The sequence below is a fragment of the Lissotriton vulgaris genome, chromosome 3_2 (genome assembly GCF_964263255.1).
Source record: "Lissotriton vulgaris chromosome 3_2, aLisVul1.2, whole genome shotgun sequence".
NCBI classification, from domain to species: Eukaryota; Metazoa; Chordata; class Amphibia; order Caudata; family Salamandridae; genus Lissotriton; species Lissotriton vulgaris.
Genome location: NC_141690.1, coordinates 326778070 through 326850158, shown reverse-complemented (window position 1 = coordinate 326850158; position 72089 = coordinate 326778070).

Sequence of the window (72089 nt, the reverse complement as noted above, 5' to 3'; positions counted from 1 at the left end):
AACACTCTTGCAAAAGGATGGATCATCACTAATACTTATATATCTATCCCCTAGCTTAAGTTTATAAGCCCTGATCTAAAGAAAAGGGTACGAAAATGCACTACTGTGCCTCATGGATAGGTCCTACTTATAGTCCTAATCCCTATACTATAAGGGTAATAGGCTGGAGTCATCTTCCATCATCCTCCCTCTAAAGAGGGTCGAAAAAGTCGGTCATTACAAGTGGAAGGTTTCCCTTCGTATCTAACCATGGTAACTAGGAACTCACACAAATTTGTACTAACCAGGCTCCGATTCGAATGGCTCACTATTTGGTAGCCCATCCTAATATCAAGAATTATCCGACTGGGCCTTGTAGGTGTGATGATGTATCCACCCAGAGCACTGTACACTTTCTGTTGTTTTGTAAACTGTACACGCACTTTCGTATTGCTTTTCTGAAATCTATATTTGTTAAATACGGAGTACATACAGTTACACATGCTATGACTTTAATTTTTAACTTGGAATCAGCAGACATCTGTTTTTATACTGCAACGTTCTTAAATCAGTGCATCAACGCTAGGAAAAGCATGATTTTTTAACTGAAATATTGATCAATTGGTTAGATATGTCTTTCTTTTTATTGTAAATAACTAAATCAGATTTGATATGATGTTATGAAATGTGTATTAATAGTTTTATCACTTTTTAATATGTTGTACTTTGTTCTTTTATGGTCATCTATTTGAACTGAATAAAGCTTCATAAAATGAAATGAAACATTGCCACGGGGATTTGTGTGTTGATGGTCAATTAATGGTATTTGCAGACAAAATATGGTTTAGGCAAACATGAGTCTTTTAAATACCTCCAAATTCATCGTTTTCTAGCCGGCGAGGGTGTGGTAATGAACAACAGTTAGTAAAGATTCCGCTAACTGAAAAAATGAAGAAAAGGACACCAATAGTCAAATTCTATTTACAATTAGTAGAAACATGTCCTGATGATTTAGATGCTTGTAAAATGAAATAGGAAAAAAAAATTGGGGGTAGAAGATGCAAATATTATTTTTTTTAATATTTATTTTCATTAAGTATAGCAAGCAAGGCAAAAACAATACACATAGCGCTTTGTTCACATGAGGCCAGATAAACAGTGCATCAAATAATAAGCAATCATTATAAGGAAGGAGGAGTACAGGGGTAAACCAGTAAGCAGACAATTATGCAAACATTGAATGTGGGGTCAGTGGGAAAGTGGGATATCGATGTTATCTACGGCAGGTGGTGTATATATGTCTCCTCGATACCTATTCCACGGCCCCTAGACTCTATGCCATTTCCGGGGGCGGCCCCGGGTCAGATACACCGTTTTTTCCCGAAACATGCACTAGTCCATGTTTATCTTCCATACCTCAACCGTAGGCGGCCTTTGGGACCCCCGAGATGTGCGATATCACGCTTAGCGATCATGGCCCCCAGGGTCGCCCACTGGGTCTGGGTCACGTTGTAATCTGTGGGTTCCCAGACATTTATCAAGCAGCGCCGAGCCTCCGGTAAGAGAGGAACACCCGTAACTTCTTTCATTACATCATACACCCCGTTCCAATAAGCCGCCCCCTCAGGACATTCCCAAATAATATGAAGAAATGTCCCCACCAGACCACACCCTCCTCGGAAAAGCCCATGCGAACCAGAAGGGGCCCGTGATGTACACCCTATGAAGGATCTTAAGCTGGACCAGCTGATGTCTCGCTGGAATCGCAACCTCCTTGGGAGAGGAGATCGCCGACTGCCAGTCCTCGTCATCCAGTTCAAGGCCGTCCCGGACCCAGAGGTCACGCAAGGGCAACAGGATATCCGACCTATCGTTGATCAGATTTTTATAGACAAGGGAGATTGTACTGTCCGGAACTTGACCATCTAGCAATCTATCTTCAAGCGGGGACGACTCGGGACTGCCTCCCCCGTCGAAAAGACCGACATCAATGCATGGCGGATCTGGACATAGCGGAAATACTCTGAGTTCCCCAATTCAAACTCCTTCTTTAAAGTATATAACAATTTCACTTGTCCCTTAACCCAGAGGTCTCCCACCTTGCTAATGCCAATGAGGTCCCACTTATTGAACCCTTTTGTCTTCCACAGAGTACCAAGTCTATCAGAGTCGAAAAGTGGGGTCGCTAAAGTCAGGTGGTCCTTCCATCCCATAGAAGTAGTTGCATCTTGCACGAACTGTCATCTTAGTAGGCCCCAACAATGACTTGACCACTGATTTAGAGTACAGTGCCCTATAGTAATTGCCCCACGACAGCCGCCATCTATCCATAGTGAACGCAGGATTCAGTTCGGGACCATACATACCGTGATTAATGGCCCTCAACTGAGACGCCCAGTAATATCGCTTGATGTCCGGGATGGCGATACCCCCATCGTACCACAGGAGTGTTAGTTTGGCCAGCGCAATGCAAGGTCGACCATCCCATATCAGTTTCCTCTGGAGACCCTCGACTTTACGAAAATAACTGGCGGGGACTATGTCAAGCGTGTTTTGGAGGGTATATAGGAAACGAGGCAAAGACATCATCTTAAAGAGGGCCGCACATCCCAACGGCGAGAGTGGAAGTCTACGCCAACCCGCGACATCCTGCCGCAATCTAGTTTAAGGTGGGAGAAGATTCAGCTCATACCGAGCCACAGGGTCTGTGGAGACCCAGATACCCAGATATTTAAATCCCGTCCGCGTCACCTGTACGGGGCAGTTACGCGGGAGGAAGGGGATGTCACCAAAAAGAACGTACAAATAGGATTTTGCCCAATTGGTAATTAAACCCGAGTTTCTACCGAAGGAGGTTAGGACATCACAGAAAACCATCAACGACTTCCTGGGCGAGGTCAGATATAGCAGAATGTCGTCTGCATAGAGCGAAATGCGATCTTCATAGTCGCAGGACCACTGGATACCCCTTATCGAGGGCTTCCAGCGGATTCAGGCAGCAAGGGGCTCAAGTGCCAGGGCGATCAGGAGCGGTGACAGGGGGCACCCCTGACCGGTACCACGCCCAAGACTAAACGGAACTGAGACTCAACCGTTCACCACAATTTGCGCAAGGGGGTCTTCGTAAAGAAGTTGGACCCAACCAATAAAACTAGGACCAAAACCAAATTTAGCTAATGCAGCCCACAAATAAGGCCACTAAATAGTATCAAAAGCCATTGTGGCGTCCAAGGACGCCAAAATGGCCGGCTCGCGCAACGTCGCAGCCCTCGATAGAATTCCGTGCAGACGCCTGAGATTCAACGCAGCGTTCCGATGGGGAATAAAACCGGATTAAGCCGGATGGACCAGTTCGCTAATGACAGTAATAAATCGATTGGCCCGACCTTTGCGAGAATCCTAGGTTCGGCGTTCAAAAGAGATATAGGTCGGTACGACCCACACTTGTCCCTTGGTTTCCCTTCCTTATGTATAACAACAATCGTCGCAAGTCGCTGATCTCGGGGGAGAGAACCACATTCACGAGACTCCAAAAACATATCTCTCAAATAGGGAGCTATCTTGTCGGGCCGCAACTTGTAAAGCTCTATCGGCAGCCCGTTAGGATCCATGGCCTTACCAGACTGCAAGGAGCGGATTGCAAGGGCAACCTCATCGGCGGTTATTGCGGTGTCCATTTGCTCTCTATCAGCGTCTGTAAGACTCGGCAAAGCAATGTAACGCAGCAACAAGTGAGAGTCTTCCTCCGGTCTATCTGACATGGGGGAGTACACCGTCCAAAAATGATCAGCAAAGCACTCAACAATCTCTACCGGGTCCGAGACCCGCACACCACTCACCATCTCAATCTCAGGCACAACACGACTAAATCTATCCCTCTTGTCCAACCATGCTATCAATTTACCTGCTTTATCTCCCACGTCATATAGACGACCCTGCTGCTCTCGACTCATGGCCTTAGCTGCATCCGTAACCAATGCCCTGTATTCCAACTGCTTTAATCGCAACGCATGTGTCTTCGCGTGGGTAACTTCCTGTTCCAGTTCTGACTCCGGGGCCGCTATTTCAGTCTCAACCTTCACTACCGCCTCATCTCTCTGTTTCTTAACGCCCATAAATCAAAGACAGGGCTTGACCCCTAAGAACTGTTTTGAAGTCCTCCCAAAGCGACACTGCGGACGAAACAGAGCCCTCATTCTTTGAAAAATATAGATCAAGTGACTTTATCAAATCGTGACGAGTTTTAGGGTTGCGGAGATACCAAGGGTTGAACAGGGCCACCCGCCCCTCGGTCCCCGAAGACAATTCAATTCGAAGCCACAAAGGAGAGTGATCAGAAATTCCCCGAGCCATATGTTTAACCTCAGCGACAGCAGGTACCAAGACGTAATCAATCCTCAAAAGGCTACCATGGGCACCAGAGTGGAATGTGTACTGCCGCTGAGAAGGGTGCAAAAGTCTCCAACAGTCTACAAGACCTAATGTATTAACAAGATCATGAAGCGAGTTCTGCGCCCCCTTGAGGTCCCAAGATGGGTGTCTATCAAAACTACCAGATACAGCCGCATTAAAATCACCACGCAGTATTAATGATCCCCCGGGGAGAGCAAGGAGAGCCCGCCCCAAATCTGCAAAGGTAGTGGACTGAAGGCCGGGAGGGACATACACGGAGACCAGAGAAAGGGTCCAACCTTCCCAACGACCAGTAAGGACGACATAGCGCCCTCTATCATCGAGGACCGTTGTATCAACTTCCAATGGGAGAGAGTTCTTAATAAGAATACCCACCCTTCAGGAACCTGAGAAGAACCCTGCATGGGCGACTAAACAATATCCCTTCCTATTCATAGCATAGCATGCATTTCCTATCAAGTGAGTTTCCTAAAGTAGGACCACATCTGGGGAATGACATTTTAACAGCTGCAGCACTACCCCACTCTTTATCCTATCTCCCAACCCATTCACATTCCAGCTCAGAAGCCTCAACCCCCTACCCCCCATCCCAATACGAGGAAGAAAATCCAACCCCAAGAAGAAACCAGCGCTTCAATCAGAAAGTCTTGCAATACATTGCAGTGTGCCTGTCGCCCCCACATCTAAACTAATCTACAGAAAGTCAAGCAGAGGAGGAAAACGACCCCCCGATAGCCCGCAACCCCCCGAAATGTCTCACAGAATCATATTACCCAGTTAATGCACCACAGTTCGAAACCTCCAGAATACCCCAGGAACCAGTCAATGATAAGGGTTATTCCTGGTCCATCGATTCGCCCTCCGCACCACCGCTCTGTCCATCCTGCGGATGATGGGCCGGAAGAGTATCAAGCCAGTCGGCCACCACGTCTGGTCTGTCGAAAAAGAAGTCCGCTCTGCATGTTCAATGCGCAACTTGCCCGGAAAAAGCATGGCATACTTGAGGCCCATCTCACGGAGCCTCCTTTTCACCCCAAGAAAACCAAGTCTCTGTTTCTGAACAGCTTGGGTAAAGTCTGGATAAAAACTGATGATAGTGTTCTCAAACTTTATGGGACCACCTGCCCGCGAAGCCTGCAGGATAGCATCTCTGTCACGGAAGTTAAAAATCCGTGCTATCATATGCCGCGGCGGGGCACCGGTCTTGGGTTTTCCACCCGGGACTCTGTGAGCTTGTTCCACGGTGAAAAAATTACTCAGCTCAGTCCCTTGGGTGCAAGGTGATTCATGATCAGGTTCTCCACAAAAAGAGCAGCTGCTGGATCCTCCACCTTCTCCGGAACCCCTATGATACGGACGGTGTTCCGCCTAGACCTTCCTTCAAAATCATCCAGGTGACACGCAAGGAGGTCTTTGGAGGCCCTCAAATTGCGAACCTCCGTCTGTATCTCGACGACGTCGTGCATCAGACCAGAAGTCTTAATATCCAACGATTTAACCTTTTCGTTGGTTTTCGTTAGGTCCGTGCGAATCAAATTCACATCAATCGCCACAGTGTCGAGTTTGTGGGCGAGAGTCTCCATTTGTTTCCCGAGGGACGATCTGATCCCATCGATGGCGGCCATGGCGTCTTGCAGGGTAGGCTCCGCCGCTGAGGTCAGTGGATCTCTCGTTCCCTCCAGCGACCTACCCGGTTCACTGGGCGACACCTTAGCCTGGGCATATCGATTCATGATGTTGGTTTGGGTATAGCCACCCCACCGAGTGGTCTTAGACCTCAGCTTGTCCCCCTCCGGCTTCCCCGCCATTGCGAAAGGCAGTAAATATGATTCCAAACTGGGGTGGGGGACAAAAGCGCAATCAAGAGGCTGAGTGGTAGGCTATGCCCGGCAGCAATCGACGTTGGTCAACCCGAGACAGTCAAACAGAGTAGAAAGATGGAGATCTCTAAGGTCCCTCGAGCAGATGTGCGGAATCAGCCCAAAAACACAGCTCAAATGTCTCTTCAAGGCAGGTCCATCCGTGAAATATTCACACTTGAGTACCAGACCAGACCGTCACCTCCAGCGAGAGGGGGGCACTCACATTATCTGGTCTCTCTAGCAGGCGAAAACGAAAGTGAAAGTGGGCCAGACCGGTCATCCCCGCCACCTCAGGCCGATGTTGTTCAACTATATCTTGGACACCATGCCAACTCCACAGCCGGGCATCACGGACGCGCAGGCTGCAATCTTCCAGTCGTCACAACTCCGGCTCCCGGGGTTCGATCTGGATTCTGGTTGCAGTTTTCGCCTCCCCAGTGGTTCGTCTTCACGGAGACATATATGAGAGTCAGGATAATCTGCAGGATATATGCGGGAGGTTACGAGGGTCTCGGGAGCCCTGTGCTCACGCGGCTATCTTGGTTGCGCGCGAAGCTCCTCACTCCATCAGGTGGATGCCAATATTAAGGAATCTTTAGAGCTTGCCAATCAAATTCTGATGACAGTGAGGACACGCAGCCAACATTATATGGCCCTGTATGACTTATACTATACCCCAAGTAAGATTTCTAAATGGGCGACATCGGTTAGAGTCAAATGTAACAGATGTAGCTTATATGCCGCAGACTCAACTGTTTTTTTCATGCCTAAAGTTAGGGGAATTTTTTAGGGATATTAAGTTGTTTTTGGGAACAATAATAGGATCCCCTGTGATAATAACGGGAGAATTGGTTTTAATCAGGGTTGGGACGGATAACGTGGCAAAGACAAGATCAAGAGCAATAATATCTTTTTTGTTTATTAGTATGGCGGTGGCACAGGCTTGCATTACTAATGATTGGATTAGCTCTGATCCATCGACATTCATGAACTGGCGCTCAAGGTTGCTTGCAATGTATAATTTAGAGCTATCAATTTATAAAACTAAAGGGAGAAGGAAAAGAGCAATGGGAGTGAAGATTTGGTCTCCAATATCTGAATGGATGTAGATTCAACTGGGGTTTGGAGGTGTTTAGGACTGGCTCTTAATTGAAGTCTGACACTTGTGCTACTATTGTGATATATTCTGCCCATCTTTATTCTTTAAACTTTTACACCTTTATACTTTGTGATAATGTTGCTTTCTTTTTAGCAGTTTTTGTGTGAGTTGCTTATGAAAACTATTGATTTCTTTTTTCTTCTTCATGTGTTTGTATTGTATTATACCCTTGCTTTGCCACATGTATCTGTAAAACCTTGCATAAAAGGGGTAACATAAAAAAAATAAAAAATGAAAAAAAAGGATGCATCCTGGAGATGTAAAGCATCCAAAATGGTTTGGAATTTAGTGTTGAAGAACGTGGACAATTGGGTACATGAATTAAGAGAAGGTTTTAAAGGCTGAAAGAAGGCTTCTGGGTGTATAAACCTTCTGATGATCTTAAATATCTCCCCAAACTTGTTTTGAAAAATGTCAATCTGATCTGTAAAAAGGTGAGACTGAGCATTATTAATTACATGATGGTAGATATTTAAGGCCTTCTTCTAGAGCGCTTTGTCATTACAAAGGAAATGACTTCTCCAATCTCATTCTATTTTCTAACTGTGCTCAAAAAGCACTTTAAGTTCCTCACTAGCCCAAGGGGATGACTGTCTTTTTCCTGAGGAATCAGCATCTTTATGTTTAATAGGTCCTATGTGATTAGCTACCTGTGTGGGCAAGGAGTCGACTGACAGACATTGACCTCCATGTCTTCCGTCGTAGGTGGAAAGTGCTTGCTCAAGGCAAGACTAAACACCGTAGTAAAGACAGTGACCAAATTATGATGCAGTGGAGAAAATGAAACCCACAACCATGAAGGCCGAGGTACTGTGACCAATGAAAGTGAATGAGAGCATGGCTGTACCAACTCTGGGGACAAATATTGAATACCAAAACTGAGTGTTAGAAACAAATGGTATCAAAGGTGTGACTCGCAATGTGAGTGGGTTGAGTCACAAACTGTGACATATCTCAAAATGACATTTGCTCCAACAGAAGTTGACCATGCGGGTCAGAAGATGCATCCACAAGCTCTCCTAGAACCGTGAAATCAAGTATTTCGACATAGCCTTCGAAAGGAACTTGTCCAAGGAAGACAGAAATCTCCCTGCATGACCGGGGGAGGCGGGGCAACAGATCAGTCTCTCAGCCAGGAATTTATTAGCAGACAATGAAATGCAAAAGCCCATAGACTCATAAACATTGCTGACTTCTCTTCAAACTCACCCGCTGTTTCATCGCTCATCCTCATGTTTGACTCCTCTGTCTAAACAAGATATTTAAATTGGCTAACTATTACTTCTGGGTCCTGAAAAGATTAAGCCATTCTCATATCTTTTCTACAAAAAATAATGTCATGAATGGATTTCAGCCACACCATCAATATTAGTGTCTCACAAGCCTGCCTCTTGCCACTGAAAAATGTCCTACATACCAAACTAGACTTATGTCTTTATCTCTAAAATGTGATCACATTACTCTAATTCCTGTCAAGCTACACTGGCCTCAGAGTAGTGCCAAGAAAGTGACGCAACCCCAGCGCAAGATCTAGGCTTCCAGTTATACATTTATTTATTAAGATGCCAGAAAGAAAAAGCGAACAAGGTGAAACGTGGCAGTATATCTGTTCCTTACTAAATCTCAGAAAATAATAATAATGGAAAGATAACTCTGGAGGTTAATGCATTTACTGGCGAGACAGGTGTTTTGTCTAGTCCCAGTTTTGAATCAAAGTTGCATAGAGAATTAATATATATGTCGCAAAGCATATCTTGTGGCACACAAATGACGGATTTTTATTTATTTGTAAATGGGTAAGTGGTTATTGCTTTTAACACAGAGATCCTTTAGTTACTTGCAGTTCATACATTGCAATCCTTCTAATAATGCACACTGAACTTTGAAGGAAAGGATATGTGACTCCTCACCATCTACTGTAACACATCCTGTAAATTTATTAACACACATGATTTATTGTCAACGTATAATGTGTATGTTTGATATAAAGTGCTCCTTCACCCTGGATAGGGTTGAGTAGCGCTATAAAAGAAATGAGACAAAATAGTGGTATTTAAATTGTTATTTGCATAAATACTAGGACAGACTAACACAACATAACCCAAGATGTGTGCTTAGCCAATGTCTGATATTAATTGTTCTTATGTTCCGGGGCGAGGTTCAACTGCTCAAAATAAACATTAGCTTTTGAGTGGCTGAATTGGGCAGTGTGAACGAGTCAAATAAGGTAGGGTAAGGCTCAGGCTGAGGAGGGGCAGGATGCAGACAGTAATCAACAAACTCTCTCTATCTCTTTGTTCTGGAAGTGCAGACTGCAGGCAGAAATCCTGGAGGTTTGCAGCACAACAAAAAGGAAGGTCACAGGTCAAGTGCAAATGGCCCTGTGACTGACAGAAGAGAGAGGGGACATTATTTTCTCCCCTCGTCCTCTCCACCCTTGTCACCCATGTCCCACCCACTACAAGAATCCAAAGGGGGAGGGATATATCCCCTGCGTACCTTATGCCCTTATAATTAAGGGCGCGGTTTAAACAGGTAACCTACATTACTGAGGCCTTTGAGCTCTGCAGAGAGGCCAAGAATTGTATGGACACATGTACTCTGAACCCCTGTATGACCCACAGATGGGCACTGCTGGAAACTCGCACGACCTTTAGCCTCAACTCCAGTCTTCTCAATCGTGGCCTGTTATAAACACCTGGAGGCAACTCAGTTCGAAATATGAGCTTTACAATATGCTACACAGAAAAAAATGCATAAACACAAGGTCCTTGAATTAGTTCAAACTCTAAGAGAATATAGGATTAAATAAAACGTGAAACATGAGTGGGAAGTAAACCGCTGACATGGATTATTACATTAACACATTTACATTAATTGCGCATAAATCGAACGTCCGTTTTTAATTGCAACCAGGTCTGAGACCCAGAGGGACCTGGCCCACTTAAAGCCCTGGGTGACACATCCCCTGGAAGGCTGCTAGGTACAAATACGCCTACGCCCTGTTATTAAACACCTGCTGCACGTTGTGCCAGGTGGCAAACAACCAGATGGATGGACTGATGGTGACTGCATGGATGCCAATCTCTAGGCACTTTTAATTATAATACAGGCCAATAGGCGTTGTCAGTGCTTCTATGTTTGGTTTCCCGTATTATCTGGGTACACACATAACTTTGAAGCCACTAAGTATCAGCCGCTCTCTTAAACAGCTTCCTTTATCATGGCTGTTCCTCGCGAGGCGAAAATGTCGGCCTCTTAATCTTCCATAAGCAGTAATGACCACTATTTTCTGCATTGGCTGAAAAGGAAGCTGTGACGCTAGCAAGGCGTCAGAGAGAGAACAACAAAAAAATATTTTCTCCAAAGATTTTCGAAAAACACAAATCCTGTTGCGATTTAGGTTAAAACGCATGCCGTCTTAAACAATTTAGGCGCTTGTTGAGCAATACAAATGTTTTTAAAATCAGAAACCGCTCTACAAATTAAATAAATAGAGGACAACTCAATAAAAAGGAAATTAAGTGCAGGCGCATGCCTTTCTGCAGGGCTTCTAATCCGTTTCACATATTCCCAGTAACAGAGATTGCCTCTGGGCCTGACAGCTGCAGAGAGTGCTGACTAATGTGAGCTGAGAACACCTCACACATCTGAATATGGGGTTAGCTGACAAGCGAAGAGGTTTGTTCCGGCTCTATATTTAACATAGGTTAAGAATGTCTGAAATAATTTGTCTCTGTCTGATAAGGTTAATCCATTTGTGGAGGAGACTGAAGGTGCTGGATGTCTGGCTCATTCCAGTGTTTCAGCTAAATTGTCTGAACGCTACTCTACTTAAAAATGAAGTGCATTTGAACAATCTTCCCATTATGGCTGATGGCATTGTACTGAATTAAGTGTTTTAATGAATGTGCTGCTAATTCAAGAGTAAGGTGACTCTAAAGCCTTTGATTGAAAAATTCAACCTATAAATTGTACTGTCATTTGTTCAACTGTCCGAGATAAGACAAAATCTAAATTCAAGCTAATTGGCTTTATTATTCGCAGTATATTCCACAAGAAAGCAGCAAAGCCAAACATGTTTGTCCTGATGGATTTTGTGGTTTTAGGACAATTCCTCTTTTTAGATGATCACCCACATTTTTTGGGACTGATGCTGATAATTTTTTTACTCTGCTCACTAGCATTCTGCTAACCTGCACACAGTACATGTGATCTGATCCCTAACAACATTTCAAAATTGGCTTTACTCCTAATTGGAGGGCAGGACTGGCTGTAGCAGGCACCGGGCATTTCCCTGGTGGGCCGGTTTTCTGGCTGTGGTGGCCGGCTTTGCACCAGTGCTGCATTTTCAACCTCCAGTAACAAAATCGGGAGCGGAACTTCTCACTAGCTCGCCCACACCCCTCAGCCTGCTCCCAGGGCCGGCCGAGCAGCAATCTGCCAGGGACGGTTGCTGTTCCGAGTCCGGCATTGACTAACTAACATATTTAACATAACTAAAAGTCCCTATTATATGGTGCACCGAGGTTCTGTAAGTTAAATGACAACTGCGGACTGCAGCACCCACTGTGCCACCCAAGTCAGTGACAGTGCAAACCTGAATTCAGGCCTACCTCTGCAAAATCAACCTTTCAAAATAATCCCTTTCGGCAAGCATAAACCCTTTTTTCAAATATTAATGAGTCACCCCTAAGTACGCCTTAAAGCCCGTAATAGTATTTAAAAGTATGTCATGTTTGAAAGCTGGACATATTAAGCCCAATAATACACATGTTCTTAAAGTAAAAAGGCATCACGGCTATTTTTACTGTAGCAGGGATAAGTGAACTATAGGAAAGCATTGGGAAGCCATATTAAATCGGATAATGTTATCTCTGCCTAGGACACAGCTACAAAGTCGATTTTCTGGTGCACAATTTATGGGTAAAGTCATATTTGTAATACATATTTTAAGGAACTTTTAGAAAGTCACCTTTGTCCTGCTTAAATCCTGTAGAATCTATTTGCATGAGCTTCGAAATGTAACCCAGGACCTGAATAGCCCCTTAATGAGGTGTGAACCTACACCTAGAGCTGTGAAAAAGGTGTTGGGTGTGGAAAGGTTCCTCTATTCCTCTGGCAGAAGGACAATCTGGGGGGGGGTGTCCAGAAACCTAATTATTTCAAAGAGGCCTACCCTGTCACAATGCAAATGTTAGGTGCCACTTGTACAGCACACTTTTTGTCCAACTAAGCAGCCAGACACCAATCCCAGTCAGAGAGGAGCTGCCCCAGAACTATGTTGGTGTCCACAGGGGAGGGGGTTTTCATTCCCCTTGCACAGGAGCTTTGCAGTGGGGAAGAAAGCTTCAGTCATGTTGGATTTAGGTAGAGAGGGACACTAAAATTATTTGCAGTAGGGCACCCTGGCACTCCTGCAAAAATGGGTAGGGTTACCCATGGGGACGTTTTCCCTATTGGTCATAGAGGGGCCAGGAGCCACACCCACCCACAGGCTAGTCCCAGACATACATGTGTCACCCCTAGGCACCCTCTTTAGAAAATATTAGACCTGTGAAAGACGGAATAAGGACTTCACTTGCTCTCGAGACTCGTGAAGAGACCTTAAAAGCTGAGCCTGCTCACTTCTATCCAGGACAAACGCAGAGGACTCCAAGTTGTCGGACCCCCATTTATGATACAGGGACACAACAAGCTAGGCGCCCTTTTCCTGAAGAGCCCAGCAGACCACTGCCAACTAGACTTGCTCTGAACCCTGCTGGTGTGAGTCTTGACCCCCAAATTCCCCCAAATTCTGTTCCTGAGTCCCTGGGCATAGAGCATTTCCAAAGCAGAAAATCTGTTTCAGTGGGATGTCGTGGAGAAGGTGTCCAGCCTTGTGGAGCTCTGTTTGACTATAGCTCGCAGCCTTGTCCCGCTGGAAGAATCTGTGCTGTAAATAAATGACTAAAAGCCTTACTACAAGTTTGGCGATCCTGCTGCAGTAGTACTGCATCCACCCCTGCCAGCAGCTCATGGGGTTGGCGGTCCAAATACAGCTGTATTACAAGTCAACCATGGGGCCAGGGGTGTGGAGGCAGGGATCTTGCAGCAGTGGTGATTACTTTTACCAAATACATTAATGCCTCTGTGTGCATTTCGACTGCATATGTGTCAGATGCACACATATGCATGATATATGTGGGACAATACCATATACCCATTACTGGGGTCCGGCCCATATGTGGACATTCCTGGCACTGGGTATATGTTACGAAAAAATGACTCACCTGTAAATTCCAGCACACAGGGTTCAACGTTGGAATCTGCCTGGGAGAAGAAGAAAAGGGTGAGTACACACCCCAAATCCTGCATCACTGCCACCTTGAAGCAGGTGGTTGCAGCTCCCCTGTACCACCCTATGGCGGCTGCCTTTCCCCGATCGCGAACCCGGTGGTCGGCGGTCTACTGGTAGTCTTGTCGGTCCAGCAGCAGTCTTCGCAAAGCATTCTGCCCAACTTGTAATACAGCATTCAGACCACCGAGCTCATCGCGCTCGGACTGCCACCGCCTATTTGGCGGTCCATGGGACTTCTAAACTTATAATGAAGCCCTAAGTCCAGACAAATGTAGACATGTTCACCAGGTGAAGGCATCAAAAGTATCTGGCCATTGAAGAACCTTACTTAGCTGCAAATTTAGAAATGTTGCCACTCAGAGCTTTCCAGCCAAAAGTTAATAGCTTAACCAGGACCTCCCCTGATGACTATCAAGCCTTGTGAAGCCCTTTAGGCCGCAGCCTACTGCCTTGCCCTGTCGAGGATTTCAGGGACTAGGTCAGAAGATAAAACATTTGACTGGGTTGATCCGCGGTTCTGTATCCGACCGTTGCTCCATCTCATTTCACCTCAAATCGCACCATGCACCGATCAAGCACAACCTGATGACCACCGTTGTCACTTATTGCTTTTTGGTGCTAATTTTTAAACAAATTTTACAAAAATAATATCTCCAATTCCCCTTATTGGATTCTTGTTGTCTTGGTGTGATTTTGTTAATCGAATCATTCTCTATGTTTATAATTTGGAGTGGGACTTCAGTAGTGTTGTGCGTTCTATTTATAGCTGTATCAGTACTTTTAAATGCTTTACACATTTTCTTAAATTAAGCCTGTCTGCTTCATGTTGTATGTGTCACAGCCACCAAGGGTTGAGCTTAGGTTTTCATTACTAAAACCTTTACTGGACCTAAAAAGAATAGTGGCATTACTACATGTGGTGGTCTACCATCTACTACAACTAATATTCCACTTTCTCACACGCTGATAATTCTACATAATTTTTTCTAACATTCAAAAATCATGGTGTATGAGTTTCCTGTAATACTCTCATTAGCCTTTACATTCAGACAACTTTCTTACCAAAAAATTAAGTTTGGACGTTGGTAGAACGCACCAGATGAATTCTTTTACAACATTTACATAGAAGTGCAATAGGGTTCGCTTTGTGCAAGTCTCTCCCCAAAATCTGGGCACCAATGAACTTACACTTTAGTGTAGGCAAAATTACTTGTATTTGTGCTTTGATAAAATCATTCCATATTTTGCTGCAGTTTGCCAGGGATTAATGCCATGGGCTAGTAGTCGAGTGGGTACTATCATGCAGTGTATGGTCACACTATGTCATTATTTATCACCCTCAAGCAGGGGGTGGTATTATAGCAGGTGCAGGTGTCATGGTTGACCACAATATATCAAGAACTATCAATATTGAGCCAAAGATGCTATAGAGAGGTACCCTCAGGGTAGCTCTGCAAATGCTTGCCCTGGGATAATGGTGGTATTTTCTAGGAATTACTAGCATTATTCCACAGCCAGCATTGTTTCCAAGGTTCACAACATGCTTTGGATGCCAAGAATTGCCAGCACTGTGCTAGAGCTAGAGTTAATTAGGGGCAGACATCGTGCAATGGATGCCCACATGTTGCTAAGAATGACCACTTTTATGTGAGGCCCAACATTTTACCCCAAGTGCACAATGGGCATCCTACCAAGGATACCCACAAATTACCACAATTTTTTCAGGCCAGCATTTTACCAATATGAGAAAGGGCATACCAAGAATACCACCAGTGTGCCAGGGACACCATTTTATCACAGAGCACAATGTACTTTATTTTCACTACCCTACATATTTGAAATTGATATTTATTCAAGGGCTATTGGAAGACTTATCGTGATAGGGGTGTGCCTAGTGTAAAAAGCAGGCTCCTCAAGGCACAATTGTAAGAAGACTCACTGCCAGGCTGTTGGCTAGAAAGGCCACAGTGATATAAACTGCGAGTGACCTCTCACACTGCTCAAACAAGCACACCTTCAAAGGCAAACAAATTTCAGTACAGGTAACATTGTCTTACCTTGGCAACTTGGCCTGAGAACAAGGCAGTCCTCCAAAATATATGTGCAGCATTTTCAGTCAAAAGCAACTAAACAACATTGCAGTTTATGCAATAATAACATAAAGTCATCACCAAGTTCATGGAAAAATAGAAAACATGTCAAGAAACATGTTGTATTTCAAGTGAGTGAAACATGAAAAATAATCAATATATACAAATGTCCTATATGACTGGGAACTAAATACCTCAAATGGCTCAACCAGAAGTGTATAAATTATAGTGAAGTTGGTGTTTGTGCCTAGTCTTGTTTTCTACTTATAGAAACATATTTTAAAGCAAGAAAAAACAGGATAAGCATGGTTGAAGTATCAGAGAAAGATCCAGGGCTGTCTGGTATATGATTCAGGGACCCTCACTCAACATTGGTTATCAAGCATAAAAAGCTCTAAACTTGACAAAGGGACTGAGCATGTTCCTCCACCACATGCAGCTATAATAAATGTAGCAATTTTTCTATGGTAAACATGCCCATATTCTGTTATTGTTCCAGTATAGCAACAAGCAGATCTGCAGGCGAAATCTTTAGTTATACTTCACATCATTACAAGACAGCCACATAATACAAACATAATTCTAGGATGGCCACCAAACATGACAGCATATTCATTTACTAGATTAAAATACCTATTCCTTCTTGTAAGGTGGCTTATTTTCCAACACCTGCTGTCAGAATCCTTTCAAAGGGCCAAGCAGGGGCTACTGGGGGCAACTGTGGAGATTGAGGCATTTTACTCATATTGTCCTGGGGCTGACCTGCTATGGATCCTGAGCAATTGGGCCACATATGCCTTAAATTTCTCAGTAGTAAGCAGGGTCGAGCAGTTCCAGACTCCCTCTGGTGGGAGCTCAATCAGCATAGTGAACAAAGGCTCACTACTCAACATGCACACACCAGTAGCAATAAATCATGTCTAGCCAAATACTCACTTTTATGAAAAAAAAGGAGATATTTGTATTTCTGCCTCTACTGCAAAAAATAGATATGACATTCACAAAAATTAACAAAAAACACTACGGTGGGGGAGGACCTCGGGGAGATTTAAAGACCAGGCTCTGGATACGATCCCCAAAGAACCTACAAACAACAAAAGGTACCAGAGGGTCTCAAAACAAACACCGCCCAGAGATGTACAAAAGTTGCCCAAACCCCCACAGCTCAAAATTGATTCGGCACACGAAGCTCTCAAGGGATGAGGAAAATACCCATCAGTCACCATTCGGATCCGCCCTTCATCATTTGGGATTTTATCCGAACCACTCGTCTGAGAAAATCAGTGCCACAATCAAAGGTCGACCCGGTGGTAAGGGGGTCCCTTTGGTGGTATTTACAGTAACAGTGTGGTCTACCACTCAATGTTAATGAGTGGACAAAGACATGGGACTGGGGTGTGCAGTGCAAGAAAAAGTGAGTGAAAAAAGAAGAAACCAAGACAAAAGAGTGTGTTAAAATTGGTTTAGAAAAGCACAGAATGTTATTTATTCTATGTGTGCCTTAAATACCAAGATTAAAAGTATATGTGGCCTTAAGCAGTCTGGTTATGTAGACTGCCTGAGGTAAGGATGGTCGACATGTTTCTGCAATACAGGGACTGTTGCGTCCTTGCTTTCATCAGGACCAGAGCTAAAAAAGTTAAGGCTACTGCACAACGTGAAAATAATAAATAAAGTGAAAAGGTGACAAAAGGAAATATAAGACAAGTGCACACGGTCACCTGAATAATCCAAATGCCCTTACAGTCTGTGTCGATCACTTGATCTGTAAGGTAGACTGGCCTCACCCCACCTGGCAGCGGCTCAGGGGAAGATGAAGCACCGCTCTTTCCGTCGGTACTCCAAGGCCGGCGTCCTAGCCGACTGGGGAGGTGATATTCACAAAAATTACACAGTCTCCTCTGAGGTCAGGATTCTAGTTTTTCCTTTATGGTTTCTTGACCCCCTCTCTCCTTGCTCTATTAATAGTGGTTATCCCCATTCACTATTGATAACATCCAGGGTATACCCCACTTGTAGTCTGAAGCCCAGGAGTTCACTTTGACTCTCATTTAAAGTCAATAGTGTTCCATCACTACTGCGCTAATGCTGCAGCAAGTTCCCCTGGGGCCGAAAAGCCAAAGCTACACTGGCAGGTGTGAAGCACCTGGAATTCCTGAGTGTGCCCTGTTCGCGGACTCTTGCAGTGGCTGTAGCTGAGTTCAGGTGAGTTGGCCTCACGCAGCTCAGATGTCTTACCTCAGAGGATTCAGATTCTCTCACTCGCAGTGGTACTCCCAAAGTGACCCAAGGCTCTCTGCTGCTGTTCCTGTGGGGTAGGTGTCTGGTTCATCTCCTGGTTGGGGGGGTGGCTGTGATAAACCTTTCCTGGGTCCTTCACCTGGGTGATGGTGCATACATGCTCATACCGCATCCTCACTTCTTCCTCAGGGGGCCTAATATTTTTTTGTGCACCGGACTTCCACTTCTTGCACACCGGGGCACCGTAACTCATTGTACACGGGCTGATGCCCAATCTACATGGTGAAATCCTTCACAGCAGCACCCTTTTACCTACAGGGTCACCACCCACTACTGCACAAGACTATGGCCCATACTGCATATCAGTCTTCTTTCACAGCAGCCCCTGCTGGCATAAGAGGTCACCAACTTGACACTATGCACCGGCTCTGGACCGATCAACGCAGTGAGACACACAGCACAATTCATAGCAATCTTCTCCTGGCATGCAGAGGTTGTTGACTCTGTCCTGCTCATGGCCAATAACCGAATTGGTGCAGCAGACATTTCCTTACAAAGGGAGTCAACTCGACAGGGATCCTCAGTGGACCTTGCTCCCTCCAATGCTCTCCTCTTCCTCACAGGGCACACTTGTCTTGGCAAGCTGGCAGGCAGGCATGGGTGCTCTGGACTCCAGGGCAGGTGGTCCTGGTTTCACTGGCTGATTCCTCCTCATCTGGCCCATAAACTAGCAGGCTTTGGCACCCATTCCTGGTCACAGGCAGAAGTCTTGTAGAGCTTCCCCTCCTCACACAGCCCATCTGGCTGCTTGACATATGAGGATTTTGGGGTTTCAAGCTTCCCTTCTTATAATCCATTTCTAGACACCAAATGTGAATTAGGGTAATCTGAGTATTTGAAGATTTATATTGGGGATCTGCTTCTATTGAAGTGTCCACTCCACTGTGCTCTCTTCCTCCTGAAAAGTAGCACAGCAGGAGAGATTTCAAAGGTGATAGCCCCATAACATATACCATGGGAGTGAGTAGAGTTCAGACCTAGATGTCAGTCACAGTGATATGTGCATCAACAGGTTAGCCCACAGACCCCAAACCTACTCTTTATGATCACCATATCATACCCATCTCCATCCTGAGATATGCCCATGGCCCCTTCCCCGTGACCCCCACTGAACCAAAAAACACCCTTGGAAGTGTATACATGGGAAGCCTGTCTCTCACCTCCCCAGTGTGTCCCATCCAGCTTATAGAAATGCAACAATACACACACAAATTTGTCTGGAGGGATTAATCTACCTCTTCATGTTTTTACCATGCAGGCCTGGGTCTCCCAAAATGGAACCCAGAGTACTTGATGCAATATACCATATGCAGGTAACACTTACTGCAAATGAATGTATGCAGAATACACAGACTGCACGGCAATGTATCCCACGCATACTGTACCACTCATAGGCACACAAATACCCAGCACCTACATTTACTAGGTAGGCACTGCACAGCACTGTATCCCTTGTGTATTGTACCTCTCCCAGGTGCACATACACCCAGCAAACACATCCAACATGCATACACTGCCCAGAACTACATCCTTCATGTATTGTACCACTTGTAGGTACACATGCACCCAGCAAATGAATCCAACATGCACACACTAAACAGCACTACATCCCTCATGTATTTTACCACCTACAGGTACGCATGTACCCATCACAAGTTTCCAACATGCGCACACTGCACAGCACTATATTCTTTATGTATTGTACCATTTACAGACACACAAATACCCAGCACATGTATTTAGCATGTGCACACCATATAGCACTGCATGGTCCCTGCATTATACCCTTCCAAGGCACACATACACCTAGCGCAGGTATACTACTCATGCACTGCATAGCACTACACACTTAACCGATGTAGGTCAAGGGTGAGGTAAGCACAGAGCAGCAAAACTTTCAAATGAGTGAGCCTGTAGTGCTCTCTTCAGTGACACAGGTTAAAAAGGACCTGTTCACTCCTATTGATCCTACACCATATGCTGCCACCACCGCATTTGTGCTATTGAATGTGATAGCATTTCCCAAATATGAGTTTAGCGCTTTGGGTGCCCCTCCTGGACAAAGACTGCAATCCATGAGACAGGTCTATGTCATGGCGCAGAAGCATGATCCGTGTTTGCCTATGACTACAAAAATCAGCATTAGGGATCCAGACATCAGTACAGTTGGGCACTCATTGCAGAGGTGCAAAGCCATTACTATGCAGAGCTCTTTTCAGTCCCGACACCTACACTCTTGCATTTGAAGCCTTTTTTCTTGTTGCTTCTGTCCTACTTGGTTCAATGGTGGAAAAGGCTTTTTAAGTCCTGCATTCTCATTTGATCTACTCCAGTTCCAAAGATTTAGCATTGTATCCCATTCGATGCTCATGACAAGCTCAGCTCGTCATGAGGCACAGTGCTCCTGACGAGCTGAGCTCGTCATGACCACACCCGTTTTCATTATGGCCCAGCACAGGAGAGGGATACCATCAGCAGGGATGTGGGTAGGGAAAGACCTGTAATTGGGAGTTAGCACTTTGGAGTTTGTATGTGCCTTTGGGCATTGTTCTCTTGGGACCGTCAGTCATATCTTTCAGGAGGACATCCTCTCTTGAATCCAGATTTTTCATTGAACAAATGTAAATGTATTGCGATTTATATAGCACACATATCACCCAAAGGCATCAAGGCGCTTGCATTGGGAACCCGTCCTGGTATTCCCCTGTGAGATAACCCCAGCAGGGTATCCACAAGGTGAAAGCCAGGCATCCCACCGCGAGGGGCCGTAGTGGAGATTAAGCAAGCTATTGCCCAGAGTCGCAGAGTGTGAACCCGTGAGTCGAGTAGGCACCGGAACGAGAATTATCGAGTCCGTGGAATATTTTGAGCCCAAGACCCGCCGAGGCGGGGAATTGAACTCTGGTCCATGACCGATCTCAGCTTCCGGGTCTGCCGCCTCTAACCCCTGAGCCACACTTCTCCACTAATGAACAGACAGTGATTCTTTCAGAAGGGGGTCTTCATTTTCTCAGAACATCTAAAAAAGGAGGCAAATGGCTGCCCCTTGTGGCAAGCCATTGACTGGTTGTAATTCCAACGCGTTACTATTCACTCTGACTTCATGGATCGACTACATCAAGATTTGATGTCTACAATGAAACAGGAGTACATTTATATATATGATGTAGTGATATATATATATGTATATATATTCCAATCCTGAATCGTTTTGTGAAAAGACAGGCGCTGACTCCATGGAATGAAGTTAACAAAGAGAAGTTTTATTCCATGCAATGAACTTTTGAAGCATTTCGACGGCTGAAACCGCCTTGCTCACAACTTCTGTCCACACAGAAAAGAAGTGCATTCTATACATGTGACTTGCTTGGTAACAGTTGACGTGGGTTGTCATGGATACTATAGCCACTGCAAATGACATAGAAGAGGTGTAATGTGTGAAAGGTGATTAGTCATGGACATACAATATTTCTTTTGCACCATGATTACAAAAAATTAAAAATAGACATGAAAATAAATATACAATTGTTATTCGTAAAGCCCAAATTGTTATACATCACAATCCAGTGCCTCATTGTATGAAATATAAAAAACTGTGAAACACAGTGGACATGCGTGTATTATATACATTTTAAAACAGGGAGTGTCACATCTTGTTCGTCAGTTCTTCTCCCTATTACCACTTAGGACCCTATGACAACATTGTAGGTGGTGACTGCTAGTGCGCGTGTCTACACTTCTGTTGTGGGGGCTATAATACCACTAAGCTTTGCAGCACATAGGTGGAATTATATGGAGTAGTGCAGCTGTTACTACTGTTGGTATCCCGCCAGTGCGGTATCTTTCTTGACTGTCTGAACAATCCTGTCTGTTTTGCAAATCGTATTAGCCACATACTAGGTACACGAAGACTCAAGGTGTTTGCCATGTTGCCCTAGTGGGCTTGGAACCACACTTTATGTCACCATTGCTGAAACTATGTGGGCCTGTTTAGGGTTGGAGAAAATTGTGTAGGTTGGGCAATGGTAGGTGGAGGGCGGTGATTAGAGGTGTGTGGAATTTCTGTGGGTGCAAGGGTAGTGTGGTATGTCCTTGTTAACAGACCAAGCAAGAGAATTACAGGAAGAAGGTGTAAGAAAAGAACGTGGGTCAGTTGTTACAGGGAGTGGGCCTTGGAAGGAGGAGTTAGCTATTACAGTAAAGGTATTGGGCAAGAAGGCTTTGTGCAGTGTCCATCTCTATTAAAGGACGCGGAATGTAGACCATAAAAGAAAAAAGATAAATGACCGAGAGTTGACCACTTAGGTTGCATATTCCATCTGCAATGCCTCCATCACAGGCTGGTATGTGCAGCAACTACTTCCTAGGTAGCTGCTTCTGAACCCCAACCTACCCTGTTTTGGACTTCGGAGGCTTCGACTCTTGAGTTCAGATTTTCCTTCACTGAGGTTTCCTATTGAGTAAGGGTTGCACGTGCATGAGAGGTATTGGTTGCATTGATACCTGGACTACTTAAGAATCCCTCTAAAAGTCATATAGAAACACATAGGAATATTCTTTAAGATATTATATTCTGTGGTATACTACATGTGTTCCCTTTACCTTCCTTGAATGATGTATATATTTCTACTTTTTAAGTCTACTTTCCTTTCCTTTATTAAACTTTTTAGTATTGTTAATGCTTTATAACTATCTTTGAACCGTAAATACATTATTTCTTAGCTGTATTCTGTTTTGAATGTTGGTACCCGCATCTCCTAGCCACTTTACTGGAGTAGACGTCATCATTTAGTGGAAACTAAGGTGCTGATTAGGATGGTGGTCAGACACCCTATTCGACAACGGAACTGCCTGACTTGAAGTCGGCGGTCCCATCTATGTGATTAAAGTGCAGACACGTCCAAGGTGGTCGCACTGTCTATCTTTTGTATTGCAGCGGGTGCTCCATGCTGCATCACACGCCGCAGTAAAAAAAATAGACAGACATCATATACCTGCACTATGTGGCAGGCACCATATTTTGCCTGCCACATGGTTCAGGACTTTGTAATGCGGCACCATAGGTACCCCCAACACCCACATCTAAGGACCAGGGTGCAAGGGGAGCCTGTTATGGGCCCCCATGTCCATTCCTGCCAGCTTTTTCATGGCGGGTAAACCACCATGAAACGGCAGGTGGGGAGGGACATATTAATCCCTATTGAGGGGCCTGAAAGGCACCGCCACTATTGTATGGATTGTGGCTGCCTCCAATGCACCAACAGACTCCTTGAGCCCGTCACATGCATGTCAGTTGGGCTTTCTGACCACCATCCTTCCGGCCCCCATTATATTATGGTGGGCAGAAAACCTGCAAATGATGGCGATAAGACTACCACTCACAGGCTGTTGGTGGTGGTCTCACTGTCATCGTAATTGGCGCCTAAGTGCACTTCAGGGTTTGTTCTTTGTCAGCCTCTACATGTAAACAGGTGTTTCAGGATTTTGTTAGAGCCGAGCTAATGTTTGCCTCTATCCTCTCTCCTACTGATCTATAGCCGATCAGTTCTTCATTATTTACTCATTGCATATGTGCTGCATTCTGCAGAATACATGCAAAGAGGAATACGCCTCAAGGGTAATTTTTCTGGAGGAAGGTACCCCTTTCTGCACAAACACTATACTGATGACAACTCAGAAAACATTGCATCATGGCACAAAGATGCATGTGTTGGTGCTAGGCAGCTCAAACTGAACCTGTGCAAGGGGAGAGCTGAACTGTGCCTTATGTTTGTATGGTGCAGTTTTGATCGCTCCCTCTCATGGAAACAGCATAGCAACTTCTCTTGTTGTGCTGGGTTGGTTTCAATTTGAATAAATCCAGGCCCATGCTAAGTTCCTTACACTACTTTTCGTGTTAATCACAATAATTGAGATTCACTAATTTGTGGTCATTTCTGCACTCATAGTTTTTTTATTACTCAGTTTTTGTCAAATAAAACAGTGGATGTTGAGCAAACCCCCTACAATCTATAAGTAGGCAACTAGAAACAGGAGAAATTGTAGTAACTAACAAGGTATATCTTAACAGGTCTCCCCACATTCCTCTTTCTAACCATGTCTGCTCATGGATAATCAAAATATCTCAGATTGGACAATGGTTAGACATGACAACCTTTGGTGTAGTCTTCCCCTAAATGTTTTGCCTTCTCTCCTCCTGTTACTGAAATTAGTTTTTGTTAGCTTTAGGACTCAATGCACGTTACCACTGCTAACCAGCGCCAAAGTGCTTATGATCACCACTTAAAACATGGCAAAATTGGCATACAAATAGTTTGCAACTTTACTTTACTTTACTAATAAGTTTGTAGTAAAGTGGTAGAACATGTACCCAGGGCCTGTAAATAAAATTCTACTAGTGGGCATGCAGCACATATTGTGCCACCCACTTACCCAGTCCATTGTAGCCTGTGTCCAATTTAACTTGGCAAAATAAACCTTTTGCCAGGCCTAAACCTCCCTTTCTAATATATATGTCATCCCTAAGGTAGGCCCTAAACAGCCCATAGGGCTGTGTGCAGTGTGTGTAAAAGGTTGGACGTGTACTTTGAAGTTTTGCATCTCCTGGTAGTGAAAACTCTCAAATTCGTTTTTCCCTAAAGCAAGGCCTACCTCACTCATACAATATCCTTGGGGTGCACTATTACATTTAATACGTGTGAACTTCTGATTGGGAAAATGTAGAAAAGTGATGTTTGTAATATGAAATCCTTTTTAATTGCAAAGTCAGATTTAAAGTCAAAATTCTGAAAATGCCACTTTTAAAAAGTTGCCATTTTATTGTTCTAATCATTTGTTGCCTGTAGCCTGTGTCCTGTGTCACATGACTGTGATTAGAATGGCAGTTGGCCTCTGTGTATTCCTTCCTTACAGTGAGACAAAGGGGAGATAATATTGACAGGATGGCCCATCTTTCAAGGATGGGAGTGGTGGAGCTGTTCCCTTCCCCACTCACATTTCAAAGGGGCTGCCTCCAGCACACTTACAAAGAACTTGATGTACGATATTGGTTTACTGGTTGAGGGAGGGTGAAAACCTACTCAAACAGGAACCACATTCATTTTCAGGTTGTAGACACAAGTCAAAATTTTATTAACCTGTGTTCAACCCTTGAGTAGCTTGGCACAGAGCAGTCAGGCCTAACTCAAAGGCAATGTGTAAAGTATTTGTGCTACACTACAAACAGTAACACAGTGACACAAACCACAAAAGGTTTCCACAGCAGTTTAGAATTATACAGTACTCGTTAAGAAATAAAACAAGACCAAAACTACAAAAACCCAATCAGTAGAACCAGAGATATGCAGGATTTAAGATTTCAGTACAAACAGCGCCAAAAAGGCACAAAGTGCCAACTGTGGACATCTGTTTGTGCCAGGCTGGGACAGTCAAAAGTTCAGGCCGACCACAATAGAGCGTGGGCTGGCTACAGGGACCCTGTTAGGTGCACTGAATGACAGTACTGTCGATTCTGGTTGAGGAGCATTGCGAGGTTCCTTTTTCGAGGACGCATCACGCAGTCGAGGTAAAGCATTGATTCTGAGGAGCTGCAGGGCTGCGATGCGGCCCCATCATCATCGCCGAAGGTCCTGTTGATGAAGGCTTGTGATGCAAAGTCCAGTGTTGAGTATGCGTCATGCAGTCAATGTGATGCATCAGTTCCAAAGAGCTACGAGTGTGCGATGTCAGAATCTGCGTTGTCATCAAGGCTGCCATTAACTAGAGATTTGTGATGCGAGGGCCTACTTTGAGCAAAGGTGAGGCATCAGTTCTGCTCAGGTAAGCATTGCGTTGTAGAGAAGTGGTGTCAGTTCTGCTGGGGCCACAGTTTGCCGGCAGAGCATATTTAGGGCCACTTCCAAGGAACCAGGACTAGGGTGGTACCACTTGCTAGGGTAGGACTCGCAGATAGTGGAGTCCTTGTGCTGGTTTCAATGTTAGCCTTCTGTCCCTGAAATCTAGCCAGAAGGCCAGCCAACTTCCCTTGGAGTCATTTGGGGTTCTTGGTTCAAAAGATGCAGGCTCAGTCCTTCTCACTCATGCAAGAGAGCAACAGACCAGCACGGCAAGGAAGCAGTCCAACACAGCAGTAGTGCAGAAGGGCAGAGGTCCATCAGATTGTCAGTCCTTTCAGCAGCACAGAAATCCTTCTTCCTGCCAGAATATCCACAGGTCCAGTAGTGTAGCGAAGAGTTGGTGTCTGAGGTCCAATATTTATATCCAGTTCTGCCTTTAAAGTGGGAGAAGCTTCTAGGGGTTTTCCTTTGAAGTTCACAGGCCTGATGCCTTCTCTGTCCTGGATCCAGACTAACTACATTGGGTATGCAGCTGTTTGTGTGTAGGAAGGACACAGTCAATTCAAATGTAGGTAGGGCTGTGCCCAGCTCGGTCCTCCCATCCTGCCATTGATTGTCCATCCAGGAACACCTAAGCTTTCTATTGTGTTTGGTTGCCAAGGAGGAATACACAAAGGCCAACTGTCGGCTACACCCAGTCATGTGACCCAGAGGCAGAATACAGACACTAAGGGGCCAATTATGATGTTTTTTGGAAAGGCCCTGAATGTGATTCGGTATTGCAGAATCCGATTCCAAAACCTGTCTTCTGAACGAATCGCACACATTTCCCAATGACGATGCCCGGCAACCGTCCGTGCAGTCCGAATCGGTTCTGAAAGGAATTTGGACAGCCTGAGACTTTCAGATCTGAATCATACAGCTCTACGGACACGGTTTCTTAATGAGCAATCATGATGACCGATTCGGGTAGCCGTTCCGATTCTGTCTGCCCGACATGAAACAGCTGTCAGAATCTGTCTTTAGGGGCCTGTTGTGGGTCCACCTTCACCTGGAGGCATCTGATTGGGGCTTGTGTGGGTACCCAAGGTACCCCTCTTCCCAACCATGCACAATGTGGCAGGCACCCTAGGGTGCCCGCCACAGGGTGCAAGGTTTTCCTCAACCACCCCTTTTTCAACTGGAGCCTGTATTCTCGTTTGGAACACAGGCTCCCATTGAAGTCAATGCAAGTCCGACTGAACGATGTTGGGAAGCATCGTAATTGGTTGTTCGGACTTGGAGGACCTGATTTGTTCGGAAAAGATTCTGACATTGATTAGTTTGGAACGGATTATGAACAACATCTTAATCATCCCCAAAATAGCTCAGACTGGAAAATGCCCACTTTCTAAAATTCCAGTGCTGATGAAATTTACTTGGGGCTAGGACTAGTCCTCTGCAAACAGAAAATTAATTCCAGAAAGGGTACTGCTGTTTAGTCGCAATTTTATTTTGTAGAAAATCAACAATTTGTTATAAAATGTATCTTTACATTAGAGAAGAAAACATTGGAAAAAATCAAGATGAGAGCGGACACATCAAATTACATTCTATTGAACACATCAAACATTCAGAACTTCAATCATGTCACATTCACAACACATTCAACACATTCAGACTTAACTCAAACATACCACATATTACTGTTGCAAAAGAAGAAAAATACAAAACTAGGTCTGCGTCAATTAAACGAAAATTCAAAACAATTGTTTGAAAATAGTACAAAACCATACATTTTTACATTTTTAGACTTTCATTACGAGTTAATACAAATAGGTAATGTACAAGAAATTGTAAGGAGTATGCAAATAGACGTAACTCCTATACACATAGGCAGACCAGTAAGATATTAGGCCTACGCGTTTCAAATCCCCTTTAGTTCGTTGGAGATTCTCATCAGGGCCTCAGGCAACTGAAAAAAAGAAAGAAGAACATACAAAAAAGTTTTTTATAAAAGAATTGGAGCAATAGTGACATGTGAAAGAGAAACAAATGCAAACATGGCATACACTGTTATGAATAACGATGTCAATGGCATATACTGTAGAAGATTACTGCACAGCAGGAGTCTCGAGGCTTAGCGAATCCTCAACTGGAGAAACACCCTGGGCGAGGGGGACACTATTGTAAAACATCTCGTCGTGAAAAGACTGCGTGGTGGTCCATAGGTGACAAGGGGACCCCTGCACTAAACTGGAGGTATTAACTACAACACATGAGATCATAAGATTGGGAATTACTTATCACCAATATGGCTTAACAGAAAGCCTATGGGGGTCCGGATAAGAAGAGCTTCTCTATGGTATAAAGCCTGAAAATAAGCATTAGAGTCTAATGGATCAGTAAGAAATAACTAAACTGCTATTATAGCGAACAGAGACCTGGGGAGGTAACTTACCGCTCTGTGAAAATCGGTGAACACAGGCGGCAAAGGAATAAAAGTGTCCAAGTATGCAATCTGTAAGAGAATGAAGAAACTTTTTAATACACAATGTGAGGGTGGATGGGAAAAGTCAGGTAGACATAATGCGGACAAAGTCAGCTACCTTAGAGTAAAATATTTTCCACAGTCGAGTGAACCAAGAGGTGGGGCGTCGACTTATAAGAAGAATGGAAACATCGAGGTCATAATGTGGCGGCGTATCGTACTTGCTAACATACGCTCCGAGTCCTGTAGGGGGTTTAACCAAAGGATTGAAAGTATTAGGAGTGAGAATGGAATTCTTAAGGGGGGGAAAGCGAAAAGAAATCAAGGGTGTGCATCACCTATGAGAAGCGGTCGGAAATGAAAAGCTTCTGCTGGTTTAATCCAAGCTGAAAGGACGGGGTGGCAGCGTCAGCACATGCAGACTGAATCGCTTGTGCTACAGAAGAGAGAAACGACAGTCGGTTAGAATTAAAATCGAGGTAGGGGGAGAGAGGTCTCAAAGTGGCTCTGTCAGACACAGGCAAGAGACAGGAGCACACGGGGAAGCAGGTACTAGCTCTTACCAGGTGGAAGGAATCCGAAGGTTTCTACTTCGCGCTGGAGCCGGGTGGCGTCGGAATGGACACTGATCACTCGCGCAGGCGTGTTACCCTGCCGAGTGAAAACCTCCCTTTTATCGCTGAGGGAGCACTGAAGCCTCGAAAAAGGAGGCGTTTCTCTCTTCTGTAGCACACGCGATTCAGGCATAATGCGGGACTTAAGTTCGAGGGAATAGGCAAGTTTTCAGTTTAAGTCGGAATCTTGCTTCCGACGCTTCCATTCGGAGTTCAATGGGGAGCTCGTTCCATCTCTTACAGGCTAGATATCTGAACGAGCGGCCTCCCACTCGTGATTTGAAAATACGGGGAACCTGAAACAGCATGCTCCCTAATGATCTCAAATTGCGCCTTGGGCAATGGACCGTTAGAAGCTTTTGAAGATAGCTTGGCCCTTTCCCCTGGGCTACACGATGTGTAATGCACAGTGATTTGAACAGGATACGTTTCTGTATGGGCAACCAATGGAGGGTCTTAAGAGCCTGTTTCCCTGAGGCTCTTCTGGGCAAATTCAGGACCAATCTGGCAGCCGAATTTTGTACGCGTTACAGATGCTGTAATCATTTCTTACTCAGACCAATAAGCAAAGAGTTTCCATAATCTAGGTGGGGGGTGACTAGTGCATGTAATAATGATTTCCTGGTATCGATGGGTAAATAGTCAAGTACCTTGCGTATGGTTTTGAGGACTCCGTAACATTTACCCACCAGTCTACCAATGTGCTGACTATAGGATAGGCTGGAGTCCAGAAAGACACCTAGGTTCTTCACTGTCTCTGAAGGGGAAGGTGTAGGCCCCAACTCCGATGGCCACCATGCCGATGACCAAATTGTGGGAGCTCTCCCAATCACCAATAGCTCCGTTTTATCGCCATTGAGGCGTAAACAGTTGTCATTCATCCACTCAGATACATCCTTGTGGCAGGATGAAAAGTTTGCTGCTGCCTCATCTGGTCTTGAGCTAGGGTGATCATCAATTGCGTGTCATCTGCGTATGTTACAATAACACTCCATAAGGTGCCACAATTCTAGCCAGGTGTTCCATATATATGTTAAACAGCGTCGGGCTCAAACTGGAGCCCTGTGGAACGCCATGCCTTAATCACCTTGGGGAGGATTTAAACGGAGGGCAGGTAACTTGGAAACTTCTGTCTTTTAAAAAGGATCGTATACATTCATGGGCCGATCCTTCCACTCCCATTTCTGTGAGGCGGGTCAGCAGTGTGGTATGTGATACGGTGTCAAACGCCGCACTCAGGTCTAGTAGTACCAATGCTGCCATCTGTCCCTCATCTACTATTTGTCTGAGCCTCTCTGTAGATAAGAGAAGGGCTGTCTCAGTTGAGTATCTAGCCCTGAACCCAGACTGAGACGGGTGAAGACGCTGACTCTCTTCCAGAAATTCCATGAGCTGAGTGTTGGCAACTTTTTCCACTGTTTTCACACAGAACGGGAGAAGAGAAATAGGGCGAAGATTCGCAAGCTGAGAAATATGGAGGTTGGCTTTCTTTTTAAGGGGTATCACTTAAGCCCTCTTCCATTCATCCAACACGAGGCATTCCTTAAATGAAAGGGAGACCATGTTGCTAATGTGATCAATTATCACCTCAAGCTGGTTCTTGAAACTCTTAGGTGGGGCTGCATCACTGGGGGAGCCTGATTGAATACTATTCACTATTCTCGTCATTTCCTGTCTGTGGGGTAATGCAAAACACTTTAAATACATGTCTTTGGCAGGTGACGTACCTTTGTTAGAACGATTGATAAGCCGATCAATCTCAGCCGGGTAGGAGGCATATATTTTCTCCACTTTGTTCACGAAGTAGTCTGCTATCGATTCACAGACTCTTCGGAAAAGGTGTCTTGGGCTATTATCCTAGACGGGGTCATGAGCTCTTTATATATAGAAAACAGTTCCTTGGATGAATTATCAGCGGATTCTATCCTCTCCTTCAAGAATGCGCCTTTCACTACTTTTATGAGTTTATGGTATTTTTTCAAACTGTCTTTATATTGCTGTTTACATTCTAAATAGTAGTTTGTACGCCAGTTACGTTCAAGACGTTTGCACGCCGCTTTGGCTGCCACTAGCTCTTTATTGAACCACAGCGCAGTTTTAGTCCGCCTGGCCTATGCCTTAGTTGTATGGCAACCTCCTATGGGTGGGAGAGGTACGCCTTGCAGTAGTGAAAAATGCATTTTAGAGTTTTTCATGACAAGGACATGTAAAACTTAAAAGTCAATGTGTAACTTTTTAAATATACTGCACCGTGCCGTGCCCTTTGGGCTGTCCAGGGCCTACCTTAGGAGTCACTTATATATATTAAAAAGGAAAGTTTGGGCATGGCAAACTTTTATCCTGCTATGTCGAAATGACAGTTTAAAACTGCACACAAGGACTGCCATGGCAGGCCTGAGACATGTCTAAAAGGCTGCTTAAATGGTGGGCACAATAAATACTGCCGGCCCAATAGTAGCATTTAATTTACAGGCCCTGGGTACATTTAGTACCATTTTACCAGGGACTTACAAGTATATCAAATATCCGAATCAGGGACAAGCCAAAATTGCCATGTTTTAAGGAGGGAGCACATACACTTCAGCACTGGTCAGCAGTGGTAAAGCGTGCTGAGTACTAAGCCTAAAACTAGAAAAAACAAGATCAGCAAAATAAAGGAGGAGGAAAGCAAAATGTTTGGAGGAAGATCACCCTAACTTTGACAGTTCTAACACTTGACACCAGTATTTTGTCACCCTTAACCTCTTGGAGCCTGAGCAAGGGAGAAAGGAAATTTCCAGAACTAGATTAGGGAAGAAGTCTAGAAGTTTCTCCCTTTCCATATGCTCATACCATGTATAAATATTAGACCTTTAGAACAACTCTTCAGTACACTCCTGGAGCTGTGGAAGGATTCAGAAGGACTGCAATGTTTCTCAGAGGACAGCCCTGCTGCTTGAGGCCTACCTTGTTTCTCAGAGGACTGCCCTGTTGCTTGAGGCCTACCTTGTTTCTCAGAGGACTGCCCTGCTGCTTGAGGCCTACCTTGTTTCTCAGAGGACTGCCCTGCTGCTTGAGCCTACCTTGTTTCTCAGAGGACTGCTCTGCTGCTTGAGCCTACCTTGTTTCTTAGAGGACTGCTCTGCTGCTTGAGGCCTACCTTGTTTCTCAGAGGACTGCTCTGCTGCTTGAGGCCTACCTTGTTTCTCAGAGGACTGCCCTGCTGCTTGAGGCCTACCTTGTTTCTCAGAGGACTGCTCTGCTGCTTGAGGCCTAACTTGTTCTTCTGAGGACTGCTGTGAAGCTTAAAGTCTGCCTTGCTGCTTGAAGGATAGAGGACCATTTCCTTGAACCCAGGACTACCAGAGTGGCTCCAACGGCCAGTTTTCTGACCCCCTGTTCTGAGCTACAGGGACACAACAAGCTCCAAAGGTCTCTATGCAAATGCCCAGCTGATGTGTTGCAAGTGGGCTTGCCTGGACCTATAATTGAACATGTCTGAGCCCTCTGGTCATTCACAGATTGAGGTCTTGATCCCCAAGAGGTGCCTTCCCAGGTCCTGGACACTTGTCTGACATCAGAGTGCAGTCCTTGGAAGAAAAGAAGAAATCCTATAGTTTTGAGGCCCTTTTCAGCCGCAAAGGTGCCCATTCACGTTGAGATCTTGCTGCCCATAATGACGGGCAACATGACGCTTCAGCGAACTGAACCTCATGCTACAGTGGCTACCAGCAAAGTCCGGCAACACAAGATTTGCACTTCGCGCTATGGCTACAACAAGTCCGTGGTGACCTCCAATGTGCATTTGCAGAAGCAGCGTCAGATTGGTAACGCGTGCATTTGGGCAATGTCCGAGGGGCATTTTTGAGCAGTCTGGGGGGCTTTTTGGGCGCTGTCTCTGTTCTTCTGAAACAGTCAGCAGCCCAGTTGGTGTGTGAGTGGCCTTTCTAGAGGCGGATGGGCGCTCATTACCTCCGTTCAGCAGAGGTATCACTCCCTTTGTCTCTCGGGCCGGCCCATTAATGTCTGCACATACTGAGCGGGGGCAGGGGGCCTGAGTAGGAGTGGCCTCACTTGTTTCACCAGTGTAAACTAACACTTGCATTTTTTTACACCTCCCCCCCCCTAAAGTTTTTTTTATAAGATTACACCAAAGCAGTGATATGAGGAGTGTTTATGCAAATGTGGGCCGTTTTTTTTTGCGTGCCTGGGCCGATTTTCATTCCCAATCCAACCCTGTGCAGAAGTGACTGTTGGCATCTCCCGAGGGGATCTTGGCGCTACAGCGACGATCATATGCGATGCCCAACCTGCACATTTAACTGTTGCAGAACAATACTGTATTACTGCATTATACCCAAGTCTAAGGTGCAGAACTAGGACAGATGTGGCAAAATCACACCTGGCAAACACCGCTGTCCTCCTTTGTCCACATTTACCTTATACTGTCTTACTGTCGGCGATCAGAGCCAACTCGTAATTAGTCCTGAAATGTTGCAAAAGTATATTTTAGGACCAGGTGAGTCTGTTTAAGAAGGTTCTAACATGACGTAAGAGACCATTAATATGGCCGTTTGATCGCCTCGTGACTCGGTGCCTCTGCAGACACCAGCTCGAAAACAAATTACATTTGCTATGGTGACGCGTCTTATTTTTCAGTACATTTAAAATGGCAAGACCTTGTCCTGAACCAGATAATATTTATTATTATTGTCAAATAACTCTACAAGTAACGTGCTCTGGCAAGGCGGACGTGGCAGAGTGCCCGGTGTGCAAAAAAATCAAAAAAAAAATCAAGGGCATGGCTGTTCATTAGGCAGTAAAGCACCCTGTGCAAAGTTCAAGCACGTCGCCGGTGCAGGCTTGTCGGTGGTCTGTTTGAAGCAAGATCCGGATTCTGTCATAAAGTCTGTCCTCCTTTCAGCCGCTGATTTTTCTCGGTAGGCACTCAGACATTCGGTTTATTAATATTCATTTCGGCGCCGTGCTCCTTCCGTGTCTAAGTAAATTCCACGCGTTTTTTGTTTGCATTTAGATTATCCTAACCCCGTTCCATCCCCGTTTCCTTGCTTCAGTGTGCATTCCTTTATCTCACGGCGGTGTTTGCTTTCCATCTCTTTCATACAAATGACTTGTTTATTGCGGTAGGGGTTCCGGCTTGCAATGTCCTCAGAGCAGGCTGCGCGTGGGTTTATGAATAATCAGTTTGGAGCAAGCCAGTGATTGGCTTTGACTGTGAATCATGTACAGCACCAGCACTTGGACAGCAATTACTGGGAGATGCAGAACATGGAGGAGAAATCTCAATCCTGAATTATGCCTGGGAACATCTATTTACTTCCCTAATGGACAATTTGTGGCAGGCGTTCGGCCGGGAGTTCACATTATTTTGTGTTGTTTGCTTAACACCCTCTTCCGCGTCTACCTCCTCGTGGCCACGCTTCGCTTACGTATCACCTGCTACTTTGTAGATAGAACTGGGGTGCATTGTGCAGGTCGGGACTGATGCTGAGCACGGAAACATATCTAATGGGTTTCCCGCAGGACAACCACCTTCAAGTGCCCTAAGCACAACAAAACAAATTGAAACATCCGTGATTATTTCAAAAGGAATGTTAATATATTCACATTTAAAAAAAAAACCAAAAAACAGCCTTTTTGTTTCAAAGCATTGTTGCGGTTCAATTTGTCATGTGTTTCATGTGCTTTAATTAGCGTCTGTCTGTCTGTCTATCAATTACTCTAACCTTAAAACCTCAAGGAGCTAACTTGCGCACTTGTTCACAGTGTGTGTCATCAACTGTGACATTGCAGTTGACATCAGTGATGTCATCAATGATGTCACAGAACGTCATGAGTGTTATAATATGTAAGGTCAGAAGCAATGCATGGCTGGAGCACGACTTATAGTTTCCTTAGTTAACAATAATTCGAGAATTATATTTTCTTACCTTTAAAATGTTATGTTTAAAGCACCAATTTCACCTAACTATAACACCAATTTAAACAATTGATCCAATCAGGAAGCAGCGTACTAATTCTACAATATGCGTATAATAACTTCAATTCACAATAACTCTTTTCCACAAAGATGTCTTCTGTATTTTCCAAAGTTTTCTTTATTCTTATGACTCAACAATTTTCATAGTATCACAGTACAAATTTAACAGCTGACACGTTTCGTCCGGTGATGGGACGTCCTCAGGGCTGTGAAAGAAAATGTAAACACACAATCCCAAACAAATTCATCTCAAAAAATAAATCTACAAAAGCTGACTTCTACAATTCTGTTTTTGTGATAATCAGCATTGTGAGCAGACACAACGGTAATCATAACCACTTACAAATACAACAAAATGAATTGAAGTTATTATATGCATATTGTATTATTAGTACGCTCCTTCCTGATTGGATCAATTGTTTATGTATAGGGAGGTTGGGCGGTGCCTCCGTGGGGGGTTGAGCGTAACAATACTTGAATCCTTGAAGATAGCTCATGAAGTGCGGCCAACTGGGTGACTCCTTCATCGCCAAGTTCGTGTTAGTAGTATAACACCAATTTAACCATTGTTTTTCTCAGTTTATTTTGGAGGTTTCTTTTAAATATAAAGCAAGATATTATAACAATACCTAACTATGACATCACTTCAAATTTTTTTTTTTTACAGTGAACATCCAGTTTTTTTTAACATTAAGTAACATTTTTTTACCATATATATCTATGACAACATCAGTCTGGCAGCAGTCACTATTTTTCTGCCTAAAGCTTATAGTAGCCTTTTCAGAGATAAACCCTAACTGTCATGTGGTAATCTTAATGGCACCTGGAAGGGGAAGAAAAGGGCTTTGAGTGGGAGGTGTAAACACCTACTGACAAGACAGCCTTGGGATGTGCCCTAAAACTGCCAAGTGATATGCAAACAAATAATGGACGGAATGCTAAATAAATCATACATTCACCCCCAGTCAAGAGATCTGGGTTAAATCCATCATTCTTTTGCTCACCACGCCACCCCAGTTTAGACCCTATATAGAGCCATATGCAAATCGGTCTTGAGCCTGTGCCTCATGGGAATAGTCCAGACCGAACTGCCAAGCCAGGTCCTCCCTGGACCGGAAACAAGCATCCTGAGACTGGTTTCTGGGTATTACCCTTCATCAGCCAGGCTAGCTTGAATCCAGTGGCACAGTGAGCAAGGGACCCACGTTTGGGCATACCCATCACACTTAGGGTGAAAAGTGCTACGCAAACAAATGATCGACGGAATGCTGAAAAAATCATATATTCACCCCGAGTCAAAAGATCTGGGTTAAATCTATAGTTCTTTTGCTCACCATGCTACCCTAGTTTAGACCTAGCAATATGCAAATCAGTCTTCACCCTGTGCCTCATGGGAACATTCCAGACGGTACTGTTGTACTGGGGTGAATATATGACATTGTTCTGCATTCTGTCCATCAATTGTTGTTTAGGTCGAGCAATTGAGACCTCTTGTATATTCTTTAGGATATACTTCTATACTTTAGTATATACTTTTATCTTGTATGTACTTTGTGGGATCTGGAGATCAGCCCTAGGACTTGTCTGCCTTCATTTATGGACTTTTTTACATGCTCATCTGCCTCTATTTAACTGTCTTGATAGAAAACAACCAGCAGAGGTCAGTAAAATACCAGAATTGCTTTCTGCTGAGAGACTTTCTTTCTTCTATTTTTCTGGCAACTGCCTCTATTTAACTTTCTTGATGTAAAACGACTAGCAGAGGTCAGTAAAATACCAGAATCACTTTAGCCTTCTCTAGATTCCAGTTGTTGGACTTGGGCCTCTTTGGCAGATTCACCCCTAGACTGTTTGCCTTTAGCCTCTATCATGGTGGTAGTGATTTTAGGCCTCTGCGCACTTTAGCACTGTGGCACAATGTAAAGTGCCTGCGCTCTTTGAGTGTGTTTGGTGAGATTGGTCTGCCCTCCCTTAGGAATGCATGGGGGATATGTGTGTCCATTGTGGTTCCTGATGTGTGGGGAGTGCAGGGGCACGTTTGTTATGTGCAAACTCGTGAGATTAAATGCTGCGCGATGATGTGCGCAGATTTATTGTGTCTAGTAGAGAAGTGCCACTTCTAGAAGTTGGCATGTTTGTGCAGTAAATGTGAATTGACTGTCTGGCTTGTGATTGGCTGGAGCTGGTAGGTGTGCCTGGCTCCAGGAGTCGGGATGGGTCTGCCCCGGTGGTGAATGGAGAGATCTGCATGTTGATGGGAGGGAGGAGTGCACCTGGGACCTGAATAGGGCTGGACCTTCCCTCCACATTGCTGGCTCCACCCCCTGTGGTGTGTCTGATGTCCCTGACCCATCCTGTGAATAGAGAGGGGAGCTGAGCAAAACAAAGTGCTCCAGAACCAGTTGCATCTGGTTCCCCCCTTGCCTGCACCTTTGGAGACAAAGGAAATGTGTGTATAAAAAGGGGCTGCGACCCCATGTAAAATGTTCTTGTCTTGGACTGGAATCTGCCAGGGGCGTGCAGCTGCTGGGGCCCAGGGGAAGGCTTTCCTCCCTTGGCTCTTCCCTGCCCCTGGATGCCTTGAAGACTTGATTTCCTTGGGATCCACCTGCTTTGCCCCAGGATCCCTTCCTTACCTGTGAGGACCCTTTTGCCTCCACAGCGCTGGGCTGCAATGCTTCCAGAAGGGATTCCCCCTGCCTGGGTATTCCTCCATCCTTGAGCTTCTAGCGGGTGCCCACCCCGCTTATTCTAATGGTTGCTGGCAGGTGCAATCCTGTATTATGCCCGCTTATTGGCCCATGCTCAGGTGCCCCCCCTGCGTCTTCATTTTAATTTGATCATTGATGCGGGTGCCCACCCGCAGTATATTTTCCTTGGAGGGAGCCTACCTCTCTTGTGCCTTTCCTGAATTTAAACTTGCGTGGGTGCCTCCCCCGCGACTTTGCATGGATCCTTGTATTGAAACTTGCTCGAGTGCCCACCCTGTGTCTCACCGCTGCGACCCGAGCCGCTAGAGAACTTTCCCCCGGGCCACTGCCTAGTGCGATCCGGAAGACAGGTGAGATGGTGGGCGGGGCTTCCAGGAGAGAAGGGAAGCCCTGCGAAGGAAGAGGCCGGCCGAGCGATGGCCGAACGCTGCTCGGCGCTCCCGTGAGCTGTTGGAAACCCTGGTAACTCCAGGGAGAGCGAGAGTCCCCAAAAAGAGGTAGGGGCTCTCCCGTGGGTCCCCGCGGGGTCCGCTGCAGGCAGCACAGACCAAGAGAAGCCCTGCCGCTGCCAGAGTTCCCCCGCAAGAAGCCCAGTGAGTGAGAAGCGGCTGGGGGGGCTCCGGGCAGCCAAGTAGTGGTGCCTGTTTAAGGCCCAGTATGTTGGCGGCATTTAGAGTGGCCCCGGATGGCAGCAGGCCTCTCCAACAGTTTGCACAGTGGCAGGGGGCATTTAGGGCGGCGCCCGATGGCAGTGGGATGCCCCAACATTTCACTAGTCATTTCCTGAGCCCGAGGGCTCCAACGATGGCCACATTTATTTAAAGGGCTCCAGGGGGTCCCGAGGGCCAGAGGAGCCCATGCTCTTGCCCCAGTTCTAGGGGGCATGTGTATAGTAAGAGCCTAGAGGGCTCCAAGGTGTTGCACTGTTTATTCCAGAGCCTAGAGGGCTCCAAAATGTGCAGCATTTATTTCCAGAGCCAGAGGGCTTCAGCATTTGGTGCAGTTTTGTTCCTATGGGCCAGTGAGGGCCCATGCCGCAGTTTTGCATTCACAGCTGCCCAGCAAGAAGTGGGCAGCTGCACTGTGTAGGTTCTTCTTTTTTTTAGGGGGACATGTGCTTTCTGAACCCAGGAGTGAGACGCACTCCTTCCTCCCTACCTTGGCCTGCACAGCTGTGCAGCACTTAGTGCCAGCTGCAATGTTTAGGCCTTTCCTTGTAGCTTTCCAGATGACTAGCAAGTAGTGAGCAGCTGCCCCATTTAGGTTTGCACCAGGTGCGCCCCCGTGACTGTCGCTGCATTGGCAGCGCGCCCTGACTCTGGACAGGGGGCATTTGAGCCCCTTAGAGATGGCCAGTTGGCCCTGGGGACTATTAGGTATAGGGTGTAAGGCCCTAGTGTGAGTTATATAGGTGCTAGGAAACGTGATGTTTATAGTATGTGTTATGCACCTTGATTTATGCTTATAGATGTGCTTTTAATGCTTGTTAGGTTTTACCTACTTGAGGCTTTATGGTGATTCTCTACAGTGGTCTAGGTTTGACTTATTCCCTGTTTCAGGTTATGTTATTAAGTTTACTTTCTAATGCAAGGTATGTCTAGGAGATTGTGGTCTACTACTAGAGTTAGGCTAAAGAGAGTGGTGCAGAATAAAGTCCTCGCCTTAGGTGTTACGATCTATGTTACAGGTTGGCACTGAGTTTTGAGTCTGCCAGTGATTACTGGTTGTGTTATGAGAGTATGATGTTTTCTTCTTTGTATTATGCTTTACCCAGTGCTAATTCTGACAGTGGCCCACATGGCCCTGTCATTTGTAAATAATCCCTGTGACTATTGCCTGTGCCAGTTAGCACAGTGTATATTGTGTGATTACCATCTAATGTGTTTATGATAATACAAAGGTTATTTTTGTATGTAGCCTTGTGTGGAGTTCCTTTTGTGGTGTGCCTAGTATGTTGTTACTGTGCGTGTTGTGCAGATGCTTTACACATCGCCACCGGAATAAGCCTGACTGCTCATACCAAGCTACCAAGGGAGTGAGCAGGGGTTATCTTTGGCGTGCAGCTCCCTCTCCCTGACTAGAGTGGTGGTCTCTGCCTGGCTTTGGCGCAAGCCTTAGCCAGCCAGAGATCCCCATTTCTAACATTGGTGGTCAGCGGTGAGGATAGGACTTGCATTTGCTCAATACCGCAGTGACAACTGACTGCACTACAAGCTATGCATTTTAGATAGTCACATGTTTAGGGTTTAGTGTCTGTAAGGTTGTTCTAAATGTCATTTTTGTTGAAATTAGTTTTGTGTTGCACCAAGAGTTGAGTGTCCTACCAAGGACAGAAACCAGAGAATCTGGAGAAGTGACTGCCCTTGTGCAGACTGTCATTTGTGGGGTTGGCCAACAGCACAAGCTGTAGGAGCGAGTGCCCCTGTGCTGTCTGCTATTTACAGGGGTAACTTAATTGGGATGGAGTAACTAGCTCAGGAGGGTAGATTATCACCTAAGTGCAGTTTGTTGATTTAGTTTCTGGTATCCCCAGTTGGGTGGGATCCAGTGGTGGCAGCAATTTGTAATCCAGTGCAAGAAGTCCCATTCCCAGTTCCCAGAGTATGGTACCTGGTTACCAGTGAGGGGTACAGGTTGTGTTTCCGGGGCAGTAAGATGCTGTCTCACCAGTATTGGGGGAAGTGTGGATGAATGTTGTATTGCACTGGACGATTGGATGTTAAATGGTGTTAAAGGGCTCTTCAGTCTGTGTTGTCAGAGAGAGCCTGACAAGTGAATGTTTTTCAGAATAATACCAACACCTGTTGGAGGGTGTAAGTTCTCTTTGAGTCTTTGAAGCTTGTATGGGGGAGTGACCCTGGAAGAATGGTGCAGGTATCTTCACACCCCCGTGACTGGAGATGGTTCAGAGTAGCCCAGATAGGTGCCCTTATTGTCGGGAGGTTGTGTGGCCTCATGCCCAAACTCACTGGTGGCGTGAGGCTGGGTCATATTCAGAACCCCAACCTTGGTCTCCAGGACTGGTTGGTTCCATGTTGGAACACCAGGTAGGGAGCCTAGTCTGTCCTGTTGTTCTTCCTGTTTTGGTGAGTTGGGGGTGTCTGTAGTCAGGCCCCCACTAGCTTCAGTGTCTAGCAGTGCCACTCCTAGGTGGAGGGTGCAAAAGTCCAGTTGGAAGGGTGAGAGGGGTAAAGAGTCCCCAGTGGAAAAACCATTGGGTCAGAGGCCAGCCAGAAGGGCTGAACCTCATAGGAGTGACCATGGGGACTCCACGTCTGTCCAGGGGCATCTTCGCGCACTGTCAAAAGGGACTGGAGGTCGTGAGCTCTGTGCCAGGCAGACTGTCACGCTACACATTAGTCAGGTGTCACCCTCAGGAGGGTAGATGTACTCCCAGGAAGTCCTGGTTCTCCGGGCAATTGTGACGTAGTAACCCCCTGAATGCAGTTGGGGGAACCGTATTGAGAAGTGAGAGGGGGAAGGAGTCCCCAGTGGGAACCAGTAGGCCAGGGCTCAGCCAGAAGGTCTGGGTTGCCAATGATTGGCCGCGGTGGCTCCACTTCTGTCATGGGGCACACGCACTGTCATTTCGACAGGAGGTTGTGAGTTCTGCGCCAGGCAGACTGTCGCACAACACATTAGTCATGTGTCACCATCGTGAAGTCCTGGTTCGCCAGGCATCTGGGGTGGTAGAGTGAGCTAAAGAACGGTGATGGATTAAACCCAGATCAGTTGACTGGGGGTGAGTGTTTGTATTGTCAACTCTCCATCTATCATCCCTTTGGTTTTTCTTTGTTCACGCTAAGTTGGCATGGTATGCTCAGACTTGAGTCCCTTACTCACTTTGCCACTGGATTCAAGCAAGCCCGGCTGAAGATGGCTGTAATGCCAGAAACCGGTCCTGGGAAGCTTGATTCCAGTCCAGGGAAGACATGGCTTGGCAGTTCGAGCTGGACTGTTCCCATGAGTCACAGGGTCAGACTGATTTGCATATGGCCATGTCTGAACTGGGTGGCGGAGTGAGCTAAAGAACGGTGATGGATTAAACCCAGATCAGTTGACTGGGGGTGAGTGTTTGTATTGTCAATGCTCCATCCATCATCCCTTTGGTTTTTCTTTGTTCGCCCTAAGTTGGCAGGGTATGCTCAGACGTGAGTCCCTTGCTCACTTTGCCACTGGATACAAGCAAGCCCGGCTGAAGATGGCTGTAATGCCAGAAACCGGTCCTGGGAAGCTTTATTCCGGTCCAGGGAAGACATGGCTTGGCAGTTCGGGCTGGACTGTTCCCATGAGGCACATGGTCTGACTGATTTGCATATGGCCATGTCTGAACTGGGGTGGTGGAGTGAGCTAAAGAACGGTGATGAATTAAACCCAGATCACTTGACCTGGGGTGAGTGTTTGTATTGTCAACGCTCTGTCCATCATCCCTTTGGTTTTTCATCACCAGGCATCTGACCAAAGGGTACGTCCCTGGGTTGGGGAGCAAGTAGCCTGTGTTTCTGGATCTGGATGTCAGGGCAGCTGAAGTCAGAGTCCTGGCCGGCTTGCCTTCTAGGGGTACCCCTGAGAGCAGGTGGGGCCCATCTTAAGTGAAGAGACCCTGTTCTACAGTGTTAGGGTACAGGACTCTGGAAGGGGGTGCAGAGGGAGGGAGTCCTCGCCTCTGACCCCGGTGCAGCCAGTGAATGTGGATCTCAGTTTGTAGACCAGTTGATGGTGATAGGTCCTGATCTGGTGGGAGAGTTGTGTTCTGGTGGGTTCTTCCCCTGGGAGGATGCGGAACCCCAGAAGTAGAGGTAAGGTGAGGCACTCTTGCCCATGACCTCTGGTCAGCCTGAGGGTGCGGACCCTAGGTTGAAGGGTCAGTGGTAGTTTGGAACTGCACTGAGAGGGAGGGTGGAAAATGGCTATTGTATGCCAGGGGTTACTGCCTCCTACTATATGGTGTGGCAAGGACAAGTGGTATCTGGGTGGCCTAGGGCCTGGTCCTAGCCATTGACAACTAGGGAGTAGCAGTGGGGTAGCTTAGTTGAGTCCGAAAAATGTTTCCCATCTTATTCATGTATTTATCTTTTTGAAGGAACAACGTAAGGTCAGAGTGGCGTAGAACCAGAGGGTGTCTCTGCAGTGCGGGCCCGTGTCTGTGTTCTATCGCCCCGAACAGGGAAGCCCATCACAGTGGTGATTGGTCTACCCTGCATTTTGGCTGGAAGGGGGTTGTGTTGGACTTGGGCCTCTTTGGCAGGTTCACCCCTAGACTATTTGCCTTTAGCCTCAGGCATGGTGGTAGTGATTTTAGGCCTCTGTGCACTTTAGCACTGTGGCCCAGTGTAAAGTGCGTGCACTCTCTGAGTGTGTGTGGTGAGATTGGCCTGCCCTCCCATAGAAATGCAGGGGGGATATGTGTGTCAATGGTAGTTCCTGATGTGTGGTGAGTGCAGGGGCGAGTTTGGTATGTGCAAACTCGTGAGATTAAATGCTGCGCGATGATGTGCGCAGATTTATTGTGTCTAGTGGAGAAGTGCCACTTCTAGAGTTGGAATGCCTGTGCAGTAAATGTGAATTGCCTGTCTGGCTTGTGATTGACTGGAGCTGGCTGGTGTGCCTGGATCCAGGAGTCAGGATGGGTCTGCCCCGGTGGTGAATGGAGAGACCTGCATGTTGATGGGAGGGAGGAGTGTACCTGGGACCTGAATAGGGCTGGACCTTTCCTCCACAATGCTGGCTCCACCCCCTGTGCTATGTCTGATGTCCCTGACCCATCCTGTGAATAGAGAAGGGAGCTGAGCAAAACAAAGTGGTCCAAAACCAGTTGCATCTGGTTCTCCCCTTGCCTGCACCTTTGCAAACAAAGAAAATGTGTGTATAAAAAGGGGCTGTGACCCCATGTAAATGGTTCTTGTCTTGGAATGGAATCTGCCAGGGGCGTCCTGCTGCTGGGGCCCAGGGGAAGGCTTGCCTCCCAGGGCTCTGCCCTGCCCTTGAATGCCTTGAAGACTTGATTTCATTGGGATCCACCTGCTTTGCCCCAGGATCCCTTCCTTACCTGTGAGGACCTCGAGTGGGACGGGTATGCCTAGATGTGGGTCCCGTGCTCTCCATGCCACTAGAGTCAAGCTATCCTGGCTGATGAGGGGTAAAAACCCCAAACTGGTCCAAGGATGCTAGTTTCCAATCCAGGGAGGATCTGGCCTGGCAGTTCTGGCTGGTCTGTTTCCATTGGGCACAGGGTCAAGACTGACTTGCATATGGCTGGGTTCAAACTGGAATGGCATAGTGAGCAAAAAATGATGGATTTAGGCCCAGATCTCTGTACTGGGGTGAATGTATGACATTGTTCTGCATTCTGTCCGTCAATTGTTTTTGCATCTGTCACCCCGAGTGGGGGCGGGGGGGGGTATGCCCAGACATGGGTCCCGTGCTCTCCATGCCAATGGAGTCAAGCTATTCTGACTGATGAGGGGTGAAACCCTGAAACCGGTCCTAGGATGCTTGTTTCCAGTCCAGGGAGGACCTGGCCTGTCAGTTGAGGCTGCACTGTTCCCATTGGGCACAAGTTCAATACTTGTTTGCATAAAGCTGGGTCAAAGTAGAATGGCATGGTGAGCAACAAAACAATGGATTTATGTGAGAAGTTGGCATGGTATATAATGCTCACTAATTCTAGTGATCACTTTGTACCATGCCAAGCAACCCTTATGATGATCGGTTGTAAGTCAACCTTATAGACCAGTTATCCTAGTGGTAACGTGGACAAAGCAGTCTTAGGCTAAACTCTGAAAGGCATGTGAAGCCAGCTGTATTACTATACACAACCCCCTTGAATACCAAATGAAAGGACACCACACAGATATATATTGAAAATATATATTGATTTATTAACTAAAAATATCCCCTGGACTCTTTATGAGCACAGAAGCACAAGCGTTAAATCACAAGACAGTTTAAAATACACAAAAGTTGCACAATATGGATGAGCCCTAGGGGCCACCTAAACCATTTACTAAGAAAGTGGTATAAGAGATACCAATCAGAATGGAAACAGGCCTAGGGCCTTGGGAATCGCTGGAGCTAATCGAGACTAGCAGTGACTAAGTCGGGAAAGGCCAGCGGGACTCAGGTGCAGTGTTTAAAGTGCACGCACTCACCAATGTAAAGTCTATGATGCGTAAAAAGTACAAAGTTAGTTAGTTCGGAACCTTCCGAGTGACCTAGAACGCTGAAATTTAAGACACAGGCCCTTGAGATGTGTACCAGTGTAGGAACACCGGCGGAGCTGAGTTATCTCACCCACAGGAAGCGGGTGCACAGGGTCGAAGTAGTGTCGGGTTTCGTCTCGCTGGTCGATGGTGCTTGGAGCTGAAGATGCTGCAGGCGGCTCGATGTGAAGAGTTCCGGTGGATCCAAGGGTGGATCTGAAGATGTGAAGACCTGAAAGCAGAGGGGACAATGTTCAAAGTCACTAGCCAGTGACTACCGTGGAACCAGATTGGAACTAGGCGATGTCGGGTGCAAACAGGCGTTGAGGTGTAGCTTCTCTCTGCAGCCACGTAGACACAGGGGGTCGAGGACGTCTAGGAGTTGGTCACAAGTTGTCCCATGCAGGCTTCTCGCTGTTGGCGGTGTCGGCAACTTGATTGTAGCAAACAGGCCTAGGCTAATGCAAGCCACGCAGGAATCAAGAAATGCTTACCACTCGGACCAGCAAGGTCAGAGCGGGAGCTCCTTTCTGCAGGAGCTAGGGCAAGTCTGGAGCAACCAGACCCGCAGTGTAGTTTGTCGGTTTCGTCGCCAAGATGGCCGCTGACCACGTGACTAGTGGCCGGGATGGCGCGTCGAGTGGCACAATGCAAAAGGGCCCCACGCAGATCGTGGAGATGCTGGGGGGCTGATCTTCGGTGCAAGGGCTGCTCGGTGGTGGGGGTTCTCAAGCCCCAAAGCACAACGTCGAGGATGCCTCTGGTGCTGCGCTGTCAGCTCTTTAGGTGTCTTCCAAGATGTCCGGTCCCACGTCTCTCGGTGCCTCCACGGGTCCCTTCTTTGCAGGGACTGTGGATCAGGCTCTGAGAAGTCTGGGAGTCTGGGTCTTGTCAGGCTCTGGGCTCGGGCTCCGGCGGGAGGCGGCAGCAAAGCAGACATCGATTCGCTGGTTGGTACCTGCTTTCGCAGGGTGGCCACTCCTAGGCCACAAGGGAGATTCTCTTCAGTCTTCTGTGCAGCAGAATGTCGAAGTCCAGTCTTCTTCTTCGTGTAAAGTTGATTCAGGATGATCTGCTGTGCAATGGCACTGCTCCCACTCTTATTCCCAATCTGAGGGGTGGATCACCTACTAGGTCCCTCCTCTGTGTGGGACCAGGAAGGGGGGCGGTTACACCCCCTTTCCTTTGTCCAGCTCCTCGCCAGGCCTGGGTCTGGAAAGTCCCAGGACCGGTTTGGACTGGCTTATGCACGGGGACACCTTGTGTGACCCGAGCATGTCTCAATCTATTCAGCCCTGTCCTACCCAATACACAAAACCCTGTCTGGGGAGGTGCTCGCACCTCCCAAGGCAGGAAACCCTTTGTCCAGGCTTCCCTCGCTGGAAGGATTCCCAGCAGCAGGGGGCCAGACTTGTGTCTGTGGTGGCAGCATCCATTTCGTGATGCTGAGGCTCTGGTTAACTTTAACCGGGGTTAAGGCTACACACATGTCGGGTCCCTCTAGAAGGGTGGAATGCTATCCCCGTCGACGGAACTGTCGAGGGGATAGTATTCCAATTCGTATGACACCTTACTCGACATGTTTTGGTAAAGCCAAACCAAAGATAGCATATAACCGCGAGGATTATAATGCACTTAAGAGTATATGGTATGGCAATATCCCGGAACAGCTTAGGGAGTGGTTCCCGACAGCTGCAGACAGGCTCAGCTCATGCTAGAGCACCATCTCACATATTTCCAAGCACTCTGTCTCCAGGATTGATGAGGCCTTCCATAGGAGTGGCTGATAGGAACATATGTGCCCAGTTTAAGGTTAGATATAGGGACACTATATCTAAGTAAGAGCTGATTACACCAACTTACCCCAGCTGAGTGATCAGCCAGTTGTGTCAAATATGGAGGCCAGGCCAGGGGTGGCACAATACATGCTGCAGCCCCTGGTAGGCCTTGGATGCCCTGGGTACCTAGGGTACACTGTTACAGGGGCCTATAAGGTGAACCAATTCCAATTGTGTTATGCACCTAAGGTACATGGAGTCCATTTTAAGGAGAGAGCAATCAGCCTGGGGCCCTGAATAGCAGGATCCCAGGCCAACTATGTCAAAAACCAGCTAAATACCAGGCAAAAAGTTTGGGGGTAACCATAGTCAGATATCCACCTTCCTACATAACCCCCCCAAACAAAAGGAGATAAGGCTATTCTTGACCAGGTAAGCCTATATTGCCTAAGTGGCCATAGAAGGAAGTACCAGCTCTGGCTTGGTAACCCCCTGTCTCATGGTCCACTAAGCAATCCCTCACCCTAAGGGTACCTGAGGGTCTCCACCATAGGGAATCTCTACCTGTGGTGTGTCTTTGCAAAGTCAAAGGCTGGTGTTGAGATGGAGTACTGAAGTGAGATTCCTCTGTAGGACTCAGCTTCCTCCAATCACTCTCCACCATGTGTGCCTTTCTTTCTTTGACTGAGTTGCACTGTGCTCTCAGGGTCAACCTCTGGCTACCTAAAGCTGGAGGCTGAGTCCCTCTGTTTGGCTTACTGGAGGGACAGTTCAGGTTTGGGCCCTTAGGGTCCCAGGTTTGGCTGTGCCCAACAATATCCATCTGGGGGAGGTCCCTAATTACTTTTAATGGGGATCCCTCAGGAGTTTTTAAAGTTTGCACCTCACTAGGGCTACTAGTTTCGGTGCCCCTAATCTGTTGATGGGGGTACTTTATTTGACAGGGGGCCCTTTGAGTCTCACTGTCCTTCTTGTCCTCTGCAGCCCTGGGCTGAGTAAGGCAAGGTAGAGAGGGGCAGGTTACCTGCTCCAGACTGGGTCCCACCTGAGAAGGGTCCACTGCCATCAGAGGCTCTGTCAGGCCAGGCCTAACAACCTCTGGGACAGTTCCTTCATCAGGGGTAAGATCAGTTCCCTGAGGAGGCTGATATTTTCCTAAAGTCTGGTGGGAGGGAGATTTCTCTTCCTCCTCAATGCTCTCTGTTTGGGTTGAGTGATCCATCATTTCAGGCTTCACTACCCATGTATCAGTTTGAGTTTGGGATGTGGCCATCACAGCCCCACCAACCTTTTCAGGAGGAGACTCAGTTTGGGTATGGGCTGTTACCATCACAGCCCTGCTACTCTTTTCAGGAAGGATATATTGGATTGGGGCTGTAGCCATCACAGCCCCACTAACCTTTCCATGGAGATTTACCATTCTAGAATGGGTTTGCTGTTCAACCTCAGTACAGGCTGAGATTTCCAAATCATTACCCAGTAGGCAATCTACAGGCAAGTTTGCTGACACTGCCACTCTCTTTGGGCCAGTGACACCTCCCCAGCTAAGATTGACTACTGCCATGGGATGATTAGTTTCTATGCCATCAATGTTTGTCACCTGATATTTGGCATCAGGTAAAAGTTGCCTTGAGGGGACTAGACATTCAGCTACCATGGTGATGCTAGCCCCTGTGTCTCTGAAGGCCTCAACTTTCAAACCATTGATGAGGGGCTCCTGTCTATACTTGCTCAATGTGTTTGGGCATGCAGTGAAATTGGCAAACCCCATGCCAGTCTCATAGACAAGAGTATATGAGTTAGGGGACCTGGATAGGCCAGAGTCCACCTTTCCTCCAAAAGTAAACCCACCCAAATTCTTGGGTTGCTCCCACCACCTGGGAGACCACTGCTAACAGTGACAGGAGGTGTTGGAGCCTTACCTGGAGGTATATTCTCTTTATTGCCATTCTTGGGACAACAGCTGTCTGTTTTGTAATGCCCAACCTGTTTACAGGTATGACAATAAGGCTTTTTCTGGGTTGTAGAAGTGTCTTGGGACCCACCCCCATTCTTGGAGTTTTGGGGCCCTGGGGAAGTCTTTTCCTTACTTTTATCCCCACCCTTCTCTTGAGGCTTGGTAGTCTCTTTCTTTTGGTCACCACCCTGGTTCTTAGGCCTGATCCTGGTTCTGACCCATTTGTCTGCCCTCCTACCCAATTCTTGTGGGGAGGTCAGATCAGAGTCAACCAGGTGCTGATGTAGAAGCTGATTTTGACAATTACTTAAGATTTGCTCTCTCATAATTAAACTATACAATCCTGTATAGTCAGTAACCTTGCTTCCCAGCAACCATCCCTCCAGAGCCTTAATGGCACACTCAACAAATTCAGACCAGTCCTGAGTCTGTGTCTTCTGGGTATCTCTGAACATTAACCTGTACTGTTCAGTGGTTAAGCCTAACCCATCAATCAGAGCACTCTTCAGGACCAGGTAGTTTCTAGAATCCCCATCACTAACTGTGAGGAGTCTGTCTCGGCCTCTACCTTCAAAGGAGAGCCACAAGATTGCTGCCCACTGCTCCTGAGGGATCTGCTGTACTCTGCAGGCTCTCTCCATTGCAGTTATCCATTTATGGATGTCATCCCCAGCTTTGTAGGGGGGCACAATCTTACTCAGGTTTCTGTTGTCAAAAGACCTGTCTTTATCCTTGTGGATATTGCTGCCACCAGTGGGTTTGTATTACCCCACTCTCTCTAGGCTGTCTTGCTCTAGCAAGTTTCTCTTGGGCCAGGGCAACCTCTAACTCTTGTCTCTGGATCCTCAATTCAGCCTCTCTCATTTTGGCCTCATGTTCCCTTCTCTGAGGGCTAGTCATCTCCCTTCTGGAGTGACCATGAGAACCTCTAGAAGCATGGGAGTTGTTAGAGTCACCTGAGTGAGTCCTTCTCCTCCTAGGCTTCTGGTTAAGTCCAGGGTGGATTAACAACTATTCACTTTAACCCAACAAATATAAAACCGAGCTATAGGTACTGGTAAAGGACCGTTCCCTGTGGGGTCCTCAACATTGGCCAGAAATCCTTGGTCCTCCTCTGGATCGATCCTCCAAGGTCAATAACATTGGCTTCCTGCTGGACGATAAGCTTTCCACGAGGCCTCAGGTGCCGAAGGTGGCAGCCATCTGTTTCGCCATTCTGAAATGGCTGCAGAAGACCATCTGGCTTCTGACATTCCCAACTCCAAGGGTGGTTACTCAGGCACTCATTATGTCAAGACTGGACTAAGACAATGTGCTTTATCTGGAGGCAGACAAAGCCTCCATCAGATGGTTGCAAATGGTTCAAAACCTGGCATCTAGAATGCTCTAAAGACTCCTAAAAAGTGAGCACAGTCCAGGGCACACATAGTGTGGTATAACAATGGTGTGGAGGTCTCGTGCAAATTATAATTGTAGCGGTCGTATATGGTTGAAAAAACAGCAGCAAGACGTCACCAGTGTCTTCCTGCCTCCTCCGAGCAACATAGCTGGCGCATCCACCTTCCATCACGTTCAGCTCTGTGGATCGCCAATTTTACTGTTTTCCCAGCTACCCTTTACCTGCCGCCACCTGGCGTTTGAGCCCACCACAAGACACTGGACGTCTCCTTTACAGTGATTGGGCAGAGACATGTTCACCATTGGACAGGCGTACCTGCCCTGTTCTCTCCCACTCCTCCCAGATTGTACGGGACTACACACGCCTGCGGCCTTACCCACGCCCGCAATACCTTTTCTCCACGCGGCATGCACACCGTGGCTGTCACCTACGAGGAGCACCGTCTCCTCCACTTCGCTCAAGTTTACTGCACGCACCCCGGCTGGGTTGGAATTATCACTGGCTCTATGAGGCTTGCTTTCAGTAATCCTACAAACGCCACACATCCCTGAAGAGTTACAGGACCACTCCTAGTCATGAAACTCGTGTCCGCTGGTTGATTGTTTCTAATCCAGTTGTTGCTTCATTAAATGAACTTTTCAGCCATATACTGGTGTCGACCGCTACAATTATAATTCGCACAAGACTTCCACACCATTGTCATACCCCCACTTAGTGTGCCTGGGACTGTTCTAATTTCTCAGTGTGGGTCCTTTCATTCACACACTCGAAGGGGTTATTGGGTATTCCCCTGACCTGGAAGCACAGTACCTACTCAGGTTCGCATAATACACAATGCATACTAGGCCGAGTGCCATTCTTCCTGACTGCACTAAAAACCCAACCCCTAACCTTCACTCCTAAAAAGTGCATCAGCTTCTCGTCTTCTCCATGAGCTCCAGTGGCTCACAGTAGAGAAGCAAAATCACTTTAAAACTTTGTGCTGTGTGCACAGATCAAGATCGGGGTTGGCCCACAATATCTTCATGAATTTATTTGCCAGACCTCATCATCGGCCTGTCCCCTTTGCTCTAGTGGACTTTCCTTGTGTGCAGTCCACAGATTTAAATGCACACGCATCAGAGGACCATCTTTTGATTATCAGGGCCACAAGTTATGGAAATCACTCCAAGAATCTTTGAGAAGCTGTCCCTTGTGTATGATCTTCCAAATACAGATGAAGACTTGGTTGTTTTGAGTCAGTGAGACTTAGACAGACCAAACCTGCTGTTTAAGCGCCTGGAAGCCCCCAGTGGGCAGCTGAGCGCTATATAAAATGTGTTATTAATAATAATAAAAAATGCTTTGAGTCCATTTTAATCAGTGTGGTTAAGAGGAAAGCAGAAGAGCCCTCTCAGGGTAAAGGCACATCAAATAAGGCCTACAAACATCCTGCCAAATGGTACTTTACAGGAAATCGACTCACTAATTGAGGAAGTCAAAACTATTTTAAATCAGGAAAAGATTCCTGGTAAGGATGTTATGACGAAAAAGAAACCCCCCACCTTCAAAATTGCACATTTTCTTAAAGAACAGTCCAAGAAAGCTTCTAATGATTTTGGGGTGGGTACTGATTCTATCAACCAGCATTCCTCATCTACAGATCTACCCACAGTTGGTTGCATAGTGACTTATTACAGAGAATTGCTTCGCATCCTAGCTGCCCGCTAGCATCCAATCTGCAGGTGTTGCATATTCATAACACTAATGAAAAATATTCAAGTAAGGGGGCATTGTCATAACTCCCTTACTTATCAGTTAAAATCGGTTCAATTCACCAAGGGCCAGATGTAGGTAAAATAGATTTACCGATTTTTAATTACCGAATTTTACCGATTCGGTAATTAAAAATCGGTAAATCTAAGGGGTGGATATGTAGGTATTCCAGATGTGCTGGAATACTGAATCGGAAGAATTCGGTATTTTACCGATTCGGTAAATACCGAATCGGTAATGCCCATTCATTCCTATGGGCTTTGAAGCCCATAGGAATGAATGGGCATTACCGATTCGGTATTTACCGAATCGGTAAATACCGATTTTCACAAGGGTGCAGGGGGTGTCACTTTGACACCCTCTGGCACCCCCAAAACAGGCTTGGATGCCATGTGGCAGGCATACATGCCCTAAGGGCAGGTCTGCCTGTCACATGGCATAGGTGTGCATGCACACATGTGCATGCACACCGGAAGCTGTATTTTACCATCAAATTGTAAATTACCGAATTTTTATTTTACTGAATCGGTAAAATTACCGAATCGGTAATTTTACCGATTCGGTAAAATAATGCCCCCTACATACCTGTAACCCATTTACCGATCGGTAACGGCCAAAATCGTCCGTTACCGATCGGTAAATGGCCTGAAACGGCCACCTACATCTGGCCCTCATTTAAATTATGCAAATGGGGATCTCATGCAACCTCATCCAGCCTATCAGCCAAATAGATGAAGTGCTTATTAGAGGCATTGTATGGGAGGTTTTAGAAGTTAGTGAAACAGGATATGTTATCTATATAGCAGTTCCTCTTAATGATATTGGGGGTTGCTCGGGCTGGAGGGCTCGGCAGACCTCAATACCATTGGGATGGAAGGCAATCCCGTGCAATACATTATATCAGGGCAGAGGAGCTAAGGATATGCAGAAACTTTTCAGGCCTTATACTCCAGTTAGGATGCTAAGATCTAGCAATGCCTGTCTTATGCAAGTAAATAAAATTCGGAGAGCAAGAAGGGGTGGAAAAGCATTCTCCCACCAGGCAGCTAAATTATGGAATAAGCTGCCATCTACTCTTCGATTGCAGCCTAATCATCAAACTTTCAGGAAGACCTTAAAGACTCTGCTGTTTCCACAGGCATAGTTTGACATCTGAACAACATCCCTTCACTTATATTAGCGCCAAGACGCTGTTTGCATTTGTGCGCTCTATAAATATGAATCCAATCCTATCCTATCCTAGGAACCAACTGGCGCTTCTTGCAATCCTGGATCAAAGACTGCGGAGCTATGTAGTGGGGCTATAAGAAGGATTTTTCAGTCGGTTCCTTACCCCTTATCATCTGGGGCCAATGAATGCAGGGATAAGGGTTCTCATCATCTTGCTGGGAACCACTCAAAGTGTACAGGTCATATCAGAACCAGCACCGGGTAGAGTGGATCTATTTGAAAGCTGTATTTGGAAGAACCGGAACTATTTTTAAGGCGAACCAAAACCTAAGAGAGGTCTAAGGTAAGACATGGATATCATTATTAACAAGGTCCTATATCGGATTAAGAACTTGTGACACTGTCTCTTGAGTATCCTTTCAGATATAGTGTTTGCTGAGTGGCTCAGTAATTCCACTGACTTTTTCGTTGATACTAAGTTCATTTTTTCAATTGTTTATTGTGTAGATGAGTTGCTCTGTTTAGATGACTGTACGACTGCACATATGAAGGCTAATAAGAGACCTAGTTCTCTGGATAATGTTCTATCTACAGTTAAATGACTTACCACGTCCTTTGTGCCACTGGAAATGATGCCAATATGCCCATGCGCCTGAACTTTGGGCCTAGATCAAGGAATGCAACCCATGCAGCCTCCCAGGATTTGAATGAATCAACCTAGTAGAGTAATATGTAATTGGAGGGAGTTTGTATGCAGTCCAGGATGTAGGCGAGGATGCCCTGTGACTGTGACTGCCCCATATCAAATACAATTTCTGTCATGGAAAATAGCTGGCCTATGCAGTAAACTGATAGATCTGCCTTTGATTGATTTTATTGACTCTTTCCAGCTTTGTTGTTGCCAGGAGATGTGGGTTGTCTGGCAAGTCCATAGATCAGGTTTGAGAGCCTTTCATATTGATGATCTCTCTTCAACTATGGGCCGTGCATCAGGGGGCCTTATCATCTGGGTTAAGATTTTAGCTACTCATGTATTCAAGGAGATACATATCAATTTCTCGGACATTCTGGGGCTGAATACTAGGACAAGGAAGGGGTATTTGACACATTTATCTAATCTATATCAATCTATATCCAAGAAAAAAGAGTCCTCCACCCTTTTAGTCTTGAAAGAACATTTTCGTTCCCTTAAGGGTAGTACTGAAGCAGGAATCAGTTTAAATAAATCACTGTTTACCATCACACACAGGGCTGATCCCCACTGTATTTTATCGAAAAGGCCAATTGAACTTGGATGCCCAATCTGAGAATAAAGAGCAAATCCTCACATAAATAATAATCAAAGTCTACCTAAGTTTAGTCAATAAGAAGAGCTATTGAAGATTTTAAGGTTTTTATTAATTCACGTTTAGTAAATCATCTTTATTCAGAATCATACATTTTATTCGGATTAGTTTCAAATAATCAAACTTTTACAGAAATGATAGAGAAAATTGTGAGAAGTTGGCCTGGTATATAATGCTCACTAATTCTCAGTGATCACTTTGTACCATGCCAAGCAACCCTTATGATGATGGTTGTAATTCAACCTTGTAGACCAGTTATCCTAGTGGTAACGTGGACAAAGCAGTCTTAGGCTAAACTCTGAAAGGCATGTGAAGCCAGCTGTTATACCATACACAACCCCCTTGAATACCAAATGAAAGGGACACCACACAGATATATATTGAAAATATATATTGATTTATTAACTATTAAAATCCCCTGGACTCTTTATGAGCACAGAAGCACAAGCGTTAAATCACAAGACAGTTTAAAATACACAAAAGTTGCACAATATGGATGAGCCCTAGGGGCCACCTAAACCATATACTAAGAAAGTGGTATAAGAGATACCAATAGGAAAGGGAACAGGCCTAGGGCCTTGGGAATCGCTGGAGCTATTCGAGACTAGCAGTGACTAAGTCGGGAAAGGCCCGCGGGACTCGGGTGCAGTGTTCAAAGTGCACGCACTTTCCAATGTAAAGTCTATGGTGCGTAAAAGTTACACAAAGTTAGTTTGAGGGCACTTCCGCTGAACCTAGAGGAACAAAACTTAAGACACAGACCCTAGAAGTGTGTACCAGTGTAGGGACACCGGCGTTGCAATGTTACCTCAACCACAGGAAGTGGGTGCACAGGGTCGAAGTGGCGTCGGATTTTGACACGCAGGTTCTTGGCGCTTGAAGCTGAAGATGCTGCAGGCGATGTGAAGGAGAAGTGTTCGGTGGATCCAAGGGTGGATCTGAAGTGGTGAAGACCTGAAAGCAGAGGGGACAATGTTCAAAGTCACTGACCAGTGACCACCGTGGAACCAGGCAAAGTCGGGTGCAAACAGGTGATGAGGTGTTGCTTCTCTCTGCAGCCACGTGGACACGAAGAGGTCAAAGACGTCCAGGAGTCGATCACAAGCTGTTCCTCGAAAGTTCTAGCTGATGGTGGTGTCGGCAACTCGATTGAAGCAAACAAGCCTTGGCTAATGCAAGCCATGGGGAAAATGAAAAAGGCCTATTACTCGGACCAGCAAGGTCAGAGTGGGTACTCCTTTCTACAGAAGCGAGGGCAGGTCTGGAGCAACCAGACCCACAGTGTAAATTGTAGGTTTCGTTGCCAAGATGGCCGCTGACCACGTGACAAGCGGCCGGGATGGCGAGTCGAGTGGCAAAAAGCAAAAGGGCCCCACGCAGATCGTGGAGATGCTGGAAGGCTGATCTTTGGTGCAAATGCTGCTTGGTTGTGCGGCTTCTCAAACCTCAAAGCACAGAGTCGAGAGTGCCTCGGGTGCTGCGCAGTCAGCGTCTCGGGGGTCTTTCAAGATGGCCGCTCCCCCGTCTCTCGGTGCTTTCACGGGTCCCTTCTTTGCAGGGACTGTGGATCGGGCTGGGAGAAGTCTGGTAAGCTGTGTCTTGTCAGGCTCTGCACTCGGGCTCCGGCGGGAGGTGGCGGCAAAGCAGACGTTGAGGTGCTGGGTGATGCCTGTGTTCACAGGGTGGCCACTCCTAAGCCACAAGGGAGATGCTCTTCAGTCTTCTGTGCAGCAGAATGTCGAAGACGAGTCTTCTTCTTGTTTAAAGTTGATTTCAGGATGATCTGCTGCGCAATGGCACTGCTCCCACTCTTATTCCCAATCTGAGGGGTGGATCACCTACTAGGTCCCTCCTCTGGGTGGGACCAGGAAGGGGAGTGGTTACACCCCCTCTCCTTTGTCCAGCTCCTCGCCAGGACTGGGGCTGGAAAGCCCCAGAACCGGTTTGGGCTGGCTTATGCACAGGGACACCTTGTGTGCCCCAGGCATGTCTCAATCTATTCAGCCCTGTCCTGCCCAATACACAAAACCCTGTCTGGGGTGGTGCTCGCACCTCCCCAGGCAGGAAACCCTTTGTCCAGGCCCTCCTCGCTGGAAGGACTCCCAGCAGCAGGAGGTCAGACATGTGTCTGTGGTGGCAGCATCCATTTTGTGATGCTGAGGCTCTGGTTAACTTTAACCGGGGTTAAGGCTACACACATGTCTGTAAAGTAAACACTCGGTAAATGCTTGAAGGTGTTACTTTATTTGTAGTAAATACGACACACCGGGCAGCGCTCCGGTCACCAGCTCAATCTCATTGACAGCTGCAACTGTCACTCTCAACAAGACAAACTGTCAGATAGGCAACAAGCCATCTGACGTAATGTATGCTAATGAGGGTCGCGCGGCAGGGACGGGAACATGCAGAGGACAATTATAAACGGGAAGGGTACCTACGTCACTCGCATGCAAAGGGAGGTCGCGCGGCGGGGACAAGGGAGATAAATGCGGCTTGGGAAAAGTACCAACGTAACACATCTCCTTCCGTAGGAAAGGAATGGAGAAAAATGGAAACACATATAACAGTTGTAACCAGAGGTTCGCATACTACAAGAGTCCGTTAATAATGCGGCCAAGTCATCACGGACAAATGGTTATTTCCCAAGTAGTCGTAATCTGCGTTTAGTCCAAACACAAACAAATAGTTCTAACTATTTACCAATTCACACGCAGTTGTAGCTGTTGACGGGGATAGTTTGTTCCGTGTGGGCCAAAACCAAGTTTAATCCATTTCCCAAGGCGGATGAATGAACTACACAAAAGGATACGGTTGAGTCAACTGATAACCAGAACTTGTGCTCATGCGCCGTTCAAAAATGTAATAAGTCACGCCCTAAGTATCCTTCCTGGCGTGTGCATTGTATGTTTTTAGAGTCTTCTTATTCTCTTCCTCTAATTCCACAGTGTGCCGCTAGCTACAGCGATTCGTTTAACTAGTGTGCTCTAGTCCACAAGTACTTGTTCCACTTCTCCGCCTAGGTGTGTGGCAACCACCTTAGTATCCTTTTTCTTTGGAAATTTCCTGAACCATGTTACGTCGCGACTACACCTACTACTGCAACCGGTTTCCTTCTCATGATCAAGATCAGCGTTGGGTCTAACATCAGTTCTTTTGTTGTACTCTGTACCAGGGCCTCTTGTAAATCCTACAGTACCTGCTTCATCAAAGGTCAGTCTTTCTTCCGGTTCCTTCATGCGAGTTCTATTGAAGAAAGTGGTTGAGTCTTCAAGCAACCTGTTCCTTCTTAACAGAGCTTTGAAATGCAAACAACAATTGTTATTGTGCACCTCTTCACTTTCCATATCAGACACATCGCTATATAACCAGTCCCAGTACTCTCCATGCTTGTTCCACTTTGATTTAATCAGACTCTGACTATCTGCTCCTACTAGGTCAATGTCATCAGCACATTTCCCCCTTGTCATAGGTTTGTACTCGGCCAGTGCAGTAGTGCGCCACGCTTTCTCATTTTGTAGGCGTGTAGACATACACGGGTCCTCCTCTGCCCTCGTAGTTGGTGTTTCCACTCCTGTTCCCTTATAAACCAGTTCTACTTTTTTCACAACATCATCCTTACTGGTCTTTTCGCTGAAACTTTTACTTATATTTTCTTCAACATCTTTTCCCCAGGATGTTTCAAGATTTCTTTTGGATTTGTCATCTGCTGCACCTCTTATCTTCTCATTCCTCTCAACAGCCCTTGTCTCTCCGACATAGACCACAGATGGCGGAGTTCTCACCCTAAACGTCTCCAACTTAGTACATTGTCTTCTGTTGTCAATTGTCAGCCTACTCATGGGGTTTGTACTGGTGGGATTTTGTGTCAATCCTAATTTCATTTGTTCGTCCCATCCTAGTGCAGAGAACTCTTCTTCTGAAATATAAACTTTACTCCATATACTTCTCTTCATGTAACACAATTTCATCTCTCTACATCCGGACAAGATAATATTTTCACCCATGTATGTTTCCAGGGACGTGTCTGCTTCTTCCAATTCATTCCCTAGAATCACAGCCAATTTATTCTTCCATATACTTTTGCTTACTACTGTACAAATTGACCCGGAGTCAACGTTAATGTCAATATCTACACCACCCATACTGATGGTATACTTATGTTTAGTTTCATTTTTGTTCACAACCATTTCGACATCTCCTACTTCTCTGTATATTATGTTCCTTTGTGCATGGCTATTCTTTACTTGCTTATAATGTACATCTAAAACATGCATGGCATTCTCAAATACATTCCTGCCTGTTCCCTTATAGATTTCCTTTTCTAAGTTATAGTACACTTTCCGTCCACCGGCTCCTAAACTGTGTAACAATACTCTCACCTTCTCCTCTGGTTCTAATGGTTCTTCCTCCTCATCAAAAATGGATATATAATTGTTAAAATATTCCTTCCACTCCTCCCATTCTGCAATATTAGCACCATCTCTTTTCATAAATGGTTCTGATGGCGGTAACTTATACATCATGTTCTTTTCCATGTTAATATCGATTCACTTCAAACGCTGTTTGCGCGCTGGTTTACCTCAAATTCAAGATGCGCTGCAGTGAACAATATATCCCCTGTTACGCTCACTTCTCCTCAAATCAGTCACCTTGGCTCATCACATAAGTCTTGCGCAGATTCCAGTATTAGGCAACTAGGGTTCCTGACGTCACCTATCCTTTCACACGATAAACCCAAGTCCACTTTTTATACACTGGTCACACTTCTTATGGATCACATCCAAGGCTCACTTTTCAACATCAAAATTGCAGTGACAGCGATTTAAAATCGTTCCCTGCTCCGCTCAAATCACCTCATTCTGCTTTAACTGCTCACCTCATGAACTTGCGCAGATTCCAGTTTTCTTGAACTTGGGTCTTACTTTTCTTCAATATAATTAAAATTCACAAAACGCCCAAGGTTCATTCAGAATTCACTGGTCAAATTACTTCGCAATAAGTCCAAGGGAATTTATTTCACCTCACTCAAATTTCAAAATGTGCCGGACATCACGGAGGCTGCTCTTTTTTCTTCAACTCATAAATTCTTCGTGTGAGGAAATACACGTTTCACGGTGTCATCATGTTATATTTCCTCTCGTAGTGGGTTCTCCGGCGTGCCGTCCTCGTCGCCAATTTTGTAAAGTAAACACTCGGTAAATGCTTGAAGGTGTTACTTTATTTGTAGTAAATACGACACACAGGGCAGCGCTCCGGTCACCAGCTCAATCTCATTGACAGCTGCAACTGTCACTCTCAACAAGACAAACTGTCAGATAGGCAACAAGCCATCTGACGTAATGTATGCTAATGAGGGTCGCGCGGCAGGGACGGGAACATGCAGAGGACAATTATAAACGGGAAGGGTACCTACGTCACTCGCATGCAAAGGGAGGTCGCGTGGCGGGGACAAGGGAGATAAATGCGGCTTGGGAAAAGTACCAACGTAACAATGTCGTGTCCCTCTAGACGGGTGGAATGCTATCCCCGTCGACGGAACTGTCGAGGGGATAGTATTCCAATTCGCATGACACCTTACTTGACATGTTTTGATAAAGCCAAACCAAAGATAGCATATAACCGCGAGGATTATAATGCACTTAAGAGTATATGGTATGGCAATATCCCGGAACAGCTTAGGGAGTGGTTCCCGACAGCTGCAGACAGGCTCAGCTCATGCTAGAGCACCATCTCACATGTAACCATGCACTCTGCCCCCAGGATTGCAGGGGCCTTCCATAGGAATGGCTTACAGGTTAACATGTGTCCAGTTTAAGGTTAGATATAGGGATACTATATCTAAGTAAGAGGTGATTACACCAACTTACCCCAGCTGAGTGATCAACCAGTTGTGTCAAATCTGTAGGCCATGCCAGGGGTGGCACAAGACGTGCTGCAGCCCCTGGTAGGCCTTGGATGCACCTATGCCCTGGGTACCTAGGGTACACTGTTACAGGGGCCTATAAGGTGAACCAGTTCCAATTATGTTATGCACCTAGGGTACATGGAGTCCATTTTAAGGAGAGAGCAATCAGCCTGGGGCCCTGAATAGCAGGATCCCAGGCCAACTATGTCAAAAACCAGCTAAACACCAGGCAAAAAGTTTGGGGGTAACCATAGTCAGATATCCACCTTCCTACAAAAACAATGATTAGTTTAATTAAAGTACAATGCATTAAGTGTGTTCCATAAAAGAAGAAAATCCCTATTCTAAGATTGGGAAAAACAGCTGTCGGTTGGAATCCATAAAGGGCTTAAGCTGACAGAGAAAAATCAAGCATAAAGTTCAAATAATCAAATTAAAAATCAATCAAAGAAGAACTTCCCATAAAGAGATGTTCATGAAACTCAGTAGAGTCTTGAAGCAAAGTATTATAAGGCAGGAGAAGAAGATTTGCTGAAGCAGTAGATACCACAATCTGCAATGGAGTGTGGGCAAAGGCAAAAAGCAATAATGGCATAAAATGGGTATCTGGCGTAAAAGGCGTGGAAAGCATGGATGAGAGCATGTGAAGAATGGCATTAACCTACTCTAGGAACTTGTTCTATTATAAATGGTCGAAAAATGATACTGCAGTTAGTGTGGCATCATTTCCTCCTCTCGTCTCATCTTCAGGGTTCATCTTGAGAACGGTTTTTCACATGACAAACCAAAGCATTTCAGACAGTAACCTTCAAGTATACAACTTTCTTGTTTCGAAATCCAAATACACATAAGGTTTCTTTACTTTAAATGTCCTTTCCCATGAATGGAACTACATTTCTATCCTTCTAATAAAGAAAATGATATGTTAGTTAACAATGGGCTATGTAGAAATCGAAACATCAGTATTAATGAAAGAACATTTTCTTCAAGATATCTTCCCATTTATTGTGCCACTTCCACGTGGTCAATTTTTTATAATTTTACTAAACAATAAATACTAAATATGTATTTTTTAAATTCTTCTATGTATAAGAAGAAACATTTTGCAGAGCTAACTGTAACATTTATTAAATAAAACGTGATCATGAAAAGGTCAAGAACTTAACTTTCAAAGTGTGAATCAGCACGTTTTAGTCAAAACACTCTCTAAGCAATGCTGCTTTATCCCTTTGGATGCGTGCAAAATTTTCCTGCAGTGCGGGAAAATTTTGCAAGCGCAGAATTCGGACAGCTCCCGGCCGTCCGACGCACACGTCACCCGTAACGCCGGACGTCCAGGAGCCGTCTGACACATCCAAAGGGTTAAACAGCCTTGAGGCCTTGTACCTGTAAATATGGCTAATTACTACATTTGCACAATAAAATATGCATTTTGTTCATTTTAAATCTGCACGTTAATATTACACATGTCTCTTTACTATATTAATTTGTGTTTTGATAAAACACCATATCAAATCCCTCCTCTGATGGTTATATTAACCATCACAATAAATCTATGAATCTATCAAAAGCTTGTCATTATCATCAGTTGAGTCTTTTCTTTTTTTTAAACTTTGATTTGTTTTGAATTTCTCTAGTCTTCATTAATACAATCATTTAGTGCTATTCCTCTCTCCATCCTTTTATTCATTTCCATGCTCTTTTGTTTATCAATGCAATATCTATTGCCTTTGCGTAAAGTCAATAAAGATAATTAGCAAAGCCCTAATATAAGTATTGGCATCCAAATACCCTTCAACATTCCTCATCCTGCAGTGGCAAACCAATTTTTAATTTTTGACACTCCCTTTCCGAAGTTTTCTTAAACACCAGGAGCCTGATTCCAAAAGGGTCTCTGCACTTGTAGTGGAGGCCCTGCAGTCGTGAGGGAGTCTCTTCCGCACTCCTGGAGGAATCTCCACGATGAGAATTCTAATTGCTGAGATTCCTCCCTGAGTGCAGAAACTCTCCCACAACTGTTGGACCTCAGACATGAGTGCGTACTCCTTTGTGAATCAGGCCCTAGGTGTCTCTAATGATTCTAATTCAGGTTTAAAATCAGATATGTTCTTTGCAAGTTCTTGCATTTTCTTACTTTCATCTGGAATTTATGATCAACAATGCTGAATTTCCAACATTTTCCAGACACTGCCTTTCTCTGCGAGTAAACTATCTAATGCTAAGTGGTCTTGTAAAACTATGGATCTAATTGCCACTAATTCTGTGTTCAGCTCTAATATAGCTCAATGCCTATTCGGAGCCAGTTTGTCAACATCATGTTTGAAAGTTTTCTAACCTTTTCATCATTGATTATGACTCCTACCAGCGACAAACAACAAACTAAGCCTCGAGACAAACGTCAACAAGCAGGTCAGCTGCTGTTTCGCCCTACTGAGAGGAGTCCGCACGCTGCTACCTCTTCTGCCCCCACAGACCAGAGCCGACATAGTCAGGTGCACTATCCTCAGTCGCCTGGATTACTGCAACGCTCTCCTGCTGGAATCCCCTGCTTATCTCATATCCAGACTCCAGAGTGTTCAGGCAGCTGCAGCCAAACTGGCACTTTCCCGTGAGCGAAGATCCTCTACCACCCTTGCCCTGGCCGACCTACATTGGCTGCCCATACACCAAAGGATTTGCTTTAAATCCCTATGTATCGTCTTCAGGGCAGTTCATGGACTAGGCCCACGACCACTCCAGAACAAATTCAAGTGGTACGAGCCCACCCGGTCCCTCCGATCCTCATCCCTACACTTCATTAGTGCCCCTAGGATCAAGAAAGCAACCTGCGGGGGACGAGCTTTCAGCATTGCTGCAGCCCACCTCTGGAATAACCTCCCCATCGACATCAGAAAAATCAATGACCTTCTGACCTTTCGGAAAAAAGTAAAAACCTGGCTTTTTCCAAAAAACTCTTCCAAAACTCATCGCCATAAATAAACTTATTCTCCTGTCCACGCTCCTGCCCCCCCCACATAAAGCTGTAGCCACATAACTAAGCGCCAGGATGCCCGCAGGGTTACAGAGGGCTCTATAAATGCCATAAGTAAATAAATAAATATAATTGCACCAAAAATGTCTCCTAAAAATTGAGTTCTATATTCTGCACTATGTGTGTGTCTATGTGATGGAGTCATTATTAAGGCAGCCATACTATATACATGATACATATTAGGAAACAATATAGCGAAATAGTAAATTTCCTCCAAATTAGCAGTTAACTCAAAGGAGGCATCCTATCCACCAAAGAAGTAAACTCCAGGAATGGCTGTTTCTTCTCCTTGCTACATTTGCAATCTACCCTACATAATTTCAAATATGTGTTTGCAACTATAATTCCTGTATGTCTGCTTCTACTTTGTGTTCTTCTTTTCAAAACACTTATTTTCCCTTTTTTTCTGCCCAATTAAAGCTTTCTGTAAATCATTCTATTTTTAAACTCGTCTTGCTCTTTCTTTCATAATTTGTCAAATCATCTTCCTCCTTTTTCTCACTGCGTGTAATGTTAGGGTTTCTTCCCTCTAATGTCATAATGAAAACTTTCCCTAAAGGCCTCACTAAGCAAGTTAGATTGTTTGCATAAGCCTTAACAACATATATATATACTAGCAGCCCGTTCCGACGTTGTCCGGGGTATGAATTGCTGCCGGCCAGTAGTATATTGTTTTGTAAGATTTCGTTTTGATAGCATTTCTTATCTGTGACAGGCCTGTGAAACGCTCCGATTCACAGTGCACTGCTGAGTGCGCGTTCAGTAGTGTGTGAACTTGAGTTTCCCTACTTTATATTTCCTTGCAATATTATATAGCGTGAACTCGACAACATGGCATGAGCACAATTTACATTACAGAAGAACACATTCATTTGTGGTAGGCACGGGGAGACAAAGCGATTTGCCTGGAATCACAGGATGTTGAGCTGATGCCGAGATTCGAACGTAACTCCCCAGCTCTAAAGTTCGTAATTCTAGAACTTGTGGCGGGAGATGTGTCTAAAAGTATATGTCGGTGCTGGCCATCAATGAGAGAGTCCTGTGCATTTTTCAAATGGGTGGTGAAAAAAAATTTAGTATGTTGCTGGAGATGTGGGCCGCCGTGCCAACAATGTACTTAACGGGGGGCGTAAACACCCATTATTCCGCAACTTTCTTTCCGCATACCATCACTCCGCAATGCCATTTTAACGCATGGCATTACATTTTATATGCTTTTACCACGCATACATTTACAACGCAATTCGTTGTAAATGCATGAATGGTAAAAGCATGTTTTTTAAAATGTTTGGATAAGGTAAGTATGGGTATAGGGATATATGTTTTGGGGTACTGAGGTATATATTTTGGGGTGTTTGGGTATTTTAAAGGTTCAGATATAGTTTTGCGTAATGGGGTACATGGGTAGTTTTAGGGTTTAGGGATAGGTATGGGTATTGGTGTACAGGGGCATTTTTAGGGTTCAGGGCTAGGTTTGGGTTTTGGGGTATAGGGGTATTTTTAGGGTTCAGGGGTAGGTTTGGGTTTTGGGTACAGGGGTATTTTAAAGGCTCAGAGCTAGGTTTGGGTTTTGGGGTACAGGGGTATTTTTAGGGTTCAGGGCTAGGTTTGGGTTTTGGGGTACAGGGGTATTTTAGGGTTCAAGGCTAGGTTTTGGTTTTGGGGTACAGGGGTATTTTTTGGGGTTCAGGTCTAGGTTTGAGTTTTGGGGTACAGGAGTAGTTTAGGTAAGTAAGTAAGTAAGTAAATATATTTATTTGTATATGATTAATTAAAATCTTTACAAAACTATAAAACGCCATATGGCAATACAAATGATTTAAAATACAGCAATTACTATTATCAGTTCAAGGTTGTTATTAAGTCCCGATAAGTCTTTCAAGTGTGCTTGAGTCTTTCCTTCATTAAATCGAAGAACTTCACAACCTGAAAAACACAGTTTAACCGCCTGCCTACAGGTTCGAACGGCATATAATCTAAAAAAAGGTAGCAACAACTTATGTCTCAGGTCCGCTAGCCTCAGGCAAATGCATATCACATGGATAATGTCAGATTTACATAGCCGACATAAGGCCGAGGTATGAATTCTCTCCCATGGCGGCAGGTGTGGTAATATCGGGATGGCTCCAAGGCACAATCTTAGGAACTTTTCTTTGATTTTTATTTTCATCCCGAAATTAAGATATGCTTGTGGCCGTATTTTTCCGTAGTCTCCCACCGTTATCCAGCCATGCGCCCTATTGGCTAGGTCTTTCTTATCTTCTATTGTCGAAATTATTCGGGCAGATTTTTTTGCCAATTTTTTGAAGGACTGGTGGTCTATGGCGGTTTCCCAAATATCGGATAAGCCTAGCACATCAAGAGATCCAAATAGGTAGTCCCTAGGCAGTGAAGTGCGACATCTAAGTAGCTCTTCCCAGAACCTGGCATTTAAGGAGTCCGGGTCTGCATCGCGGATCTTCCGCCAATTAATTACATATGCGCTCCGTCTTTCTAGTGTTTGTTTGACCACCCCAAATTCTAAACGTATTTGGGCCGGAGACGCATATTTGGGAAGATTGAAAATTGCCCTGTAGCAATTGGCTAAGACTGTGTCTAATAGTGCAGCATCCTTCCCATGCAACGATTCACTCCCATAGGTGAGCGTTGGTTGAAGTTTCGCTCGAAGGATTTCAAGGAAAGGTTTAAGGGTAAGATCGGGGAGTTTAGTCTTTAGAGATTTCAGTGCGAGGTGGGTCATTTTTGCCTTCCCTCGGATGGACTGGAGCTGAGGCCTGGACGTGTTCTTAGAATCCAGCACAACACCAAGGTACTTATATGTGGCTACCCGTTCGAGCTTTACTCCATTCAGGTACCAACAAGGGATCCTTTTTTTCCTGTAGTTCACCGTCATGACCTTGGTTTTATTGAGGTTTATTTCTAGGGCCTTCTTTACCGAAAAGGTATGGGTACAATTCAAAAGGTGCTGAAGGCCTATTGGCGATCGGCTTATCAGCACTAAATCGTTTGCATATAACAAACTAGGGAGGATGACTTTTCCTAGTTTGGGCGCATGATTGCGGCATTTGTCAAGTTCTTCCGGTAAGTCCGAAATAAACAGGTTGAATAAAATTAGCACTAATAAGCACCCCTGCTTTAGACCTTTAGTTGTCTTGATCTGCTTTGAGAGGTGCTGGCCAGTTCCAAGTTTGATTTTAATCCAGGTGTTGGAGTGACGCAGTATTAGGACATCTAGGAGATGTTTCGGAATGCCCCAATTGAATAATTTTTCCCAAAGTTTGTTTCGGTCCACATGGTCGAAGGCCGCCGTGTAATCAATAAATGAGAGGTATAGAGGTAGCTTGATGGTTTTTGCTTCGCTCATCAATAGGGATAGGGCCATGGTGTTAGTTGCAGTCCCTTGGCCTTTACGGAAACCTGTTTGATTAGGAGGATGATGGCTTTTTTGGATGCCCACTCCGATAGTTCTTCCAGAATAAGGCCACTGAAATATTTTGCTTCTATGTCAAGCAAAGAAATGAGGCGGTAGCTGTTCGGATTACTCTTGCTCCCATGTTTATATATCGGACTAATGACGGACCCATGCCAGGAGTCCGGAAGGGATAGGGTGAGTCTGGCCTCGTTAAAGATCTGACCCAATGATGCACTCCAAAAGGCTACATCAGATTTGTACAACATGGGGGGTATTCCATTCGGTCCCGGGGCCCCATTCGGTCTTCCCTTGGTGATTCGCCGCTCGATGTCTGCTGGGGTGTATCCCGTGAGACCGGTCTCCTTGTCCTTTATAGGTCTTCCTTTCCCTTCTGAATGGTCTGGTTGTGGGGAGGTCATGCCCTTATACTCCCTCAATCCACACATAATTGTCCCTCTTTGATTGCTGGAGTTACCATCAGAGCCAAGCTTTGTGATTTCCATGCAGGGAGACTTTGTTGTCATATCTCCTATTTTGTCATTATTAAAGTGTGACAATAGGTATTTGGTCCATTTTGTGGTTCTGAAAATTCTGGGCCCTGCTATAATATGGTACCGAGGCCCAACACTCGTGTCACAAAATATCATCGTACCCTGACGAATTTGGTGTTGGCAGACCGGTAATGATTAGGACATTATCCCTATGCATTTGCGTCGTGATTGAGTGATGCTATCACCCTTAAATCATGGTTTCCGTCTCGAACCCTCGGGTTCCATTTTGTAAACGGCATCCATCTTGTTGCTTGCCCTCATATAGTCAATTGATTAAGGCCGAGTTTGATCTGAAAAGACACGTCCACCTTAGCTGACTTCCCCATGACCTGGCCGAGCTAACTCCACTGCCTCCAGCCAAACCTGTTCGGGCTGTTCCTCGCCCAGTGGCCGAGTAAGATAGCATCAAGGCACAACATGCCATAAACCATTCACTACATACAAACCATGTTATCCACACACATACACCTGTCCATGTTTCTTGTTTATGGCCGGTTTTACGATGAGGAGGTGCCTGATTTTATTGGGGTTTCATCGATATCTGATGGTAGTTCTGGGCCGAGCTGAGTCATCTATCACAAACTGGACATCGAAAATGTGGGTTTGCCATCATGATTTTGCTTTTTTAGTGTTTTGAAAATATGTATATGACCGTATTGTAAACTAAGGAATTCTTGCCTGCAGCTGTTATTTTTGTATAAAAAGAGAAGGCTGGTTCTGTAAAAACGAACAGTCTCCTGAGAATGTATATCCCGGGCTGTTGTACTTCTAGGACGCTTGTTACTTGGTTGCAGCCAATAAAACTCGATCTTTGACTTCACCTAGAAGACTCTGTGTTTCTGTGGTCCGGAACAGGAAGAACTCAAGAGGTCTTCGGGTGTTTTCCACTGGCACCACCGGGTTCCTAAAAACCCGGCACCTCAGTTGGCGCCCAACTCGGGGCGGTATCAAGCGGTGACGGTCCAAGCCAGATGTTCGTGAGGAGCTTTGTGTGAAAATTCCAGAGGATGGCCAGCCATTTCCTGTATGTCGACGTGGTTCCGAAGGTCTTTGCTGCGAGGTTCCCCGCGTCCCGACGGCTACGAAGGACTGCAGCCCTGACTATCGCCCTGTTTTGGACCCAGTGATCCTTGGTAGAGCGAAACGATAGACAAGTCTTCTAGTGACGTCATCGATCATCAATACTTCAGTTAGGTATAAGTGGAGCGTCTCCCAGTCCTTAGTTCGATTCTTAGTTTTGGTATCCTTGAGATACACCTTGTTTGGAACTTGCAAGCGCCAAAACCAAGGAATTCTGGTATTCACGAAAATATCATATTCGATAATCCTTTGAAGTTTGAAGCTAGACTAGTGAGCAAAGATGCCTGGTCTTAGCAGACTTGGAAACATGTTTTGCCTTGGTTGTAGTAAGGACTCCCGATTAGAGGATTCGTGTCCGGTTCCTCCGATTGGAACTCCAACATATGAACTTTATATAAAGCACGGAGTAGGCCCTATCACATATAATGAAGTGTGGATAAAATACACCAGAAAAGATGGTGTTTTAAAATGGCCCCAATATGGTAGCTTTGACACAGAAATCTTAGATAATCTCGAGGTCAAATTGTTCAAGAAGAAAGCCCGGCCGGCAATGTTTGACTCCTTTCGCTTATGGGGAAAATAAGCCAAACAGAAAGAAATGAAATTAGCAAAGAAAAATAAAAGAGGTATGTCAATGGTACAAGCTGCCTTTGCATACAGGGACAATGAGGAAGAGCAGGAGAGTGAACAAATGCTCAGAAGCAAGAAGTTAGCAGTAGATAAATGCTACCAAATGTTGCCACATGAAGGACAAGGTTCAAAAGGGACATCAGAGAAGGATCCATTAATGTCCCATTTACTGAGTTCACCACCCATATATGCACTAAATGCTACTGCACCCCGAAGCGCTTTGTTATACCGCGTACGAACTCCAGTTCTTACACAAGCACCAGCTCCTCTTCAGCTGGTTCCTACTTCTCCGGCGCAGCCCTCTCAAGGGCCGCCGCCTTTGCTACATACTCCGTCTGGTTTTTCTGTGGCTTTGCCTACTGCTCCAACTGTTTATCATGATACTCCTTCTGCCACTGCCTCGACTTCCTCTTTACATCAGCCTGTCTTTTCTGGCACATCTGCATCTTCGCAAGCTTCTCCTTCTGTTCGACAGAGAGTGGCAAGTACTGTCACTGGTCTGTTCTCACCTTTCTTTGGGTCGCCTAAGACGACCCCTAACACAGGACGTAGACAGTTGCATAGTCAACTGCCGGATTATCAGGAAAGAGAAGTGCTGAATGAGTTAGCACGCAAATGGGTTACTGATACTGTAAAGTATGATGTTCAGTCTGTTATGGAAGTTTTCCGTCAGTGGGACGCACCCACTCAGAGATAAGTATTCGAAGAGATGTGTGTATATCTCTGCGAAGATTTGGAGACTAATGATCCAAAACGCAAAATGCAGGAATTATTCTGTATGCGATTCAAGTTTTATGAAGGCATGATTGTAGGTGCCGATGTTGAACGAGCAATAGATTTGTTGTTATCTTATAGGAGTAAGGGAAATGTCTCTAGATCACTGTATGAGGATGACATGCCAGGTAGGAAAAAGGCGCGACAGTACCCCATGATAGAAGTTCCTCCAGTTTGGAGGGAAGGTGACGCAAATGCGAATCCAGCAATTCTGCCACATTTTCAGCGTGTATGGGTACATGTCCCCTGGAAAAGATCTGAAGTTTTAGCACTCAAGCAGACATTGCCTGATCCTCGCAAAAATCCTGTAGGGTATTATAAGGAGCTATCACAGACTGCCAGCTCATGTATAATGAATTTAGCGGATGTAGACATGTTGTTTGGGAATGTTGTCCCACAACCCTTATGGAGTAAGATTCGTCATGCAGATCATGATCCAAAATTAGGTGACACGTGGGCTAATATTACTGCTGCTGATGCTAGACAAGTTGGTGGCGCTAAGCCAGAGCCTTTAGTAGCTGAACTTCCTGGTAGAATTATCACATATATGAAAACTTTAATGGCTGAATTACGTGTGAATTGGGACAAGTTGTCTGCGTGCAAGCAGAAGAAAGATGAGAATGTGTCTGACTTTTTCACGAGGTTTGAAAAGACTTTCGTCGACCACAGTGGTCAGGATATGGCTACCGAGGGTGGCCAGAGATTGTTTGTAGACAAGTTTGTACATAATCTGCTTCCTGAACTATGTAATAAATTGAAAGATTCAGAGAGTGCTTGGGCTGTTTCCACTTTGGCGCAGATTTTAGCCACAGCCCAGTACTACGAAAATAGGCACAAAGACGAGTTAGAGAAGGCAGACAAAAAGACTAGAGATTTGAAAACTAAAGTCCTTCTCCAGCAAGCCTATCCGCCTCGCACTACTAGTCAGCCTGATTATCAGCAACAACAACAGTATTTGAGAAACTCACAAAGAAACGAGTCTTCTCAACAGCGTCTACCATATGGTCCGAATCATTGTGCGTATTGCAAGGAAGAGGATCATTTCAAGAATAGTTGTCCAGCTTTATTGCGACGTTTAAATGGTGTTTCTGGTGCAAGAGGTAGAGGCGTTCAACAGGCTCCTAGGGGTAGGGGCCGTGGAAATTTCCCCCAGAATACTACTTCTTTTCCACCTCAAAATTCCATGAACAGCTTTGATCAACAGAAGAATGCGTCTTCTAGGACAGCTCAGTACTATGCTGATGATTACTATGCAGAAAACGAGAATGAGGGTAATAATTGCTAGGACAGCCATGGACAAAGAGAAGGAGTTGTTTCAGTTCCAGTAGATCAGAATGGACCTTATGTTGAGGTGATTACATCAGGAGTGTCAGAACCTTTTCTGCTAGATACTGGTGCTACAAAAAGTTCTATTATGCACTCGAAACTTCCTGGCGCACCTTTGTCTGGCGAAACGAATGTTTCAGTAGGTTTTTCTGGCGCCCCGGTTAGAAACCCGATTTCTAGTCCTATCCCCCTTTCTGTTGGCCCATATGAATTAGAATCACCCCTCATTCTTACAACAGGTTGTGGCGAAAATGTGTTAGGTTTGGATTTGTTAAAGAGGTTATATGCGACTTTGTACTGTTCTCCTTCGGGAGTACAACTTACCCTAGGTAGGAAAGTGATTTCCACAATGTATTTGTCAAAGGAGAATATTCGGACTGAATTGTCATCTCTTCCAGATATACTTTGGGCTACTGGTTCTAATGATGTGGGTCTTTTGGAGATAGCGCCATATGTCATAACATTGCGAGCCAATGTTAGGTTGCCACGTATTCCCCAATACAAGATCTCTAGCGAATGTGAAAAGGCGTTGTTAGAGATCACTTACGATCTGATTGAGAAAGAAGTCATTGAAGAGACAACAGGCAACATTTGTAACATTCCTATTTTGCCTGTTTTAAAGCGTACTGATCCTTCACAGCCACCTGTGTACAGATTTGTGATTGATCTCAGAGAAGTGAACAAGATTGTTGTGCCACAGTTTCCAGTTGTACCTGATATCACTGCCCTGTTGACTATGGTTCCAGCTTCAGCCACTTGGTTCTCGGTGATTGACTTAAAGAACGCTTTCTTCAGCATCCCTATTGCTGAGGTGAGCAGAGATATTTTTGGCTTCAATTTAGGAGGTCGAAGCTTCCGCTTCAAACGCGCTCATTAGGGCTACTGTGAAAGCCCATCTATATTCAGTCAAGCTCTGAAATCACAACTTGACACGATTGTACTACCCGACGGTGCGACTCTCATTCAGTACGTAGACGATTTGCTGGTCGCTCCAGATAGTGGAGAGATTTGCAAGCAAG